General features: G+C 33.3%; 5 protein-coding genes across 9 annotated transcripts; 3 read left to right on the top strand and 2 right to left on the bottom strand.

Moving 5' to 3' along the window:
• The first annotated feature begins 4,946 nt into the window (after window positions 1-4,946).
• On the top strand, window positions 4,947-11,549 carry LOC114178148 (bromo-adjacent homology (BAH) domain-containing protein). The gene is made up of 8 exons (XM_028063883.2): window positions 4,947-5,482; window positions 6,042-6,104; window positions 6,671-7,426; window positions 7,568-7,702; window positions 8,945-9,028; window positions 10,667-10,726; window positions 10,876-10,962; window positions 11,055-11,549. Exons 1-8 carry the CDS (start codon window positions 5,093-5,095, stop codon window positions 11,334-11,336), a joined length of 1,857 nt encoding a protein of 618 aa, XP_027919684.1. The 5' UTR covers window positions 4,947-5,092; the 3' UTR covers window positions 11,337-11,549.
• A 2,519-nt stretch (window positions 11,550-14,068) lies between these two features.
• Window positions 14,069-18,896, top strand: LOC114175679 (bromo-adjacent domain protein, putative (DUF3527)). 2 transcript variants are annotated; one of them, XM_028060461.2, is made up of 3 exons: window positions 14,069-14,581; window positions 15,387-17,217; window positions 18,066-18,896. In XM_028060461.2, exons 2-3 carry the CDS (start codon window positions 15,403-15,405, stop codon window positions 18,390-18,392), a joined length of 2,142 nt encoding a protein of 713 aa, XP_027916262.1. In that variant the 5' UTR covers window positions 14,069-14,581; window positions 15,387-15,402; the 3' UTR covers window positions 18,393-18,896. The 2 variants fall into 2 exon arrangements, with proteins under 2 accessions (XP_027916262.1, XP_027916263.1); XM_028060462.2 differs by lacking the exon at window positions 14,069-14,581 and adding an exon at window positions 14,679-15,243.
• A 753-nt stretch (window positions 18,897-19,649) lies between these two features.
• Window positions 19,650-23,876, bottom strand: LOC114179568 (Mitochondrial substrate carrier family protein). 4 transcript variants are annotated; one of them, XM_028065956.2, is made up of 9 exons: window positions 23,766-23,876; window positions 22,231-23,432; window positions 21,972-22,090; window positions 21,458-21,582; window positions 21,066-21,165; window positions 20,650-20,715; window positions 20,475-20,558; window positions 20,120-20,205; window positions 19,650-19,972 (listed from the first exon to the last, which is right to left on the bottom strand). In XM_028065956.2, the coding sequence occupies exons 2-9, from the start codon at window positions 23,354-23,356 to the stop codon at window positions 19,837-19,839; spliced, it is 1,842 nt and encodes a 613-aa protein (XP_027921757.1). In that variant the 5' UTR covers window positions 23,357-23,432; window positions 23,766-23,876; the 3' UTR covers window positions 19,650-19,836. The 4 variants fall into 4 exon arrangements, 3 of the variants coding, with proteins under 3 accessions (XP_027921757.1, XP_027921756.1, XP_085527277.1); XM_028065955.2 differs by having other exon boundaries at window positions 23,530-23,861; XM_085671151.1 differs by having other exon boundaries at window positions 22,231-23,420; window positions 23,530-23,861.
• Window positions 23,877-26,021: 2,145 nt separating this feature from the next.
• LOC114179566 (P-loop nucleoside triphosphate hydrolases superfamily protein with CH (Calponin Homology) domain-containing protein) lies at window positions 26,022-34,812 on the bottom strand. The gene is made up of 22 exons (XM_028065954.2): window positions 34,527-34,812; window positions 33,948-34,060; window positions 33,687-33,844; window positions 33,425-33,523; window positions 32,855-33,050; window positions 32,531-32,655; window positions 32,263-32,346; window positions 32,071-32,154; window positions 31,881-31,973; window positions 31,751-31,780; window positions 30,102-30,455; window positions 29,939-30,020; window positions 29,754-29,849; window positions 29,466-29,645; window positions 29,275-29,381; window positions 29,019-29,197; window positions 28,581-28,745; window positions 28,239-28,492; window positions 27,945-28,108; window positions 27,156-27,715; window positions 26,482-26,588; window positions 26,022-26,355 (listed from the first exon to the last, which is right to left on the bottom strand). The coding sequence occupies exons 2-22, from the start codon at window positions 34,018-34,020 to the stop codon at window positions 26,294-26,296; spliced, it is 3,252 nt and encodes a 1,083-aa protein (XP_027921755.1). The 5' UTR covers window positions 34,021-34,060; window positions 34,527-34,812; the 3' UTR covers window positions 26,022-26,293.
• A 6,109-nt stretch (window positions 34,813-40,921) lies between these two features.
• On the top strand, window positions 40,922-43,041 carry LOC114175864 (uncharacterized). The gene is made up of 5 exons (XM_028060699.2): window positions 40,922-41,303; window positions 41,390-41,438; window positions 41,598-41,642; window positions 42,436-42,528; window positions 42,662-43,041. Exons 1-4 carry the CDS (start codon window positions 41,009-41,011, stop codon window positions 42,500-42,502), a joined length of 456 nt encoding a protein of 151 aa, XP_027916500.1. The 5' UTR covers window positions 40,922-41,008; the 3' UTR covers window positions 42,503-42,528; window positions 42,662-43,041.
• The last annotated feature ends 11,720 nt before the right edge of the window (window positions 43,042-54,761 follow it).

Here is a 54,761-nt window from a genome sequence, read left to right as displayed (position 1 = left end):
TGGTGAATGAATTGCCTTATCTAATTCAGTATCTCATGATAAATCAAATTTATTATAAAATTTCTGATTCATCGGTTTTAGAAATATATTTTATATAAAAAATATATTTATTAATTACTTAAACCTGAGAAATCAGTATTACAATAATATCATTATTTAATACATATAAAACATACAAATAAAATAAAATAATAAAATTCTCTGCATAACATACCTTTTATTTTTTTTGTAACTCCGACATTTTAAGCAAGTGAAGAAAATATCCCAACATTTTCACATATAATATATTTGCTATATCTAAATTCATTTATACCATATAATTATTCTAATTCCTAAGTGCTTTTAATCTTTTTAATTATAATCTTGTAACTTGAAGACTAACTCCACCAATCTAATGGTCAAATCGACAAGTATTCATGCACGTGTGTTTTCTGGTCTGCACGTTCAACACGTGCCTACATGATCTTGTCTTTATCTATGACACGACGTGTATATATATATATATATATATATATATATATATATATATATATATATATATATATATATATATATATATATAATTTGAATATAAATATTATTTGTTTACAACTATTTTTTTTAGAAATTTAACAAATTTTTTATAAATAAAATTGGATAGACTGATTTTTTATTTTCTAATCGTATTACCTTTTTTATCTAAAAAAATAATTTATCAATTTTTTGTTAAAATTTTATTTGTCAAAATATCATTACACCTTTCAATATGCATAGTTATTTATATATGTATGGGTAAATATTAACATATATATTGATTAAGGTATATTTTATAGTATTATAATAGATGAATGATAGAAAAAATTTAATATAAAAGCATAAATTATATTGAAACAAAATATTTAACTAATATAGTTTAATTACATGCTTGATCGGCCTTCAAGCAAAATCGTGAGGTGAATTAACAATATTATGCCTAATCATATAATATCAAGGTCAATCAAAAGGATATGTTAACAAATTATGGTTGACGGGGATTATGATACTATTTTACTAACTTCCGAATACATTTGTCAAAAGATAATTTTTTTTATACACTCCCATGCTATTCTTTACTTTCGTGTATTTAAAAATTTCAATTATATCTAGTTGTAATTACAATTTTGGATTGTGAAATCCATAAATATTTTGGATTTTACCATTTATAATGCAAAATTATATTTTGCACAATTTTAATACAAATTTACATTTCAAAGTGTTCAATTTGTAAAATAAATTTACATTCCAAATTATATAATATGTAATGTAAATTTGTATTTCAAAATGCAAAATTGCATTATGGGTTGTACAATTCAAAATGCACATGTGGAATTTGAAATTTTCATTTCACATCTTTTATCATTGATTCTCACCTCTTTCCTTACAATTTATATTATTATGATCTTTTCATTTGTTTTAATGGACACTTGCGAATATCTTATAGGATGGAAGTGGAAGAAGATGATGGGGTGGGGGTGGAGGCGAAATAAGAAAATGGGATGGAGGTGAAGATGGAGATTTGAACGAAGGTGAGAGAAGATAAGGTGGATTTTAAGGTGGACGAAGAAGGTATGTTGGAGGTGGAAGAAGGAAGTGAAGTAGAGGTGGAGGAAAGTATGAAGGTGTTGTACGAGGGGATAAGGGAAGAAGAGGAGGGAAATTTTGACATTTTACCTTGTTTATGAGATTGTGGTAAGAAAACATGGGGTGTAGGAAGAAATTCTTTGTCTAATTGGGCTTAAGTGGCTTAGCCCAATACACAATAACAAACTTTAAGGGGCTTTTTTTTGCATCCCATATTTTTCTTCCAACACCCTTAGTTTTATTAATTTTTTTACTTTAGTTATTGGGTGTGTTATGGTTTTATTTTTTATTTTTAATGTTAGTTATTTGGTGTGTTCTATTTTGTTAGTTTTTTTTTAGTTATTTGGTGTGTTGTTTTTAATGTTTGTTAGCATTAGCTTGTCACATAATTGGTTTAGTCATATAATATAGTCATCCACTTCTGATTGTGAATCAACTAGCAAAAACTTTTTTAGTTCTTTTACTCGATCATAGTTTTCGACTAATATTTCATATTCATCACACTATTGGCCAAGTTATTTAAACAAATCATGTTAGATAAGGGACCAAGACTTTTCACCCATCCCTAACAAAGCAACAATGCCTTTATACCCACAATGACCATTAGCAACAAAATTAAGAACACCAACAATGCAAATGTTACAAGTCAGATGGAATTGATCTAACACTTGTATTCGCCTTTGTTGCATACATCAAAATCTAGCATTCACATTTTCCTTAGATTGAATGTCTTTCTTTGCTGAAGAACTATCATGTCGGGAATGGAAAGCGTCTACATGCTTGAAATATGAAGGTTCACGCTTTGTAGACCTTTTAGACGATGAAATGTAGTCTTTTGTGCACCCTTTATTTTAACTTTATGCAATAGAGTAACCATTGATGTAATAACAAGACAAGCAATTTCAAGTAACTTGTGTTTGATGGTCAATTTTTTCTGCAATATCCACTTCTTTGAAACGATTCACCCCTACATCAAGTTCCTTTTGAATACATAACTTTGTTTGCGACTCAATTGATGAAATATCTGAAAAGGTCAATCTAGTCCACATGATATGAATTTCATGCATAGTAATCACCCTAATGCCATATTTAGGTAATTCACAAGTACATGGTATATCATATGTTCATCTCAAAATGCAACCACAACGTTCAGTAACCATGAGTAAACTTGGTGTTTTAGTACCCAAGTACAAAAGCAATTGGACATTACAATGTCCGAATACTAGAGTATCTCGATATTCCAATACATGAGTAATTTAGTGTTCCAACACCTAAGTACAAAAGCAAATAACAACTCGACGTTACAATACCCATATTCAAAAAATAACTTTTCAAAAGAAATACTTAGTTTGGAGAAAGTCTGACGACACTCGAGACTTTAAAGTAAAAGGAAAGTTGAAAGAACTTGATGGAAAGCTCATAACCAAGGTTGTCTCAAGATAAACTACCTCGACAAAAAGTGAGTGCGAGGACGAACGTCCAAACTAGCAATGTCATAATTACGATCACACATCGCATAACTTTGCAGAAAGTAACCATGAAGAAAGAAAGATAAAGCAAAGAAAGTTGAAGCACGAAAAGCTTACGAAAATGAAAAAGGTAGCAAGCACAATGGAGGTTTCCTTCCCTAGGCTTATCTCATAGACGCACAAGGACAAACATTCACTAGTAGAAAGTTTGGCTAAGAAGACAAAGCGTACAATGCCCGCCTAAGAAAGTTTTTATATTATAATAATAAAAATTCTAAATGTACCTACCCGACCCAACAAATGATGTTAAGTAATGTAGTCCAATATGATCCAATTAGCCTCATTACCAAAAAAACTACAAAACATTTTAAGATACATATGATGAGACAAATATTCACATATTAACGATAATTATGATAAATACCGGTAGTTTCATTAGGCTATCATATTCATCGATGACAAATATTATATAATATTTAGTATATAAGGTGATGTATGACCTTATTATACTTATTTTAGGTAATATATCACATTATTGTTATTATACTCACTAGCATAAACACAGCGCTATCGTGCCTGCGTGTACGATAGCGCATGTGTGTATGCATTTTTTAAATATATATGATATTATATTAGTAGATGATGATATTATGATGTTATTAATTTAATATATAAAATAAATTTACATTTATTGAAAATAAATTAAAATGAATGAAAAAAATATGAGAAAATAATTACAGATGAATAGGAAAAAAAATAGAAGATAGAGTCTCATAAAGGATAAAATTTGAATTATGAAAGGTGGACAAAAAAGAGAAGATCATTTTTATATATGGTTATAGATTTGAAGTGAGCTAATATATTGTTAATATTACCATTTTATCATGAGTCTAAGGTCTTGGAAGATCCTATAAATACACATAGTATCCTCCATCAAATACTCACTCAAAGAACAATCATTTAAATTGATAATTTTTAAAAAGATCCTTACTCTCTTATTGAATTCAGAGAGTCTTTTGGAGGTGAATCTCCTTCATTTAGAATAACAAGGAATTCAATTTCGGTCATCATGAACATTCAAACCACCACTAAAATCTTACCACCTATACAAAAGTCACGCTCTAAATTCCGGTAAAAACAAAAAAATATATTAAATTAAATTTTAAAAGTAAAAAATAATAATAAGAGTTATATACAATATGAAAGTTAAATACATGTAATTTTAAACAATGAATTAGTTATGTTTCTCGATTGATTGTTCATAATCATTGGATCCATTTTTTAATCCATTGTAGTCAACATGAATCATTGATTGTAAAAACTAAAAGGTAAAGAAAATTCCATGAATATTAATGCTTTTAATCATTTGTTTTACTTTTTATTATTTTTAAATTGTGACTGTAGCGGTTATAAATATTTAAGGGAACTTTAACTTTAAGAGTTATTTGTTAGTTAATTATTCTTTGATAGAATGTTTTAAAGTGAATTTACCCCCAGTTTATGCCAACACTTTATTTTGTTTTATGTAATTATTATAATTTTCGTTTGTTTGTATAATTTAAATCTTGATATCAGTTAAAAATTTTACAAGTATTTAGTTATAGAAAAAAATATTTTATGCTTTGACAATACCTAGATTAACCTTTATACAAAATAGTTAACCTCCATTTTCATCATATTAAAGTATCTTAAAGTGCAATCAAAAGTCTCAAACCACAATGTATTCATAATCATAGCTTCATTTTATGTAGTGGAAGAATTTCATTAGAATGAGATACTCAAAATCAGAAATTAATAACACTATTTGAATTGATTTTGATGTTTTGCCTAGTTACCCTACTAGAAGGTTGTATTCCTTAATATACCCTAAATTCGTGAAGAACTTGGAGCTTTTGATAAATAAGATAAGTAGAAAACTCTTCCCATTTTTAACAGGCTCGAGACAAATAGCAAGGTTCTTCGTTTAGTTTCAGACATTTCAACAAAATCCAAATTCTGGTGTTACAGTGGCGGTGGGTGTAAGAATGGGAAACCGACGCTTCACTCAGGTCGCAACCAGCGACGAGGAGGACGAAACTCCTCCGCCTCCGAAGCAGCAATCCACGGCCAGTGCCTCCGACGAGAACCGGTCGAAGCAGCAGCGCAAGAGGAAGAGGATGAAGCTCCAGGAAGAAGAGGAGGAAGAGGAGGAAGTGGAGAAGGAGAGCGAAAAGGAGAAAGAGAAAGAGAAAGAGGAAGATAAGAACAAGAAGAGAAAGATCAGAGACAAGCAGGACGGAAGATCTAACGAAGAAGAGGAACCGCCGCAGGAAGACGCCAAACCCATCGGCGAACCGATTAGGGTTTCTGGAAAGGGGAGAGGCCGGAAAAAACATTTTGATTCCTTTGAGTACGACGGAAACCAATACACGCTGGTATTAACTTTTTATCACTAGTAGGAATTTGAGGAAAATAGTTTAGGGTGTTTGATATGTCTAGTTTCAAATTCATTTTTCTTCTGCTAGGGGGGCACGTGTATAATTGTTTTATGGAAAATAATCAATGGACACTGTAACGCTAGATGACACCTAAAGTGAGAAGAGAGGAAAGAGAAATAAGTGTATGATGAATAAGAGTGTCTATATATCATCATCCTTGTGTTATTTCCAAGGGCTTTGATCTCTGCAACTTGAATCAAGTAACTACAACTCAGTAGTTGTCACTAGCAGTGCATTACGGCATTTCAACGGAAAAAAAATTAGTTAATACTTGATTCTAAATCCAATGGCAGTGTAATTTACATAATCTTTCCGAAAGCCCACTCTTCCTATTTTCTGGCAACAGAGTGAGAAGTGCAGTTTGACGTTTCAGCTATGAAGATGGCTTGCGCGTTGTTTTTGAGGTTGATGGTTTATTTGTGAAAGTGGGTGCTGAAGACATTCTAAGATAAGAAATGTGTTGTATTCCTATGTTTTAATGTCGCTTTTTCTGCAGGAAGATCCTATACTTCTCACACCTGAAGACAAAGACCAAAAGCCTTATGTGGCGATTATTAAGGTAGATTTCTTGTCAAATATATACTTTTTGCTGTAAGATGACAATAGTTTTTGAATGTCTGGGCTTGGACATTAAGACGTTATGACATTTGGTAATTTGCCTTGACATAATGTACTGGATTTTGGTGATCATCAGGGTATATCATCATGCATTGGTGAAAATGTAATAAATTCTACCAGTAGTGAATGGAGTACAAATAACACATTCCTGCTCTTTAATAATACATTCATGTTTTTTATACTTTAGTTTATGTGTTTAATATCATATTTTTGCATTCCCATTTTGTTCCCTTACTGGGAATTCCAGGCTTGTGCTGGAGTTAGCGTATTGTGTTACCTTTTTAGTTTTGGTAACTAGTTTACCAGTTTTTTGCCATGTTGTATGCATTGAATCTTGCCGAGAAGTTGAGCTGCATTGATGTTTTTTGGGTCTGGTAATCCCATTTATTTTTGTCCTCTGTCTTGTGGTGGTAGAGGAGAGGATGGTGTTATCCTTTCTTTTCTACAAAATGTAGTTATAAATCTTTTTTCTCTATTCACCTTCTAATTTAGGGGTTGTTTATTCAGGACATTACGCAATCCATAAATGGCAGCATGATGGTCACAGGCCAGTGGTTCTATCGACCTGAAGAAGCTGAAAGGAAAGGTGGTGGCAGCTGGCAATCACGTGATACAAGGGAGCTGTTTTATAGTTTCCACCGTGATGATGTACCTGCAGAATCTGTTATGCATAAGTGTGTGGTGCATTTTGTTCCCATACACAAACAGCTTCCAATTCGTAAGCTCCATCCTGGGTTTATTGTGCAAAAAGTGTATGATACAGTAGAAAGGAAACTTTGGAAGCTAACTGATAAGGACTATGAGGACAATAAACAGCAAGAAATTGATGAACTTGTTCAGAAAACTCTTCAACGTTTGGGTGAACTACAAGATATTGAGCCTGAAGAACCCGTTGCTGAACAGGAAGATCTGATGAAAAATAAAAGAATCTTGAGGAAAAAGAGCATTTCACCTCTCGATGTTTCAAAAGAGGAGGAAACATCTCGTAAGAGTGACCAATCTCTGAAACCTGAAACACCCGGGAGTTGTGCAACTAATGCTTCAGAACATTATCGTATACTAGTGGATTTTAATGCTCTAACTGGAGATACCCATCGTGACAAATGTTTGGAGAAGTTGCTTCAAAGTGTTCAATTCATATTTAACTCTGATGACAGCACAAAGAAGGAAGACAAAGTAAATGACAATTCTGATGCAGTCAACAATGGAAACAATGACAAAAGTTCAGAAGTAGCAAATGAATGTAAAGACAAGGCTCAACAGGTACATGGTGAATTGGTAAATTGTTTTGGTGGTGATTTATGGGATTGCTTGTTTTCTCATGTCCTTCTATTTATTACCCTTTTCTTTGAGGCTAGTTGAGGGTTATAAGGATTCCATCATTTACTTATTTTCACGCTACAGAGTTCCAAGTCTTTTATCTGGCCAGATGTTGCTGTTCCAGCTGTAGTTGCTCTAGAAAAAGCATCACATGAAACCTTTTCATCAGATTATCAGAAGTATAATCAAAAGCTACGGCAATTAGTATTTAATCTCAAGGTTAGAAGCTTCTCTTCTGATATGGATTTCTAACTTGAAATGTTTTTAAATGATGCACTTAAATGATTAAAAAATTATATTGCTGCTACATTATTGGACTTCTTTTTTTCCTTTTATGGATATTTTGGTTGTTGTATTTATTAAAAAATAATTTCTAAGATATAGGATGTCTGATAGAATGTTGGCAATCTTTTCTTTGTCATATATTCCTCATGCTATTACTGATGAATTATTGATTGTAATTTTGAAATTGGCAATATGCTTAAACTGCTTTATTTTCTCTCTCTTTTTTTGTTGTAATTAACAATTTTCATATTTGTAATTCTGTCCAGTAGTTTTTAATGCACTAAAATTTATTTCTGTTATGATGTTATTTTTCCCAGTTTTCAATTACATAAAGTTTAGTTTAGCAAGATTATGTTTGGATTGAAAGAAGGAGATGAAATCATATTCCATTGTTTGGATTGTGGAAAAAAGGGTAGCTTGGCTTGGCATGGAACCCAATAAAACACTTTCCATGAAATTCCACTACTTACCTTCATTCCCCCCCTACCCTCTAATTTTGGGTGGTATGGGAGGGAAGTGGGAAAATGTTATGCCTTTTTTTGTTTAATCATAAAATTTCATTGTTGCCCTACCAATGCATCTTTTCCTTTTCTCCACACTGCTCAGCGGCTGCAAACTTCTCTCCATTATTATAGCTCATCAGCATCCTGGATGCTATAATATTCCCTTTCTTTTACTTAAATCTCCTGGGTCATATTTAATTGTTTTTTTTTACTTCATAATAGTGTGGAGTTGTAGCATGAAATCTCATGGGTCATACATTAGGGAGAAGTGAATGGGTATATGTAGAGGAGGGGTAAAAAAAATTGAGAGGTTAATGGTTAGGCTGAGTGAAGAAGTTAGTTCTTCCTCAGGAAAGGGATTTTTCCGTTTTTACTTCATCTTCAATCTTGCAAGGAGCTCTTCTCCATCCTTAGCCACTTTTCATCTTCATTTCCTACTTCTATACTGTAACAGATGATTTTCATTTGAGTGAACTAAATTCAGTATAAACATTAAATAATATTAATCTTATCTATAATGGTGCGGGTGCCTAAAATAATGCCTAAATAAATTCATTATAACTACCACTGCTCTAGAGCTCTATTTTTGGCTTGACATATTAATATGAATATTTTCTTATATATTTATTTCTGTAGTGATAATGATTTACTTATATTTTCTTTCTTTTGACAGAACAATGCAATCCTAGCACGCCGTCTATTAAATGGAGAGTTGGAACCTTCTAAAATATTGAATATGACTCCCAATGAATTGAAGGTATTTTTTCTTTTTCTATTTTCCTTGGTTGAAAATTTTCTGTTGTGTGCTCTTATGATGAATTTATCGATAGGTTTTATCTTATTATTTTCTGATTTAAACCAGTGGCATCTTGTGATTGTTTTGGTCTTCATCATATACCTATTTAACACATCCTTGGTGAAAACCTATCGTTATGTTCATGAGCAATGTTAATCACCACCCTGCATTTGACCTGTTTGATTGGTTTTCTTTGTATTTACATGGGGCACCTTTCTTGAGTTAAATCACTCTAAAATTGGTTGTGTTTGATCATTTCATGATAAATACAGTACCAGGTGCCTTTTTTTTGACACATTTATAATCAACAAGTGCTCTTCTCCACTGTTGGGCTGGGAATTGTTTGTTGCTCGTTTCCTATTAATTTATTTTTAAGCTGGTAATATAATAATTTTCCTTATGGTATATATTAGTGAGAATGTTCCAGAACAACCCAAACCTCCCCTCCACCGTGTCTTTCAAATTTCATGGCATAAAGTGCGTCATTTTTTCCTTTAGTAATTAGTGATGTTCATTACCCGTTGTTTTGTATAAATATGAGAAGCGGTTACTGGTTGAGTGTGTATGGATTGGCATGTGCTCAGATGGTAGTTCCGTTCATTGTGGAGTCTGTGAATCAGTTCGAAAGTGGATTTGGGATCATAAGGAGTAACTAGAGCAGCCATTAAGAGGTGGCACCAACACATTCAACCAGACATGGTGAGGGCTTCGACCAGGAAGACTGATGGAGGAGAGTGGTACCATCAGGAGGTTGTTGTGGGAGTAGAGGAAGAGCTGAGAGCAGCTATGATGGGGTGGGTACCTCTGAAGGAAATATATACAGATTTCCGATTTTCATGGAATGTCAACAAATAAAAATCTATTCACAGATTTGGTTCTTTGGTTGAATTCTACTGATTGCAGACTCCTGATGTGGTCAAGGTATTATTTGGCCTAGTGGCATGCTACTGAAAGGAGCAGTTTTGGTGTTGAAAAATGTTGATATGGTTTGAACTTTGTTGCAGAAATGGGATCCCATTTTGGTTGAGGGAGTCATTGTCTTCATGTTTTCTTACATTCCATTAGTGTATTGGAGAAGATCTTCTGTCAAAAATAATCAATTTTCAGTGACTGAGTTGATTTGATAAAATATCATCTTATTCGGGGTCAGCAGTTCTTTTAAATAACTAATATATCTGTTATTTATTTAGTTGTGCAGTAATGGGAAAAATATGCTTTGGTCTACATTAAAGTCCTAAATTAACTGATTTTTTTTTATATGTTCATGAAACCATGAACTTGTAAATTTTGATCCCAGTTGTGTTTTTGCATGTCGTTACGATTTGTATGCGGATTCTGCTTTGTAGGAAGTACAGGGTTTAGTAGGGAAGTAGTTGCTACATATTATATTAATTTAATTGAATGTCCTTTTAAACATATTAATCGTTTTATAACAATACTTGGAAGTGTTTGAAGTCTCGAGTCCTCTTTTTAACGGTACAGCCGATAAATCACCACTTGTTACAACTGACTCAATTTCTTAAAGCTTCTTTTATTAAAATTATTCTGACTGATGATTCTATGGCTTATTTGGTTATTTACTGAATATTTGAATTCTAGGAGGGTTTGACTGCTGAGGAAACAAACAAGAAAGAGCCTGATGAGTCACAACAAATGCAGGTCACTCTCATTTCATGCAAAAACATTATAATTTGTTAAATTGTGTAGAGATTTATATATATATATATATATATATATATATATATATATATATATATATATATATATATATATATATGTTGACTGTTAGCTGTCTATATGGGAAACAGATGACGGGTGCTCGATGCCGTAGATGCAGTGAGTGTAAGGTGGGCTTGAGGGATATAATCCACGCAGGCCATGGTGATCGATATCAGGTTTGCGCATCATCTTCAACTGAAATCTGAAATTCCAAAACCATCTCCTATGCGTTATATAGATTTGCTTGATTGTTGCTCTGCTTGTGCAGCTGGAATGTATTGCCTGTGGTCATTCCTGGTTTGCCTCCCGTGATGAAGTGTCTGACCTGACTATAGATGCATCAGATTCAAAAAGAAGTGTAGGTACAGCGCCATGGGCCACTGCAAAATTTGAAGATGTTGAAAAGAAACTGGTCAGTCCCCGTGAATCTGAAAAGAATGACATATTTAAGAAAACAAGTGAAGCATATATGCCAGTTTTGGATGCCCAGAAATCGTTTGGCAAGTCTAGGAAAGATGAAAACGTCCAAGCTTCAAAACAGGTTGATTAGTGACTAGGAATGTTATTCTATGCTATAGCTAGTTTTAGAATTTTTATGGTACTGATGGTAGCAAAAGATTGTATATACTTCGCATTAAATAGAGCCCCATTGGTTATCTAATAAATAGAGCCATTGTTTATCTGTACAGCTTTAGTACATGTAAATGCTTATGTAGAGTGGTACTATATAGCCATTTATCATAGTTATTGTCCTCGAACATCTTATTGGGTGTGATGATATTTAACATTAGATGGTTTGATTTGAAAAAAAATATATTCACCCCCACTCATTTTCACCATTTTTACTACTATATTCTATCATTGTAATTATAATTTTTATTGTCATAATTGTTAGTTTCATCAATATTAATATACATTTTCAATGAAAAAAAAACTAGCCACCATCACCATTGGTTGTAGGTGTCAGAATACGCAGTCTGACACTACTAATAATAAGTAAAGCAATAAAAAAGTGATGGTTTAATCTGAATCGTATTTAGATTATGATTCTTAGGTCTTCAAATTATATCAAGTCATTGACTATTTAAAAAAAGTAAATATACAATTAAAAATAGTTCGAAATAAAAAATTATAGAATTAAATATGTATTTTAAAGTCAATTAGCATTAATGAAATTAATTTTAATTTAGATTAACTAATTTTCTTGAGATAATACTACTTAACTTAAAAAATGTAATTATTATTTTATAAAATAGACTAAATTATAAACCTACAATTCAACCCAACTTAGTATATCTAAGTGAGTTGAGTGACTAAAATAAAGAATAGTTTAATTTAGTTTAAATCATTCTTTTTTGTTGAGTTGGTTTTATGAGTTTTTCAGTTGACTTATAAGACTAAGATGTATTTAACATTATTATCACCAATTTTGTCATGCTTATCATCATAATCATAATTGATGTTGTAACGTTATTATTATTTCACTATTTTCATTATTACTTTCACAATTAATAATTTTATTATCGTATCTTCATTTTTCAATTAAATATCTCTACCGCGTAATGATATATTTGTATCCATATCTCTTTTTACGGTTTCAAAATCATTTAATTAATTTTTATAATTTTTTTTTAAAAAAGTGATATTATCGAATATTTAATATCAAAAAAAATATTCAATGTTTAATATTTTAGAAAGAAATAATAATTATACAAATTTTGAATCAAAGTACCAACTAAAAATTAAAAAATAAAATAAAATAATTATATGAAATATTATACAATTATCATTACTAGTTACAATTTTATTATTATCATTAATATTTATCTTTTTCTCACATTCAAATCATGCTTTTATGTTCTTTATTGTCTTACTATATGGTAACCATCAAATACATTATTAAAAAACACCATTAAAATTCAGAATTGTAAAACATATCATAACAGCTTAAAAAAATAAAAAAAAAATGTACTATATAAATATAGAAATAGTGAACTCTACTTTTTTTAACATAAGGTCATTTTATGTAAGGATGATCCCTTTACATTTTTTTTCTTCTGATTTTTAAATTTAACACACTCTTTTTTTTTTCTTAAGTAAAAGATACTCTTTCCTTCATTAAAGTGTATAAAGTAATTTTTTTATTTACCTTTTTTTTATTGATAATGTTAAATACCAATCCTTAAAAAAAATCATGCTACACTCAACATTCTTACAAAAGACTTATTGTAAATCCGCAAGCAAAATTAGGAAAGTGTTGTCTAATCTGTTCCAAGAAAGGGCTCAAAGTATAGTTTTTGAGAATTTTCATGAAGTGTTTGCTCTCGTTCAATTTTAATAAAAAATGAATTTCCTCGCGACAACATGAGATCCGAATGGTAAAAAAGCATGAAAAAAAAAATAAAAATCCAAGATTCCGTGAGTTTGATGTGAGTCATTGAATTTGATTCTTCCCCGCCAAATCCAATCACATGCAAAGACCCTTCCTTTGTCTTTGACCACCTCCCACCCCTATGCCATAAATAATAATTAAATAAAGTTTTTCCCTTTGTCCTTATTCATCTCACTCCAATTTACACTTCTACCCTTACACTATGTCATAATTACTATTGATGTGAGATTTTTATTTATTTTTGCACATGTCTGATATTGTAATTATATTTGGTATGATAAATTTTTTTGTAGAAGATGTGAAAAGCAACACAATCACACAGAAAATCTTCATATAATATATTTACTACAAAACACTTTAATCTGAGATTTGCCCAAACATCTTTCAACTCCTCTACTCATGAAATTACTTGCCTTGCCCGATAGGGAAATAACAAGAAGGGTGTTATTGGCAATAAATTCAGCATAGCAAAACTGCAGATCTGATTCTCCTGAATTCGACAAAATCGATTATTGGTGTTTATTGTGCAATATCTTACTATTTATTATCATTGTAAATGCATGATACACTCAATAAATTATTAGACAATTGCGGGATTCCGTTCTTGATAAGTTAATGTTATGTCTACCTGCCATTCCCGAAAACATAAGATAATGTTATGTTTCAGAAAATAACCTCAAAGTGTCACTGTTACTGTTGTAAGACTACTGCATGAAATTCCAATGCGACCCTTCACTTTGTGCACTGAATACTAAAGCCAAAGTTTGTTCCTCGATGGTCTCATTTGTCATCTCACGAGGTCACTCTCGATTCTTTCTCGGGTTGCTCGCTTGCTTTGCTTAGATCACTTGTCCAGTGGGACACAAACAATATTAAAATACTAAACAAATCCAAAAAATAAAACCAGCTTGTTATGATGGTGCTTCAAGAGCATGGCTTTGTTTTAGTAGGGTCATCATGTGCATTAGCGTTGTGGTAGGAAGTAACCATAGTATGCAGTAGCTTGGTGTGGTTTCTCTCTCTTTGTTTCTTATTTATCTTGAATCTGTGTGAGAGAGAAAGAGAGTTCAGTGCTTCTCTGTCTTGCAAGTGTAGCTTCCGTTACTGTTTCTAACCAAGCTTTTTGGCACCATTTGTGATGTTTTACTGCTCCTTCTGGTGATTGGACTGGCCTTGTCTCTGGTTTCTACAACCCACTTGTGCCTTTTGTGGATACCAATTTTGATTCACAAACACAAAACAACACAATGGCCCGGGACTATTGACTCTTTAATCAAATGGGTTGGTTTAATGAGTTGTTCTACTGCACCCTTTATGCTCAAGTTTTGAGATTTATGATTCTGCATTGAAGCTGCTTCGTGGGTTCTCCTTTTCTTCAGTTTACTTCTCCAAGATCTACTCCAGTATGCCCTTTTCCCCCTTTTTTGTTTATTTAAAAAAAAAAATCCCATCTTTCTTTGCGTTTCTCCTTGTTTTGGTTTGGTATCATAATCATTGTGTACTTTATTATTGTTTTTAATCAAGTTTTGTGCAACACTCATCTTTGTCACTTTACTCACATTTGGGTGTTATGGAGATCATACAGTGTTCTTTCCAGCTTTTTCCTTTTCCTTTTTCAATTATTTGGCTCCCAACAGATCACAAGGCGTTTCTTTTTCGGTGCTTGGAATCAACATTGTTCTTTTTGATTATACTTCTTTTTTATAATCTAACTAGAACCAATTATTTTCTAGGGCACTGTTGAGACGTGGCCTTTACAATAATGGTTGTTTGCAAGGTCACTATTGTCATTGCAAAATAGCATGTCTTGTAAGAATGTAGAAAAGTGTTCTACAGTGTTTGGACTGTTTGATACCGCTTCTTAATTGCAATCAACAATTTGCTTTATGCAATATCACTTCCTGCATCAATTGTTATTTTTCATCTTCTGAATTGAAATTTTTGGAGCTGAACCCTCTGTTGATTATTATAGCCGACGTTTTTGTTGTAATTTATATGCACTCCTCAATGGATGCTATGGCCTTTTTCTTAATTCCCTCAATGAAAGATCTCCCTTGTATTCCGGGTAATTGTAGAAATCAGATTTAAATTTTGTTCGATGATAGTTTCCATGCTGCATTTTTGTTAACTTTGTAAAGTGGAGTTGGTTCTGTTTGAGTGTGTTGCATTGCACAAACTAATGTTTTTTTTTTCTTGATGGTATTGCAGGTCTTTGGATTCATCAATGGGACAAGAGTTGGAGCTGGATCTTGATGACAAGTCTTCAGTGGGTCTGAGTCCAAATACTGTTCTTCCATCTCAGCAATACTGTGTGAATGTGAAGAAGATATCAAAGAAAGGGAAACCCACTGGAAAAGATGAATTTTTTACTCTCAAGGAGGGCTTTGCTGAGATCAAATTTGCTCGCTTCCGCAGTTCTTCGTGTAAGAATCATCTCTCTAAACCTCATGGATTGGAAGGTAATATAGAAACCAGGCGCACTTCCATGTATCAGAGTTCAGAAGAACTGAAAAGCAGAAAGAAAATGGGCACCATGATAGAGGGAAGGAAAAAGATAGAAATTTCAAGGAGAAGTGACGCCTCCTTCACAGGTAGCATTGTTGATTCGTTGTGTGGTTCAGATGATGAAGGTTCTGGGGTTAGATCTCCAAATAGTTTTATTGAAATTTGTATAAATTCAGATGTTAAGAATAAAAACTCCACAGCACGAGGGAGAGATTCTACAAATTTGAAGCCCAGAAGTGATAAAGTTGCTGATTCTGTAATCAATGGCAATTGTTCTGTTGAAAAGGACACAGTCCACTCGCTTCAAAAGTCATTCTCGGCTAAGGTAGAAGTCTCTCACTTGCCATCTCCATTGGGAAGTGATTGCTCATCAAGCGCAAGTCCAAAAGTCCAATTCATCCATAGCAGGAGAAGGTTGAATCATTTCACAAAGTCAAAATCACTGAGAAGTACAGTGAGTCAGGCACCGGAGAGTATCAAATCAAATGAGAAAGCAAACATTGCAGCAAGAAATAGGACTTATCAGAAATCATTGTTAAATGACTTGTCCAAAACAGGAAAGCATTCTGATATCATTTCTGAGTTTATCAACAGAGAAATCCAGTATTCAGGTATAGCTTCTTCACCAGTTCACCTGCATGGCAATCTCAAGTTGGAAAATAAACATGGAGTGCCCTTTTTTGAGTTCAAGGTGAAGTGCCCTGAAGATGTTTATGTGGCCAAGACATGGAGAACAGGTAATGCTTTCAACTGGGTGTATACCTTTCATTCCATTGATAATAGAAAGAAGAGCAATGCTACTGGGTTGGGATACCATGATTTTGACAAAGATTCCTCAACAGTTGCACAGATGCTAGTTTCATGTAATTTATGTTCTGAACTAGAAGGCAAAGTGTTTGACAACTCTATGGTGACAGAATTTGTATTATATGATTTTACACACTCAAGACAAAGCGTTTCGCGTGAGAAGTCTTTCAGTGAACCAGATGCTTCTAACACTTTGAAAGCTTCCAATGTTGGATGGAAGGAAGAAGCTATGGGGTTGGATGAGAATCGTGCAGTTAAGAACAAACCTCAAGACAAATCTCCACTGAGCAATGTTGAATTTGATGATTTAAGTTCTTTTCCTTGCTCACCCACAGAATGCCATTCAAACCTTGAAATTGGTGCCATTGTCTTACAAATTCCGTTTTCCAAGAGAGAAAGCTTGAAGTACAAAAGAGGGGACATAATGAGTGGTAAAGAACATTCCAACATAAGAGATCTATCTGCCGAAATAGATAGAAAGAGTCTTCATCACAGCAAAATCCAGGAACAGGTGAAGGTGGTAATACCAACTGGTAATCATGGTTTGCCAAATGCTGAAAGCAAGGGACCCTCATCATTACTTGATCGACTGCGACATGGTGGAGGCTGTGACTGTGGTGGCTGGGACATGGCCTGTCCCCTTATTCTTTTAGGCAATCCTAGTATTCAATTTTCTGAGGACTGCCCACTTTTTGAAGAACATCAACCGTTGGAACTTTTTGTTCAGGTACAAGTTGAGTTTCACACTCTTGTTTCTTTGAAGAGACTTAAAAATTGAAAACATGAAATAGTAAAGGGAGACTTGTTGCTTGAGGATCTCAAGTCCTACCTAATAAGGAAGACTGGTGCTTTTTTACATTTCAGTTCCCAGAATGGATTCCACTTTCTTGTGTAGCTATTCATTGCACCAATTAGTTAGAAGATGGTGATTGGTTGTGTTCCAGATATCTACCAAATCCTAATGCAATAACTTTTCTGGCTGAATTTGAAAGAGTTCAGAAATGGCCAACACTATTTCATTGACAATAAATGGTCAAGGAAATAGTCTTCATAACATTCCATTGAGACATTTAATCAACCTCTTCTTAGAGAGGGGTTGCACCTACTTTTCAAATATGCTGATCAAATCGCATGAACACGCCCTTCTGCAAATAGTCTCTATTCATTATTTTTAGAGATTTTAGCTTTTATTTTTTCAACCTGGTGGCGTAAGCCTTGTCCATGGTTGTACTTTGTCTTTCTTATACTTTCTGTACAATTTTTCCACCCAAAAAAAATATACTTACTTCAGATAAGTTAACACAAACAATCCAGTGCACAGTGTAGTGTCACAGTGTAGCAACCATTTGATATAAAGATAGAATGCATAAATGCAAGGGGTATACAGGAAAACAATTAATCGTAGGATTGAACAATGAATTAATTCCATGGGACATGCATCTATATAATGGATTTTTTATTAACACTTTCTTATTACAGCTTTCTCTGCTTTCTTTTTAGTGTGACAGTTTTAACTTTCTTTGTTACGAGATTGTTATTGTTTTTCTGATACATATCTGACCTTTTGGTGCACAGGGAGCAAAAGGAAGCAGTCCTACCTTCAGCATGACAAGAATTGAAGAGGGGCATTATGCTGTTGATTTTCATGCACAGTTATCTGCTTTACAAGCATTCTCAATCTGTGTTGCCATTTTGCATGGAACTTCGGCCTCCGGCGGTGGAGGGCATGAAAACAACCAACAGTCATCTCAATGCAGTTCACTGAAAATGCTTCTTGAGGAGGATGCAGATTTTTTTTTCAAATCAGTCACAACTGAGAAGAAGACTGGTTGCAAGAATCCAAAAGTAGTTCCTCGATCCTATGTGCTGAACCCACCCTTTTCTCCTATTGCACGCGTATAAAGAGTAGACCTGACCAACCCTGCTGTAGTGATTATGTGGAAAACACATTTGTAGTGTGTTTGATTACATGTTACTGACATGGTTTCTGATACCATGTTTCCAAACACACGACTATATCTTGTCTTTGTACCAGGTTTAAGCCATTGCTGGTTGGGAAAGCACATTGGAAGTGTGTAGAGGATGTTAGTGAGGATGTTTGCATCAATGTGAAGCTTTTTTAACTAGGCACAATGCCTGCTGCAGAATCTGTTTAATACTGAGAGAAAGTGCAATGGGGATGATGACACATTAGAGGTGTCAAAATCATTCTTTTTAATAAGTTGTTTTGTTCCGGTGAAGTAGGATAGAAACCAAAAATTGTTCATATTGTGTGGGATAGTTAGAATGGGGGAATACTTTACACTCAGTAGGAGATAGCATAGCAATCCTTTCTCTTTTTTTCTTTGTATCTATTTTGATAAGACTTAGAAATTTATATAAATGGTGGGAAGTGGATTGGAATAATTTCAAGACTTGTTGGCCTCTCTTCTTTGAGTATGAACCTATGAGGAAGCACTCAACTAGTAATGATACTTGCTACTTTGGTAGGCAATAAGCCTTGCAAATCTATTTAAATAAATAGTTATTTTTTAATACTTTTTTCTTTGTATTATGAGTGTTTCACATTATTTTTGCTGGTGAGTTAAAAATTTATCTTCTAAAAATGTCAAAGTTCTTCTTTTTACTGTTCTCTGTTTAACTGATTATCCCTTATAATGCGTCTATGTTTATCTAACTTTTCAAATTGAATTTCAACATTTTTTTAAAAAATTAATTATTAAAAATGTAGGATGACTCCCTTTAAGCTATGTTCCCAATCTTCTTAAGCATGTTAAGCCCCTGAAATAAGTGCACTGAAAAAAAGGGGAAAGATTATGCTCTTTATTCCAGCACCCTCATATCTTTCTGCCTTCTGTAAGTGTAGGAAAGATATAATTTGTTTAGGTAGAAAATATTTTAGATTTCATTTTGGATTATATAATATATTATATATTTTCAGATTATATAATTTGAAATATATTTTTAAATTATGCAGTCCAAAATACATTTTTAGATTAGGAAATGCGTTGGATATTGTGTAACAGAAAGATTTATAGGTGTGTCATGACAGATAAGCTCCTTTAAAGTTAAAGCAGTTTTCCTTGAAGAATACTAAAATCGATCACATATTCAAGAAAACACATTCTACATGACTGGTTTGTGTTTGAGATTGAAAAGTGGAAACACATTTTGCAAATTCTTCATATGTAAGATGATGCTACAGAAGAATTTCAAATTATTCTTCAAATATACAGTTTATGAAACAGCTTTACTAGTTGTGGCACAATTAAACAGACTTTTTTTACACTAACTAGTTACCAAGAATACAAACTATCAAAATTTGGGGAAGCCACCCTCCTATTAGTTACTTCGTAGGTTCTTCTCTCTCAACATCCCTTCCATGTGATACTTCCAGAGAAAATGCCCTCTTGAAAAATTCATATGAAGCAAAAAACAGTGATCCTTGCGTCATGTACATAATCAACCTTGGAATCAACCCCCTGATGACAGCCATAGGAAACACAAACAAAAAATGTCATGGTGCAATTTGCATTTGAACACAGATCCCAGGAGGGTAAATAATCAGTGGCTCCTATGAAGATATTTTCTTCTGAACTAAATGACAGTGGCAAGACACAAGAAATTACCTGTACAAGCCCTTCAAACCTTCAACCTTACTAATTTCGTAGAGGGCGTGGAGCACACTATCGTATTGGTTTGAAGATCCAGGAACCTGTAGTGCACTCACTTTCATCAGAATCATGAATTAACAGTATAATGATATTCGTGGACCAAGAAAAAAGAATAACACATTATACTTTTTAAAATCAAATTTGAAAAATAACAAATTGAAATTATATTACAATTAAGGATAGCATGATAAACAATATCAACCTAGAGTTAATAAAGGTTGCTTCAGAAGCTAATTAGATCGTTGTACCAGATTCTACTTCAGCAGTAACAAAAAGAATTTATACAATTTAGGGTTTGCTTATAACAAACCTGTGTCTGTAATCTAGTCTTGATCACATCAAAAGGAGTTGTGAATAAAGCAGCAGTAGATCCAGCTAATCCTCCACATACTAACTACAGAAATTCATAAAATCACCCTAGTCACATTCATCAGTGAGGCAAATAAATGATGGTTATGAGCAAGGAACAAATGTTATTAACTCACAGTTTGTAATGTGTAGGGTTGAACACTTGATGGCATCACTTCCTTCAAACTTTCATATGTGTAAAACTACACTTGGTCACAGGAAACAGCAATAAATAAACCATGGTTTCTAAAGAACTTGGAAAACCAATCATAAAAGACTAAGTAATATTAGCGGAAGGGATTTGAGAAGAAAACGTCAATAATCACAACAGCCTCGAAGAAAGAAATGAAAATCCTCATGGGAATGGTGAATCTTTTGTAGCAGGGTCAAAGTTGAGAGTCAAGAAGGAAATTAATGAATATTCAGTAAGGGCTTTCGGACATGCGCTACCAAAACCTCATGCAAACAAACTCCTCCTCCGTGGTGGTGATAAAAGACTGTTTGTATCAGCTTCTTGTATAAATGTGCATCAGATATGAAAACACCAACTGACCTTGATAATTGAATGTGGAATATTCCGGCATAGTACAGCTCTCCAACCTGCATATAGGGAGGTAAAACCCCCGTTTCTGATAATTCCAACCAATGCATCCCTGCACAGATATACTCATAAGACCCAGCAAGTAAACTTAATACAATTTACACAGGTCTTAAAGGGAAAAGTTCCAGCTAAAGTTTGAACCCATGAGCCTATGCACAGACATAACAAGCATCTCTCAACAGGACACAAATATTTGAAATGCCCAAATTACACATATAAAGCAGATACTGAAATTTACAATGGAATAGATGCAATTCACAACAAATGCATAAAGACAAGGGGTACTCAAAGCAAGCAGTTCTATGTCAAGAAAGGTGTTGATGTTCCAAAAAACTGAGGCATACCAACAGTTGCGATATTGTGAACGAACTTGCAGCTGCTGCTTTATTCGCTCACTAGGAGTAAAAATGAAAGATGTAGCAATGCTTGCACAACCACCTCCTACACAATGGGCAATAGAATAATACTCCTGCAGAAGATGGTTGAAACCTCATTCATGCCAATAAACATTTAAAATAATAATGACTCGTTGATGTTTAACACTGATAAATTTAAAAAGGGATCACAGGAATCATTTTATTGCTCCACACATTCAATCTTTATTTATAATCAAATGAAAATGAGGAAACAAAAAGGAAATGTGAAAAAAAAAAAATCCTAATTGCAAGTTTCCCTATTTACAAATAACGAATAAGATCTTTTACAACCTTTACAAGTTTAGCTTGCAGTATCTTCCACCTAGATGGTAGCACGTGTAGAAATAAGGGAATCAGGAAAAAGCAAAGCACAAGACAGCAAGGGTAACTTACTTCAAACAACTCCATTTAAATGAGTAGAATATAGAGAAAGATGAGCTACCTTTGGAAGATAAGGAAGCAAAGCTGCTTTGACTGATTCATAGGAGAAGATATAAACTGCAGAAATTGGAGCAGAAGATGCAATATTTGTGGTAATTCCACGATATAGTCCAAGCAAACCTGAAATTAATCCATCATCTGTGTGAAGAAGCCATCTAGTGGGAGATTTAATTCAAGAGGGAAAGTTAATCTAGATGAAATGAGACATATAATAAGCTACACAGATACCAAGAAAGAAGTGATTTCTCTTAAGAACCAACCTCTATCAGAAACAATTGATTTGCCAATGTAAAAGATGGACTGGTGTTCAGCACGGCATGATTGAATAACTGTCTTGATTGTGTCAACAGGATGCAGACAAAGGCTGACACATACACCAGCTAACGCCCCTGAAAAAGCATGTTCTTGCTTGGCTTGGGACTTACGAGGCTTCAGATGGGTTGCAGAGAAAGTCTGAAGCTTAGGTTCATCATTAGTTATATCCAACAATTGCTTTCTTTGAACTTCCAGTGATTCATTGTCATCAATGTCATGTTGGCACTGCTCAGAAGCACTAGTATATAAAGCTAAACTGTTTATGTGACAATCACCCACATCTGCCTCAGCATTGGACAATGATTGACTTTGGTGTGTGATTGAATCATGACTGCACACATCCCTCTCCTCGTTTGCTAATGCAGGGGCGCTTGTATCTAAGGAAATGTCACTGCCAGAAACTGAGGATTTAGTTTCCAGGTTCTCAGGCTGAGGAACATTCATTTGACAATTTAGCATCTCAACAGCATTTCTACCTGCCCACTGATATACATTTCCTGATTTAAATAACATTTCCTCCCTCGCTAGTTTCATTCTTTTACAATCTTTATTTGTTATTTTATCACTAGCCTTTGAAAACCTCTGTAATAAAGAATGGATATACTCCTGACTTTCATTAGGAGATTCAAACACTGATATCTTCTTCGTTACCGTAGGAAAATCCAGTCTTTCCCGCACAATCTTTGCAGCATCCGCGGTAAGAGGATAGAATTTAGTGCCATTTGAAGTATATACCAGGTCATTCTTTCTCTCTCCAATGTTATCCAGAATTTTCTCTCTTGAGAGTCCATTATCATCCTGATTCAAATTTTCTTTTGGGAGTAAAACCGAGAGTGATTTACTTGCAGAATAGCATACCTGACCGATTGCAGAGATGAGCTGAGATGTGCTCAGTATCTGAGGGGACTTTGGTTGAAAACTTCCATACCGTTGCTTATTCTCGTCGTTGGAAAGAGAAGGCGAATAATCTGCACACGAAAGATCCTTCTGAGAGGACGCTCCTCCATGTTGAATCCGCCAATATTTTATGGACTGTTGGTCATTTTTGGGCGATTTATTGCTTTTCGACATATTCCTAAAATCCTTTGTCTACTTCAAGAATCAGATAGCCCAAAAATTACTGGATAGAAAGAGCCTGAGAATGCAACTACAGTAACAATCAACAAACTATGTTAACAGTCAAATGTCAATAACACCATGAATTGCAAACAAGAGTAACTGTCAAGTGTCAATTAAACAAACACCTAAGCTCTTAGTCATACAATCTCTCACTAAATCGAAAGAGCCCAGAAGTATCGTAATTTCAGAACCCATGACTAAAGATTGACTGACGAAGTTCCAATCTTGAACCTTCCGCACTTGTTTTTTCTTGGGAATTTTAGAACAAGAACCTCGTTGGTCAAGCTTATGAGTTATGCTTATAATACACACATGGAACACGAGAGAGAATTTGAAGAACACTAAACAGCAGTCTTTTCACCTGTTTTTTTTTTTTTTTTCTCATTTGTGTGAGGAGATAGAAATGAAGAGAATGCCACCCGAATCAACAGTGAACATCGATTGATCCACGGGTGGGTAAAAAAGCCAATCTCATCTACTTTTCTCCATTACTGCATTTAAAATCCACTTTGGTTAGATATCCGATCTATTAAAAATCAATTTTTTAATCTGATTTCAAAAATGAAAATTTTTAATTTTTAATTTAAATTTTTAATCTACATTTTTAGTTTAGCCGAACAGAAGATAGATATCAGTCGACCTACGACTGATCGGGTTAGGTCGAATGTCAAAGATAGGTCAGATCAAGTTAAGACAAATATCAAAATCAGACGAGATAGGTTGAAGGAAGAGACTCATTAATTTGACAATCGAGATGGGCCAGGACGAAGATCGAAACAGATCAGGTTGAAGGTCAAGACGGATTGAGACAAGCTGGAGGTTAAGACAAACTGGGTCAGGCCAAAGGTCGAGATAAGTTAGGTCGGGTCAAAGCAAGAGACAAGTTGAAACGAGCTGAGTCAGGTTGAAGGTCGAGATAGACTGAGTTGGGTTAAACATTAAGATGGGTCAGGTCAAAGGTCGAGATGGGATGAGTTGGATTGAAGGAAGAGACAGGTCAGGTCGGGTTGAAGGTCGAGACAGGCCAAGTTGAAGGTTGAGACCGGGTAGACCGGGTTGAATGTCAAGATATGTTAGGTCGAAGGTTGAGATGAGTCGGCTTGAGCCAAAGATTTAGTCAAGTTTTTTCCAGGCTGAAATTCAAGACGAGTCGGCCTGAGCCGAACTTCAAAATAGGTTGACTTAGTACAAAGGTCGAACTAGACCAGTTTGGGCCGAAAGTTGACACTGGTCGAGCTTATTCGAAGGTCAAGACAACATGTGTCAACTAGATGTTTGAGACAGGACGACCTTAACCAAAAATCGAGACAGGTTGAACTATACTGAAGGTTAGGATAGGTTAGGTTGGTCCGGAGATCGTGACAGGCCAATTGAACCAAGGGTTGAGATCGACTGACCCAAGTCGAGAGTCAAAATAGGTTGGTTGGAACCAATTACACAAGTTCTACAAAATTCAAGTTAAATTTCTCTTATAAAAAAAGTAGACTTTGAATTTAAAACTTAATACAAATATTTGAATATAAATTTAAAACTTAATCCAAATATTTAAATTGAATTTAAAAAAAAATCCAAATTAATTTTGCAATAAAAATATATATGGATCCAATTGATTATTTGGATCTTTAAAATTCATGCTCACTGCGGAGTTTTTTTTTTTTTTTTTTTCTGAAGAATCGAGAATTAAATTACTCAAAATTTTCACTATTCCTAACATCCTATTTTATTCCACCTGGAAGAAACTCAAACTTGCCTTATGATTGTGCTAAAATTTTTTACTCAATTCAACCCTGGTGGGTTTCGGATTAATATATTAAATAAACAACATAAAAAGAAAAATAATAGGTTATGTATTGGCAGTGTAAACAATTTACAGTATCACAATGTATGCCTGGATAAATTTATTTACAACAACTTGTAATAGGGAAAAAAAGAAAAATGAAGAGTTTTCATAATTTAAAATTAACTAAATGTATAAGTCAATTTATAAAAGTTATTTTTATACAATTTCTTTTTTTTCTCCTTAATTAAAACTAATTTTATGCACAAGTAAAACATAAAAATTTAAAGAAGTTATAAAAAAAATCTACAAACTAATTTTAAATTATAGGAAAAAACTATTTTTACTTTTTATTTTGTTAGAAGTTCTTAGCGGGAGAAATTTGTTCAAATAATTACACTTACTTATTTATTGATTCTTTACTAACTCAAAAAGGTTATCAAGAGTGTTTTGATTGGTTTAGGACTAAAGTTGTAAAAAAAAATTGCATTCAAAATACACAGTAATTAAACTGAATAAAAAATAATAATAAATTATATGTATAGTAGCAGTTTATGCACACGTACATTCATAAAGTAACAAAATAAACATATAGTACTGTATAAGTGAATATCAGGCTTAAGCGCTTACAACTTCACACTAATGAGAAACCTTTTTAGTTAAATAAAAATAAGAAACACGATATAAAATAATTTATTACTATTAGTTTTACATCTCCAGTTTTGAACTAGTTCGACTAGTTCCCACTATTTGATAATCAGTTTATTTTTTGAGGCAAATGACTCAAATGAAATGTTTTAATGCTTGATGAACTTGTGACATTTCCCAACTTCTGCTACATATACAACATGGCAGATAACATTACTGAATTAGTTGTAAATACAGCAGATGCAGTAACATGGTAAAAAGGCCATGATGCTTTTTTACATACAAACTGATTACAAGCTAGAGTTTGCAAATCGCCTCATTCAATAACAGATTGAAGCTGCTGAAATGAACTGAACCTTGAGCCTTGAGTACAGTGTAATTAGAATGAGCACCTAACATAAATAAAAAGTTCCTATAGGCTATGTTAAAAATAAGCACTCTACAGCATCCAAGACGCATCCTAACTATTGCCAACGTTTAAGGGGCTTCGCCGAAGAAGAGCCACTAGCAGTGGGTTTTCTAACACCTACATGCAATATAGTAAATAAGAAGCAGCAATGCCAAGGGAGACTGGGTTTCAGATCAATTTAAAAAGGAAGAGATGTGAGAGTAAAATATTAGACATAGCAGAATAAAAGTTGAATATACATACTTGACGGAGCCTTCGAGGAGGTTTTGCTCAACGATAGCCTAGAAGGTATTGTCCGCATTTTTTGTGAGGTTTGACCAGCTTTAGGAATTTTGGATGGCATAATTGGCCTGCATTCAATCAAACAAATTGAGATTCGGTCCAATTTAAATAGGGTTGGTAACAGCTACTACACGAGTAACTTGAATTTGAAACGAGGCTTTCTTCCCACCCATGTTTTCTTTTTTCCACCTACATACTTCCAATATTTATAATTTTGCCATTATCTTTATTTTAGATGTTTAGAATTCTAGAATATATTCTTTTCCAAAATGTATCATAGGGAATGCATAAATAGTGTTCATTTTAGATAATTCTGGAATGTACATTCCAAAAGATGTTTGATCCTATTCTAAAATGCATAATTAAAATATGTTTGACACTGTTCCAAATTATGTATTCTCAAAAATCCTCACCGCTTATTTATTTGGAATGTGTAATATGAAAGTTTTTCAATACGTTCTTGATAGTATTTTTCGGAATGATCAAGAATTTCAAATCATCAAATTATTTATGCACACCTTCAAATGAAAGGGCATACATTGTAGAGCAATCATTTTTGTATTATCCTCACCATTTGCATATTTCGATAGATTATGTGCCTCATAAATTTTTAAAAGAGGGAGGAGAGAACTGACTTTTCTGTGCTTTCAGCTGGAAGGTTGATGATTGTGTTGCTGTCCTTCACTGGTGTCGCTTCAGCTGCCTTCTCGAGCTCAGGGAAAAGAGTATACTCCACAATACTACTGATTGAGCCTTCAGTTTCAGTTCCCATTGAAAGACCACCATCAGATATGTCACTTAATCTCTCCTCCGAATCTGCATCTCCAAATCTTAATAGGTCAGTGTCCTCATTGAAATTTTGACTGATATCATCACTGGCTAATTTCAACCGAAGGGAGCTGGACTTGTTCCTGAAATCATCCATTGATTGATGAGAACCAGCTTCAGAATGCTTATCACTGTATTCTGAGCAGTTATCCATGTCAGAAGCTGCCTTTCCATTTACTCTAAGGCTGCTCGCTCCCGAACGTCTTGTGCTATTTCGGGGAGTCCCTACGGAACGTCTCCTTGGAGATGATGACCCGTGTCTAACTGAGATCATGCCATGCTTTGCACCATTTTGATATGCTTTGAGCCACTGTAACTGCTCAATCTCTTCATCCTTCCTTCCAATAACATCCTTGAGAGATGCCAACTGCAAGAATAACATATAACGTCAGTGTGAATTTATAAATGATATTACAATAAGCTCAAGCTACACAAGAGTGAGAACCTGAATGACGATAGGTCATAAGTCTAAAAGCAAACTACTAACTAAAATCCAAACTCCTAACATCTGGTATTTTGCTGATAAAGATAATGTGACATTGACTTCACTTCCATCTACTAAGCTATGTAAAATGCAACCAAAAATAGAAAAAAACCTGCTCCATAAGTTCTCTCACATCCCTTCCCTCTTTGTTGCTACGAGCAGCGCCCAACTCAACGCCAGAAACCCTTTCAGCAAACTTCAAGGTGCTTACAGTTTCAGAATATGAAGCAACATCAGGATTAAGCTGTACAAACATAAGGGTTTTTGCTTGACCGCCTATAAAATAAAAGGGGCAAAGCTATTGCAATTCAGCAAGCCATGACAATAATATACTTAGATCAACTCAAACAAAATGAAATTAAACATAAAAAAATTGTAAGTTAATTCCAACAATGGCAACATTTACCTAACGAACTCTGCAGAAGTTGTGTCAATTTACTATTTCTATATGGCACATGTGAACTCTTTTGTGATAGGGCAAATATCACATCTCCAAGTGCAGATAGTGATTTATTTATATGTTGAGCCTCCTTAAGCCTATCTCCAGTTGCTTCAGAGCGATCCACTCTTTCACTTCCTGCAAGATCTACTAGATGCAGACATCCACGCAACAGTGTGTTGGTCTTCAAATCCGTTCCTCGGACATGAACAGAGAGAACACTATCATGTGATTTCAAAATAAAATGAGTTTGTATCTTCACAATTCGAAAATTGATAATAAAGAAAATCTTAAAATTATGAATACAACCTGTGTGATCGACTACTTCTTTCATTCAAGGCTGTTGCACTAGTCGCTCGATTCATCAACCCAGTATTCATCAACTCAAGGACATCTGCCATTGAATTTACAGAATGCATACTTGCATCAGGAACAGCCAACCCATTTGGTTGGGCAGTATTCCAAATCCCAAGTGTGTGCAAGTTAAGGAAACAATACTTGATTTTGTAAATGGTTGGTAAACATTGTTATGTCTAAACATAACAACAGTTGTAGATGATAGAAAACATACATGCATGAAGTAAATAAATGAATAATATTAACATGACAATACATGAATAAGAATGCAAGCTTAATTATCGGTATAAAGAGTAACGTAACTAATAATAGAAAGGAAAGATCAGTGCACAAGACTTCCATTATTGTGGTGGGACTGGCAATATACAATAGACAAGGGAAAAAGGATATCTCTTTTGAGGACCATTGCTTGATAGTAAATCACGAACTTGTTCGTTATAAATTTCAACCATTTGAACTCCAACTTCATAAACAATAGAGCTTCTCCTAGTCTGGGAGATATGGAAAAGATCATGAAGTGCCCGATAGTTGACTCCCCAATCTGATTTTGATAATAGGCCAGGTCCGCTCTAGTAGAAAAGCAACTGCTGAGTAAAGTAGCTAGATATATGACATAAATAAAGTATTAAACAAATTTAATTCATACCATTGTATATGTCTTTCCTGAACCAGTTTGACCATAAGCAAATATACAAACATTGTACCCATCAAGAACAGATCGAATCAGTGGTTGAGTGTCCTTGAATACTTCCTCTAGAAAAAAAATAATTGATGAATAAGTTGAACGTTACAATGAAGTAATAACAATATGAGAAACAAATGAAAAAAATGCAGTACCTTGACTTGTTGCTTGACCAAAAACCTTGTTAAATTTAAAAAGTTTACGATTTTCTTTTCCCTGTTTAAGAGGATTGCTAACAACTAGTTCTCCATCTTCCCCAACAAACTCAATTGTTGTATGGCTCTGATTTTGTCCTGGAAGAAATGGTCTAATACGACAATACACCCTTATATTACCTATCCATAAAATGATTTAGAATAAAAAGAAAAAATAAATCAGATTGTCAATCAAACAGGGGCTCAAAAGTTCACAACCTGAAAATATAAGCACCGTGTAATACTTACCTTTCAAATCTTGAACTTCATTATACAATTTCCTATTTTCTGCTAGAACTACATGATAATTTTCAGCAGCCTCAGCTAATCCTTTCAGCTTGGTTCCTACATATACACATCTTGTAAGTTGTAAATACACCTAACCCATTATAAGCAACAGTAAATCATGAAAAGTTTTAAGCATTGTACCCTACCAAAGTACTTGAATTCCTCTAAGTAGCTTCTTTTTGTTTTTATTACATCATCTTTGACAGACTTCATGGATGCTCTCAGCTCCTATAAAGCATCAAATCATACGGTATAGCACAAGAAAAAAAAAGTGACAGCCTTAGAGAAAAGCAATACAAAGAAGCAAACCTGGAAAGCTCCAAATTGGAAATTTACGATAGTTTGATAGCTATGTTCTTTATTCTTCCAATTCAAAAATCTGGATTCTGAAAATGCCTCTAGTTCCTTCACTTGCTTTCTTGCATCTGCAAGATGAAGCTTAAGTTCCTCTATCCTTTTTTCATATTCAACTTTAGATTCAGAAACGAGCAATTCTAACTCTGAAACATGTTTTTCATGTGTTCTTTTGGCTATTTCCAAATCTTGCTTCAATTCAGAAATTTCAATTTCACTACGAACTTTTTCTTTCTTTAAATGAGAAAAATCTTGCTCTTCAAGTCTCTTCTTCTCCTCAAATTTAGTTTGTTCAGCCTGCAAATCATACTGAAGATAGAAATGATTGCAGCCAGTTAGTAGTAGTCAACAGAAATCACATTTCTAATTGGAAAAGCTACATATTTTGAAATTTCTAAAGCCTATAAATACATTTATATATAAACCCAGTCATTTTTTTTTTTTTCACTGATGAAATTTAACACTACTTCAAAGATACACACTTCACTATAGGTAATAATCACACATTTAACCCTTTTTACCAGCATAAAAGATAGTAGACAAATGTATATCTGTGTCTGAGCAATATAAGTGATATACTTATCATTTTAGACAATTTAAGGAATGGCAACTATTAGTTATTCACCCAAATCAAGAACTTTACTCTAAGATGCAACATAAATGAGCCAAGCCAATCACTTGATCTTCTTAAATTCAAGAAATGCGTATGTGCATACATGTGTATGTCTGTAGATAGATAAATCGAGAGAGAGATCAGGTTCCTCTCTTCAATAATCCTGTCTACATATTAAATTTTATTAACTCAACTGTTAATTAAAAATATTTTACTTTGTAGATCAAGCTCGTTCCTTTCTATAAAATCTTAATATTATTTAATGTTTAATTAAATAAAATCAATCTATTGTATAATATTTTTTTTAAACTATAAGTAAATATTATCTGTATCAGATAACTACAAAAGTCTGCCAAAAATTCGGTATGCATGATCGTTGAGTTAACATCAAAGTCCAAAAGTTGGATTAACAAAAATTAAGGCATGCAAGCAGTTGTTGATGGAAGTAAATTCAGTAACACGATATCTCATCGCATATGTACACACACACATAAAGAGACAATGGTGAGTGAGTTGCATTGGTACTCACGTCAACTATCATACCATTCAATATCTTCAAATTGGATAATTTTATCTCAACCAACTATTGGATTAAAAGCTCCTTTCATGGGGTCATATCCACAAATTTTAATATTAAGCCAAATTATTTGATACATCATCCATATACATCAAAATTGATATAACATATACTTTTAAAACATTAAAAAATATGAATAATTTGATTGTGATCTTATTGATGTTCAATTTTCACAAAATTGACACAAACAAACAAGGTAATATATAATTATACTTCAATGATTGGATCAATAAGGAATTGAGGGTATAATAATTGGTGTAATTCGGTTCCCCTATATGTGTGTGTGTGTGAGTAAAATCAACGATAATAATGACAACACAGGTAGTGAGTAAATTTAACCAAAAACAAGGATTTATATTGCTAGTTTGTTCGGTTATTTTGAATTCAAAGATAAGGCTTGAGATAGGTTTGCACCTTCAATTGCTGAACCCAACTTGAAAGAACCTGTAGAAAGTGGAGGCAGCTTTAAAAGAAAATTAGCAGATAGCAAAAATATAAAAGAACAATAAGGCATTGGCCCAAATCAATCAACAACAAAAAATACCTCATTCTCTTCAGTTGTCCCTACTGCCAAAGTCTCAAGTGCTTGTATTCTTGTTTGATATTTTCCCTCACGAACTTTGAAACGATAGTTTTGCTTCAGGTGTGCAACATAGTTAAATAGTCATTATTCAAGAACAACTAAAAAACCTGACATTCTACAGTGGAAAATATGAAAAGAACTGTAACTTTACATTTTTCATGCTCTCAACTTGATCTGAAAAGCGCAACTCAATTACTTGCAGAATTTTCCTCAACAAGCATGCAGCACGATGAGCCTAGAAATATATAAAAATGAATAATTGATCTATTTCCGAGTGTTAATCATATTTAATTTTGCTTGAACACTTTCTATAACTTATTGTAGAAGTATTCTGTCCAATTACCTGAGGAACATCTCCATTCTTCCTTTCAAATATATCACTTAGGATGCTCTTTCCTATATTAAAAAGCAATTGAGTTGAGACACTCTGCAAGAAAAAAATCGTTAATGTATCAGGGTCACATGAGTTAACAGCAACAACTAAAGGCATTATTACACACAGAGGGAGAAAGGGAGAATATTATTCAAATAATCATAAATGTGAAATCATTTCATTTATGAGAAAAAAGAAAGGGAAAGTTGATAGAGACACAAATTATCTCATCACTTACATCCAAATTGTTTAATTTCAATACTTCATTAAGGTTGGCATCAGAATAATCTACATGCAATCCTTTCTTCAAGTGGAACAGTTCATTAGACTTTATTCCGGTGTGATCTACGGATGCAATTCCATCTGGATAAAGAAAAGAAGTGGTAAAACATAAATAAAATGTTTAAATAGATATAGAAACAAAATATCTAAACAACAACCTATCCTTGTTACATTAGATGACGCCAAATACATGGATCACATGGCATCTTTGCACTCCTAACAATATTCAATCATGTAGTAATCTACCAAGAGCAGGGCACTTTTTAATTTATCAAAATACCTGATCCAAGAGAACCATCAAAAGCATGTTGAAATTTTGAAGCATCCTTGAGGCAACTATCACTTTCCTCTGAGGACATTAGATTTGACTGGTCCCACCTCTTTCTAGAATAACTTTGGATATTTTCTCGTGCAGCATTATAAGAAAAATGAGTTTTTAGAGTTTCGAGACACTGCAACACAGGCACCATTGATCCCTGCATACATTCTCAGGCCTCAAGATTAAATTACTAGGACAAAACTTGCCAAGTTTAGTAAGGAAAAATGGAAATTTAGAATCATATTCAGACAGGGCCAACCAGCTTATTTTATTAGACAAAGTCCAGTTTCAACATTAAAGAAACAAACTGAAGTATACATAACCTCAACCATAAAATAGTAGATATCACAATCAAATTGTTCAGTGATTCTCCTTCAATATGCGACAAAGATGAAACAAACCTTCTATTTCCTATGTACAGACAAATGAGGTATTTATCTAGCCAACCCATCTAGTCAAGGACAGCCAATTAAATTCATATACATAAATGACAATCTCTCAAACTACATTGCATAACAGAACTTCTTATACCTGCTCTAGGTCTGACAATTCAAATCCAGACAATCCCAGTTCATCCAAAGCTACCAGAAACCTTTTCACACCGATTAGCTCATTCAAAGAACCACTTCCCTGAAGTAAAAAAGTGAATGCCTTAGCTTAGAAGAAAGAGTACAAAATTAAACAAGCTCTCTAACTTAATGTCTGCACACTAGAAAACAGAGACTATTAAACATAAAAAGTACACACAAAAAAACATAATACAAGTATATAACAGAACTAAGGACACTCCTACCTTCACCGAACCAGGAACCAGATTGTCCAAAATGCTGCATAACACAGATCCATCCCTCAACCGTGCTCTCAACTCGTCCTCTGAAGTATCTAAAGGCAGATTAAAATTAGGAAGCACAGCATTTATCCACTTCACCAGTGACGGAAGCTGCTGACTACCTGAATCCATATCAAAATCAGTGTTCTAGAGGCGAGGTGAACAAAAAATTCAAACAAATGTATCATTCTAGAGAAGTCATCGAAACTCCTCTTCGTTTAAAACCTGCACGAGGAAACCCATTTCCATTTCCGTGGTTAATTCCCCCTTTCCCCCACCCCTCCTGCTCCCACTGCATGCTCGCTTTGGACCCTCCTCGCCCCCTTTATCAATAGCACCTACAATGCCACAACACATAATGTTAATAGCCCAAACAAGCTGATACCTCATCTCAGGAGAAAAAATTAACCAAAAAACTCTGAACATCAATTCATCCAATTTTTAATCAATAACATCACATAAGAACAATGACCACAATAACACACTTTTTGCGGTAAAAAATTAAGAACTAGGTTTGATATAAGCTGCATTAAACAATCTACTGTCACTCCAGTACAACAACGGTACGACATTCCGCCTGAATAAAAGGTGTGTGTTATTAAGGTCCAAAGGATCTCCTTAGGAACTGCAATCATGGAGAACAGAAGGAAAACCAAATTTGACACACTAAACTCATAATCGAAGCTGCAAAATTAGCTAACACAGTATTATTATTATCATTATAACTAATATTGATATTGTCTGAATTAATTACGCAAGGAAATAAGATAAAACAGAGATTAAGAGGAACAGATCCGCACGAACCTGTCTCGAGGAAGCAATGAGGGAAAAAGGCGAGGAAGTGGAAGCTCGCCCTTCGGAAAACAGAGATTGAATCCAACGAAACAGGAACAAATATTGCAATGTGGATGAAACAGCAATGAGAGCTTACAGATCGAGAAGAATCACGGGAAATTTGTGGTAAGGAGATGAAGAAATTGGGATTTGGGAAAGGAAGAAGAGGATTTAGGTGGTGGAGACAGTGAAAGAGTGTTGAAGGGAGGTTGAGTTGAAGCAATGGGCATAGCCTTTTCTTTCTTTCCTTTTTGTTTTTTTTTTTTTATTTCTTTGTTATGTTGTTTTCAAATGACAGTGTAAGGACCTGGAATTTTGGAAAAATTTGGAAAGTGTGAATTGAATTGGATTACAAGCCAAATAGAGAAATTTGAATCTTTAAGATTTTAACTACCCTTCCATCTCAAATAATAACAAAACAGTGCCTTCTTTTTTACAATTTTCTGATTTTGACGCTATCCAACCTCATTCTCGAATGCAATTCCCGCCGGCCCCTTTCCCTTTCTTAATTTAAACTAATCTCAAATATTTAAACAATAAATTGTTATAAAACCAATATCTTAATTCTCAATTAACCCACCACTTGCTTTTAGCCAAAGGTGTCTGATTCCATTATTTTAATCAGATCATAATTTTTTTAGAAAACTTTAGATAACTGTTGCAAAGACAACAATGTGTGGAAAATGATTGGGTTGGATTTGTTATATACAATAACAAAAGTTTGGTGTGTATTTTATACTTTTTATTTTTTTTTAAATTAATTGCAAATTTATAATTTAATTATTTTAATTCCAAATCAACTCCCCTTAATCAGATGTAATAACATTAGTGACTCTTCAGATAATATAGGATGTAACATGATCTTGTTTCTAAATTTATTACAGAATTACTTCAACACACCTAACCGTTAAATTCTTATAAAAAATATTTATCAAATAATTTTATTTCAAAATATATTATACATGTCTAAATTCCGATATGAATAAATTATTTATGACATAGTAAACCAGACCTATTGATGGGTCTTTACTAAATAAAATATGGGATTTGTCAAATAAAAGTATAATGTAAATTTATATTTCAAGTATGTATTTGCTAAATGCTTTTAAAGAAAAAATAAAAAATATTTATCTAACTTATGTATAAATGAAAAATACAATTTTGAAATTCTTGAACGCAATATTTTAAAATAGAAATTAATTAATTTTTCCTTATGAAAAGTTTTATATATATATATATATATATATATATATATATATATATATATATATATATATATATTTATTGTGAACCTTATAACTTGTACAAACCTTGAAGATAACCTCCATAGTCACATTTCTAACATTATGTGTGTGTTAGTAACTTAGTGCATAAAATTGAATGATTGAGCGTTCAAAATCAATTAATATATGTAACTTAAATTGATTTAAGATGGATATAATTTTTTCATTAAAATAATTTTTTTGTGACATTTTGAATGTGATAGATTACAATATATATGACATGTTTGTTTGATTTTTTTTTTTCTATATATTTACAGAAACAAAACAATAAACTTCTAGAAAATGTATATTCTTTTTCAAATATTTTTGAAAACAAACTATTTTTAATAAGATAATTATTTATTATAACTTTTAATATGTTTGGATAAAATTGTTGTAGAAAGAAATTTAAGAAGAATATTTTTTTTTATAAGCAATGTGAAGTTATTTCTCGGAAAAAGAAAGTAATATGGACAAAGTATGTCAAGAAAAACAGTTATTAGTATAGCACATATTATAATTTGATTTTTAATGATAAATTGATGTTTCAAATATTTTTTAAATATTGTATCTTGGTATACTATATTTTATATAATTTTTTTATTAACTGGGGAAATAGTAATAAAATTTGAACTTACATAATGATGTATTTGACTGGTTTCTTAGTAAATAATAATAAAATTTGAACTGAATTGTTACATAATGATGTCTTTGACCAGTTTCTTAGTAACGAGTTTTACCGTCAATAAAATTGTAAATTGAAAAATTGTAAGAAACTCATTTTTAATTCATCATTTTAATATTTTTAAATTATTATATTACATTATTATAATAATAAATTAAAAATGAGTCAAAATATTATTATTTATTTATATTATTTTAATTTTTATTTGACAAATAAATTCATTAAAATTTTTTTTTCAAAATTTTTAAAAGAAAATAAATTTATATTAACCTTATTTATAATCAACATTAAATTAAATTAATTAATAACAATTAATCTCATTGATTTTGATAATTGAAATATAATTAAGAAGAGGATTGAATTTTGGTGAAAATTAATAATAGACAAGATAAGCATCGGAACATGACACAAGTTAAAATATTTGAAATGAACTGTAGTTAACTAAATATGTATCTAATATATCTCAAAAATATTGTACATATTTACATAGTTTGGTATTATCAATTTTGAAAGTGTCTAAAGTGCAAAAAATATTATATTTTAGATTGACGTGTAAAAAGTTCTTAAACTCTTTTATGTGTCAATTTTTTTCATCAATGTGTTAATGCACTTTTTTCTATTAATAAAAAACATGTCACTGATAAGTTTGTAGACAATAATATGTTGACAGTATGGTAAAGATAATTATGTCAAAATTGTCATTTGAGTATTATTATTGTAGAGTTATTTTGTATTCCATGAAAGACAATACAATCATGTGTATAGGAATTATTTATAATTAAATTCAAAGTATTTTTTGTTTATAAAAATAACACTTTACCATTCTCTGTTAAATTTGATCAATATGAAAGATGCCGTTAGTTTAAGTATTTGATGATTATTTTGAAAAAAAATATATATTTATTGCTTCACTTTTTTTAAAATGTTAAGTTTTAATTTGTTTTTAGAATCTTAATAATATACACCTCTGAGAGGAGAACAGTGATATAAGAGGAAATGTATAAATATTTTGTTAAATAATTGAAAATTGTCAAACTACGAGGACATGTCATTCTCTTTTTGTAAATATATTCTCTTACTTTCTCAGTTTTGTCACCATTTTTCTAAATTTTCATCTAAGTTGTTTATCAATCTCTAATTAACATATTTATGTATTATTGTCAATTAATTTTTACATTAATGGCTTTGAATATAAACATTTGACTTTAATTTAATTGTAGGTGGTGAAGTAAGATAGGATGAGTGAAAGTCTAAACACAAATAAATGAAGTCTCTTACCTTCCTAGTGTTGTGTTGAATACTCAAATAAATGATTGATTTTAGCATTATATAAATACATTTTTTATTTCTTATAAAAAAGGAATTACATAAATATTTATATACTTATTTTAATTTAGTATATACAATAAGTAAATGTTAAATATTTTATTATTTTACGAGTTACATAGCAACACATAATTCCTTTTTATGCAAAAAGAATAAAGTACATAATTGATTTTAAAGTTGATATTATCAACATTTATATTTTTTGAATGTTACATGAAACACTATAATATATCATGCACTTGTTGTTATACACTAACTATTATAAGTCCAATTTAATTCATGTTTGAAGTTAAAAACTATAGATTGTTTTGTTAATTAGTGGAAGCTAAGAGAAATGTCATTATAATTATAATAATAAAAAAAAAACTCAACATCACGTAAATATATTTGTCTAAGGTGTTTTAATATGAATTCAATAACAATAATATAGGGTCAATATTTATCATTTTATTATGTTTTCATGAGATGTTGCAACGATAAATGTTCGTTGAATCATAGATGAATTAAATTTTTACTTTCTTGGACGAGAGTGAATTATTGATTATGTGTAAGTAATGAAATCAAAGCAATGGAGAGATACAAAAATATTTGCAAGCCATAAAGAAAAATCTTACTATAATTCATATAGTAGTCTAATAATTATAAATGATAATATATGCATACTAGTTTCTATATTCAATTCTTATAAGGTTAAAATACTCCTTTAGTTCATGTTTTTGTTAAAAAATCTCAAATAGGTCCTAAGATTTTTTTTAGTATCAATTAGGTCCATATTTTTGAAAATGTGTAACAATTAGGCCCATTCCGTTAGTATAGAGTTAACGGTGTTAAAGATGTGTCACGTGTCAAGTCAGTAAGGTGACACGTGTCAAATCATTGTCTAAATCTCAATTTGGTCCATATATTTGTTATTTTTATTACATTTCAGTTCATTTTTTTAAAAAATTTTAAATATATTTATTTTAACTTTTTACAATTTTTTTTAAAATTTTATATTTAAATTTATAAAATTGTTAATTTTAAACCAACTCTAACATTTGTATATAAATTATTTAAAACAATTTTGTAACAAGTTAAAATAAATATTTTAAAATTTTAAAACAAAATATAAAATAAACTTAATATTATTAAAATGTTTAATAAAAATATCATTATAAAATTTATATAAAAGTTAAATTTGATCTCAATTTGGAGAGGATGAAATTGAAAATTAAAAAAAAAATGGACTGAAATATAATTAAAATAACAAATATATGGACCAAATTGAGATTCAAACAATGACTTGATACGTGCCACCTTACTGACTTGACACGTGGCATGAATAATTTTCAAAAAAAAATAAAAAAATAAAAAAATAAAAAAAAATCAAAAAAATGAGAAGCTGGCACGTGACATATCCTTAACACCGTTAATCTTATACTAACGGAATGGACTTAATTGTTACACATTTAAAAAATATGGACCTAATTGAGACTAAAAAAAATCTTAGGACCTATTTGAGATTTTTCAATAAAAACATAGACCAAAGGAGTATTTTAAGCTTCTTATAAATGATAATGTATACATACTGTAGCTTCTATATTCAATTTATGTAAACAAGGCTACAAAGAAAAACTATTCAATAATAATATAAACTTAAAATTTAGTTAGATATTTTTTCATCAATTTAATGGTAGTAAGTTTGGCAACGGTGACAGACTATTTAGGTAATCAACTACCTCCATCAGTTATGTAATCAACGGTGACAGACTATTCTTTTTTTTTTTTTTTCAGTTTTTAATTATTTTTAACCAGTAGCATGCGTTAATTTAGTCGTGCGTCACATGTCAAAATCAATGTTTTATATTTAATTTGGTATATATTTATTTTTGTTCAATTTAGTTTTAAATAAATAATTTTATCCTTCTCCAAATTAAAACCAAATTTATTTTTTATATAATGAAGTTTTTATTCAAATTCACATTTTATTAAATATTGTTTGTTCCTAGGATTACAATTATTTTAAAATTTAAACGAAAATTTTAGATCAATGATATTAGTATTCGAGTCTGACAAGTGACATATAACTAGTTAACAGTAGACCATTTTTTAAAATAAGGTTAAATTATACTTTTAGTCCCCATTTTCGTAGCAAAATTTGAATTTGGTCCCTCAAATTTTTTAATCTCAATTTGGTCCCTATTTTGGGAAATTTGATGCAATCAAGTTCTTTCTGTTAGTGGTATAGTGACGGTGTTAAATGGGGTGCCACCAATCAGCTTCTGGATGTTTTGAATTTTTTGAATTTTTATTTGAGAGTAAGAAAATGACACATGGCATAATAGTGACACGTGGCACTGTCACTGCCATGTGACACGATGTCAGCTTGACACATGGCAATTTTTAATTTTTTAAAAAATTTTAAAAAAGTAAATCAAAAAAAATCAAAAAATCAAAAAATCCAGGAATTGACACGTGACACCTTATTTAACATCGTTACTACACCACTAACGGAAAAGACTTGATTGCATCAAATTTCCTAAAATAGGGACCAGATTGAGATAAAAAAAAATTAAGAAATCAAATTCAAATTTTGCTACGAAAATGGGAACCAAAAATATAGTTTAACCTTAAAATAAGAAAAATTAAAACAAATCATAAGGTAACATTAACTGTTCACCACTGTTAATCATTTTAACAGAATTAGAAAAAAATCAAATTAAACAAACTTGATAAAAAAAAATTAAGACTCAATTGAAAAAGATATATCAGGATTTACAAAACTAAATGAAATATGTAATTTAACCATAATATTAATATAAAAAGTAATTTTTATACTTAACTTACGAAAACTTTTGTACTAATACATTTTTTTAGTTAACCAGTAGAAATATATATATATATATATATATATATATATATATATATATATCCTTCTATTTTTATTAAATTAAAATTTAATTTTAATAATAATTTTTACTATTTTACATATTAATATGTACATTATTTATTATTTTATTTGAATTTCAACTATTATCAAGATTAAAATATGGATAAAATTTAATTTTGATATAAAAATTAGCATTTAATCGAAAATATTAAGAGTAGGATCTAGGTTTTCTAGTTAGTGTGGTTTGTGAGAGTGAATGAGAACTTAGAGAGTCACAAGAAATTCAACTGGTTTGTTGGATCAATTGAAAATGGAACAGCATAGCGAAACGTCCGATAGAGAAGAAGAACGCGAGGGTGGTGGTGATTCCTCTTTGGATCCTCCCAATTCAGAAGGAGAAACCCCAATCTCCGACGGCGTCGCATTCAACAATCAAAGCGAAATTTTCAGAGCGATCGAAGTTGTGGAGCGCGACTCACTGGCTATCGCTCAGAGTTTCACTTCTCTCTTCGCCTCCCTCCGTATGGCGCTCTCCGAATCCACCGCCACCTCGCTCCACCACATGCAGTGCTTTACCGATGCCACCGGTCGCCTTCAGGAATCCGGTGCCACAATTTCTCATCCATAAACATCAATTCAAATCGAAAACATACTAAAATCGCAATAATCGTTTATATTTGTGGATTTGCAGTGCTTGATGCAGCAAACAAGGGGAATCGCTATATAAATTCCTGTCTCAGGTATTTTTATTAAATATGTTTATTAATTGTCTATATTGAAATTGTTGGAAAACGGCTAGATCACGTGACATAAACTAAAATAAATAATGAAGCCTGGTGATGAAGTTGGTTAGTTACTTATTCATTATAATCATCGTTATCATATTTCGTGGGATGCAGATTGAATGAAGAGATGAAGAGTGTTGATGGACTCGCCTCTCAATTGTATCCTATTGCTTTGCTATTTGCTGCTAATTTGTTTTACCCTCTCCTTCGTACTTTTGATTAAAAGAATATACAGTGTCAACCAATAAAAATCGCATAATGTGACGTTTTGATAGACTTTGTTATGGATACTTACATGAGAAGAAAATTAGAAAATAAAATGATTTTAACTTCTCGTATAATCTAAATCAAAAGCTCTCTCATGTTACTTATCCAAAAAAAAAAAAAAACTATTTAGTTTATGAAAGAAGTTTAGTTCATTTTACCTTGTTTTCTGCTCCAGTAAAAGACTATGGATACCTTAAAATATGAATTTTAAAATAATTAACATAGAAGTGAATAATCTTATAACATAATCCGTGATTAGATGACACTGAATATGTTAGTTAGAGCAATGTAATTTAATTCTGAAGATTCATTTTCAAAATCTCTTTTTTTTCTGGAATTTTATATTTACTAAATTACAGCGGGGACAGTACTCCACTGAAGTGAGAAAGTGCATGTTTCATTGCGGATCCGCTTGAATTTCCACATCCAGGTTGATGTTTCCGAACATGCCGAAAGAATCTACTGTGTAAGCCTAGGTTTGCTGAGTACCATGTTAACATACTACACTTTTATTTAATGGTGATCCCCTGTGCATTTTAGAGGCGTTCTCTCTGGAGGAGCCTTATTTGCTGCTTGAGATAAAGACTTGTGTGATTAGTAAGTAGGAACACTTTAAATTGTTGACTATGTTCTTTTTCATCCTTCTTTGATCTTAGTTTTCAATTGAATCCTTAATAATTTGAAGAAAAATCCTAAGAAAGCATGTAGATTCTCTGGACTCAGCTGTTAACAAGCTTCTTCAATTCCCCTGATACCTTGGGATTCAGTCATGTACAAGGTTCGTTTCTATTTCCCATAACTAACTCTTGAAAGAATCTGTAATGCCTAATATATATATTTTTCATTTCATGATTATGCTGAGATAGCGTTTTAGCGCAAATAAAGCAAAAGAATATTTTTCTGTTTGGCAGTTGTTAAGATAGAGGGTTGAGAAGCGGTGAAATTTCCTCTGTTTTCCCCAGTAAAACAAGAGATAGAGAGTGTACAATATTGTTCCTCGTGTCACAAGATTTTCCTCTAGTGCTGACCCAAAAAACAAGATTTCCTCTAGTGTCACAAGATTTTTCCAGTGCACAGTTTGTTTGAAGTTTCAGGTGTTGATGATTTTATGTATGTGACTTTGTCATTATCACCGGTGCTGTTAATAGTTTGTATTCAGGACAGAAATTAAAGTACGTACAGTCAAGAGTAAGCATATTTTGGTTCTTCATTTTGTTCTGAAATGGTATAAAACATTCTATGCCTCTTTGTGAGAGATGGGATAAGATAAACTGCCTTTGCTCTTGTTTTACATGATGCCACACTAGCTGAAAGAAAAAAGGTATAAAGGTAAAGAGAAAAGAAAAATGGAATGTCTGGCGTGTGTAAGAATACGACCTTTTGACCGACTGGTCCTGGATTCTATACGTTGTGCTAGCAAACATGAAAATGAATATTTTGAACCCTTTATCTGGCTACTTGAGCAAGTGTTGAATTACAATCCTACAGGACAACTTGAGCAATTTTCCATATCACGTGCGAGTTCTAGGAATTCCAACCGCATCTAAATCTTCTGAATCAGGATAGACAACTAACTTTGATTGATATGGAACTTGTATATGGTAAAAGTGGGTAAATGATGTTAAAAAATGGATGTAAACATTATTAGGAACCCAATGTGATGTAAAGTGTTTTGTTTCCTGAAAAGCCCTGTGTTAATCATTATGTGTGGTGAAATGATAGATGCACGTTGTTCACAAGATATAAAAGATGTTCGATCGACAGAGGGAGGGGATGTAATGAAATGTAGAGTCATCTTGCTACAAAGTGTTGAAATATGATTATTCTTGAAGTGTATAAATAATTTAGTGTCAAGCTTGTTCGATTAAAATAGAATTAATCAAATAAAAGAGATTTTTCACTTGTTGTAATTTTCATTGATTGAAATTTTTTACAATGGGAATAAATTTGAATTTATTGTCTCAATATTAAGTTGCTAAATTATTATATTTTAAATAAAGTAAAATATAAAAAGTGATAATAATTTGAAAATATATATAATTACCACATTTTATATTTTACATTCATCGAGTAGTGATAAATTAGTTTACGTTTTGTTTTAATTCAACTTTGCTATTAGCTACTCCACTAGAGGTTCGGAATACGACATAATTGCTTGATATAACAAATGAAATAACAAACGAAAGTAACTTTCTCTTGGGAAGTTAATGAGTACTGGATTTTTTTTTAACATTAAAACATGTTAAATTCGAGTCAAGTAGTTTTTGAATTCTCCAAAATGACATTTTTAAATGTAGGTGGTCTCAAACTTGTGCTTTCCTTGATAAAATGCATGGATGTAGCTTCTCTCAGCCTGTAGATGCAGATGATATTTAAATTGTCAAGCATCAACATTCATCAGTTGCCATAAAAATTGATGCATTAGTGCTCAAGTCTTGAAGGGCGCAACCTCATTAATAAATTAAATATCCTCTATTTAATTATGGTTAAACTCGATATTGGAAAAAACACATCACTTCAATAATAAATAACCAAATTCTCACTCTTATTCTTAAAGGAGCACTTCTCATAACTCTCACATTAGAAACACATCTTCAAGAGAAGCATATGAAAATTTTCTCAAACTATTCCTGAGTTTTGAAGAATTCACTCAAGAATTAGGTACCTTTGCAAAGACCTTGATGACAGGACCTCCATGGGTTTTGTTTAGATTCCCCGAGTCTTCAGGTTGAACTAAATGAAGTTCGGCAAGATTTTTAATGAGATACTTAGTGACTAGATTCCAATGAAGGATGTCAATATTTTTTTAACAAAGCAATTTTGTTTAAGTCGATTGTTTCCATTCTGTGTCTCGAAGGGACCTTCCAATTTAGGAGGTTTGGAATATCCAACTTGCGCAGTCGTGGCCAACTTTTACAACACTAAAACATTCGATGATTGGAGGAATGCTTTGTGTTCTTCTCATGAGATAATTGATTCCACTAAAGAATCTAACTACTCAAATTTCTTTATCGTGCAAGATCTCACTAATCAAATAGAAGTTGGTCTCCAAAATGTAAAGTTGGCATTCATCTTATCTTGAATATCAAATAGCAATATTTGTTGGTTTATGAAAATATCAAAATAAAAACTCTCTTAATAATTAAAGGTATAATTAGTCGTATAGTACTAAGTTTGATGCTGGAGTTTCTAATTGGTACCCGATTTAAAAAAAGTGTCAATTGAGTACCCAAATTAGTTTAAGTGCACCAATTGAGTCCATACCATTAAATATTCCCAAATGGCGTTTAGGAAGTGGTGAGGTGGCAGTGCAGAAGGGATACATGTCAAATAATAACAGATGACTGGTTGAAATTATAATTGTACAGTGTTCCACATGGTATTTATATTTAAAGAAGATTGACCCTCATTTTTCATTATCTTCTTCCTCTCCTATGTTCTGCCCTAATCCAATTTCTTCTTCATCAATATCCTGACAGTTTGTTGTGCCCTAATTCAGTTTGTTCTTCCTCTCGTTTTGTGTGTTTTTGTTTTTATTTTGTAAGCAGCGGAGTGGTGACAATGATGTATTTAAAGGGTGCAATTACTTTTGTATTCACCTTATCAGCCAAGGCCTCCTCACCATCCCCAACACAAACTTCTTCATTACCCACACCATTCTCCTTATCAGCCAACTTCTCTTCATCATCCCCAACACAAACATCTTCATTAGCCACTCCATCCTCTCACTCAACAACAACATATTCTCCAATATCCCCAACTTCACAAAAATCAACCCTAACATCAAAACCCTAATCACTAAATCAGAGAAAAACACAATACCAACCTTTCGTTATCAATGGCCCGCAAGTCGCTCTCAAGTCTTCACTTCAGTGTTCGAAAGTCGCCTTCAATTTCTCCACCACTTCGCGAAGAATCCTCCACCAGTTCGTCTCCCCTGCGTCACTTTTCCCCAATTTCACATTTTTATCACATGCTTCTGTGACTTCTATTTTAGCTTTGTCGCCTTTTTTTTTTAATTTTCGTTCTTTTATTTTTAAAATTTTTCATTACAAGACATATTTAATTTTCTTCCCCAACTTTCCACGTCATTAAAAATTAATCTCCACGTGTTCCAAATTTAATTCACAGACCAATCAGTATCAGTCAACGTTAACCTTTCTAACGGTGTCAACTTAAATGGACTCAATTGGTGCACTTAAACTAATTTGGATACGTAATTGACACTTTTTTAAATCGGGTACCAATTAGAAACTCCAGCACCAAACTGGGTAGTATATGACTAATTATACCATAATTAAATAGTTCCCAATACTTCAAAGAATTGAATGCGAAAGCATACTTTATAATTGGTAATAGTAGATGGAGAAAAATGGTACCTCGTCTTTCAACTATAGAGCACCTTATGGTTCCCTCTAGATTTTCTCTCTTGATGGGGAGGGAGAGAAAGGAGCATGAATCATATAGAACGTGTTCACAAATGGGGACCATAACCACTTATGTAACTGCGCACACCGCATCACACACCACGCACCACGCACACGCATACAACACCACGAACCACGAACCATGACCACGGACAATGCATCGCGCACACGCCCACGTCACCACGCACCACGCACACGCACACACAACACACACCACGCACCACGCACACGAACACGAACACGCACACGCGCATGCACCACGTACCGCGACCGAGCACCGCGCACACGCACACACATAAGGCACCACACACCACGCACACGAACACGAACACGATATCACGCATCACGCACCACACACCATGCAAGATGCACATGCACACGTACTCGACACCACGCACCACACACACGCACACGAACATGGCACCACACACTACTCACACACCCACTCACACGCACCACGCACCACGACCACGCACCACGCACACGCACACGTCCACACCACCACGCACCACGCATCATGCACCATGCACATGCACACACATACGCAACACACCACACACCATACACACGCATAACACACCATGCATCATGCACCACGCACCACGCACCACAAACTACATGCCACGATCCATGCACACACACCACGCACACGTTCACAAACACCGCACCACACACATCTACACGACACCTTGCAACACAAACCACGCATCACGCACTACGCACCACACGCAACCACGCACTACGCATCACGAACCACGCGCCATGCACACACACGCATCATACACCACGAAACACTCACCAAGAACCACGCACACGCGCCATGCACTAAGCACACGTAACACACATCACGCAACATGCACCACACACGACACCACGCACCACAAACAATGCATCACACACCATGACCACGCACACACACTTGCCCACAAACAATGCATCACACACCATGACCACGCACACACACTTGCCCAAGCCACCTCGCACGACGCATCACGCGTCATGCACCATGCACCACACAACACACACCAAGAACCATGCACCACGCATCACGCTCTCGCAAACGCACAATGCACCACACACCTCACATACACACACGGTATCACGCACCACACACCACTCACACGCAACACGCACACGCACAATCATGACGCATCACGCACCACGCAATGCACACACACACCACGCCACCACGCATCACACACCACACACCACTCACACAAAACACGCACACGCATCAAGTATCACGTATCACACACCACGAATCACGCACAACGCACCACGTGTCACGAATCACGCACCATGCACCACACATCAAACACGCACACATATCACGCATCACACCACACACACCACACACCCTGCTACCACGTACCACGCATCACACACCATGAACCACGCACCACACACGTAACACGCACACGCCCACGCAACACGCAACACGTACCACACACCACGCACAGGCACAGACACAACGCACCACACACCACACGTCACTCATCACGCATCACGTCCCATGCACCACACACCATGAACCATGCACCACGCACACGACCACAAACACGACACCACGTGCGACGTATCACGCACCACCCACCACGCACATGAATAGGCACACGACACCACACACCACGCACCATCCACCACACACCACTCACATGCCCATGAACAAGACACCACGCGCCATGCATCACCTTTAAGCACACGGCACCACGCATTACGCACCACACATTAAGGCCTGTACACCACCAACACGCCCACAAACCACACACCACCCACACGTTCACGCACCACTCACACGCATAACGCATCACGCACTTCGCACCTTGCACCTTGCATCACGCACCATGCATCACACACACACGCACCATGTCACCATGCACTACGCACACGCACCACGAAACATGCACCACGCACCATGCACACGAAACACACACGTATTATGTACCACACAACACACACCACGAACCATGCACCACGCATCACATACCACGAATCACGCACACGCAACACACCTACGCACCAAGCACCACGCATCACGCACCATGACCAAGAACCACTTACCACGCACTACACAACGCGCACACGCCCACACGACCTTGCACCACGAATCACACATCATGAACCACACGCCATGCACCATGCACACGCAACACGCACAACGTAACACGCACCACGCATCACGTACCATGAATCACGCACACACACATGCACGACTAATGAGTGTGTATTTTTACCCTCATTCAGTATTTTATTTTGGGTATTTAATTGAATTTGTGTGCTTAAAGAGTGTTTTAATTGATAATTTTGATAATTAGACCGTTTAAGCTTGTGTGATAAAAATGTCTTAAAAAGTGATTCTTAGCCACATAAATTATTTTAGGATATTTTAACGTTTTTTAATGCAGCTGAAGTTCATATTAAGCTCATTCAAGGTGCGAAAATAAATTGATTGAAGTTACAAAAGACCTTTAAATACGTATAAAATTAGCAAGTTCTGGAAAAATCACTTTTGCACCCCCTAAATTACATATACACTCTCCTTTTTCAAAATGAGCTACAAAACATCTACTTCTACACCCATGTCTTTGTCTATTTTTATTCCTCTTTTCACTTATAAATCATGATAACACGTCTCATAATCCTCCACTTATTAAACTAACCAATTAGAGAATGACACGTGACAACATCCAAACACTCAAAATTCAGCCAACCAAATGGTGCCACGTCATCATCTCCATCTCTCCCATGAGAAATCCTAATTTCTCCTCAAACCCTAACCACCACCATGCTGTCAGCCATCGCTGTTCACCATCATCCTCGCATACCATTGACGCACCAGACTGCATCACCGTGAACCATCATCAACAACCTTCATTCTTCATCGTTGCAGATCGAACCAAAACCTCCATTTCTAAGCCAGATCGGAGCAGAATGTTATTGCAGTGCCAGTCTACGACTCCCTCCCTCCGCAACACCTACATCTAACAACAGCAAAAACCACCGCACCAGTGCCATTCACGAACTTGCACCTGGAAGTGAATCGCGAGCAACACTGAGCCACCGCGAGCCAGAGGGGAGGAGACGCGCACCAACAATTGCAGCTTCACGCACCTGGACCAGCACCACATCTGCACTACATTCGTCAACACAGATCTACACCTCCACCACCATCTTCTCACGGAACCACCAGTGCAAACATCCATCTTTGCACCAGTGGAACGTAGATTCACCCATTTGCTACAATGCACCATCTCTGCAGCGAAAGCAACAACACAATAACAACACCTTCATCGTCTTCAAGCCACTATCTTCGCACCCGAAACAAACAACGACCACCATTGATGGAGATCTGCGACATCATCCTTACACACCACGCACCACACACATGAGTAAGCACATGACGCCACACACCATGCATCACGTATCACGAACCACGCACCGCGCACACGCACAAGCACAAGCACACGAACACGACACCATGTACGACACATTACGCACCACCACATGGACACACACACGACGCCACGCACCATGTACACACATGCACCGCACAACGTACTACGCACCACGCACATGCACATGGCACCATGCACCACGTACAACGTCACCACGCATCACGCACCACGAACCACAAACCACACACCGCACATCACGCGCACATGCACACGCATCATGCACCACGAACCACACACACACATGCACGACAGACCACGTACACGCATCACGCCCTAGGCACCACGTACCATGAATCATGCACCATGCACCACGCACCACGCACATGAATAGACACACGACGCCACGTATCACGCACCATTCACACGCACACGTGCATCACACTATTCACACGCACACGTGCATCGCACTATGTACACGCACCACACACGCACATCGCACCACGCACCATACACGCACACACACGACACCACCACCACGTATCACACACCACTCACACACAACACGCACCATGAACCATGCACCACGCACCATGCACACGCAATACGCACCACGTAACACACACCACGAACCACGCATCACGTACATGCACCACACACCACATCTCACACACACACACCACACGCACACGACACCACGCACCATGCATCACGCGTCATGACCACACACCACGTACCACACACTACGCAACGCGCACATGCCCACGCCACCTCGCACCATGCACTACGCACACACACACCTTGGTTTGTAATCCAACTACTAAAATATCCATGTTAAAAATTCTCTCAAAATTTACATTTAGTTCAACCCGAACTTTAAAATCAACAATAACATATAAGGAATTCAAGTGTACAAACATAACATACACACACACACACACACACACACATATATATATATATATATAAATTGCTAATAATATTGTCTAAGAAAATATCTAACATTGATAAGGAAAAAACATTGACAACCTTGGTTTGGAATCCAACTACTAAAATATCCAAGTTAAAATTTCTCTCAAAAATTACATTTAGTTCAACCCGGACTTTAAAATCAACAATAACCAATAACATATAAGGAATTCAAGTGTGTAGTTGAGAGTTAAGTTTAACAGAGTGAGTGAAATGAATAATATATAAAGAAACACTTACATATCTATTATCTTTAAAGATTTTAAGTTGAAAATAATAAAATTTTTGTATATAAGTTGAGTTATTACTCAAGATTCAATGGATCACATCTCTTGTGTTAAGTATTGACTTTATCTTATACACCCACACAAAATATCCATTGTAATCTATATCAAAACCTTGAAGCTTCAACTGATGACATCTTACTAAAGTAAAAGTGTACAATTTATTATAGGTTGAAAGGATATGCAATGTGAAGAGTAATTTGGCTATGAGCAAATAGTGAAAGTACATTTCCTTAAAAATTGAGCAAATTAAAATAAATAGATGTAATTTGAATTAATCTAATTAAGTTTGAAATAAGGGAATTGTGTTTTGTACTTCCATAAATATTGCAATTCTCACTTTTGCCTTTGGTTTAAAGTTATTTTCAGTGTGCAGTTTATAAACTTCTCATATTGTGCGGTTTCAGTTAAGTTTCGGATAGTGTAATCCATATCCATGTGTTTTAAGTTTCGAATAGTGTAATGAGTAGGTATTTTAGAGGTGGAAGAAGATGATGTGGAGGAGATGGAAGAAGAATATGGGATGGAAGTGGAAGAAAGTATGAAGATATAGTTAGTGGGAGAGGAGAAGGGAATAAGACAAGGACAATTTTTACTTTTCATTTTATTTATGGAATACAATAAGAAAATATGAAGATGCAGGAAGAAATTTTCTCCAAAGTAATTGAAAGACAGTTTTGAATTTCAAATTATATAATATGAAAGCCAATAACATATTACATATTTCACATCAAAAAGTTTTATTTTTATAAAAATATTATTTTTGAAGTATATAATCTATAAAAAAAACTTCATATTTTTAAAATGACTTTTAAATTAGACAGGACGGATCTTGAAACCAAAAGATGGTGCTCCCCAAAACTTTTAAAATTTTGTACATATATAATAAGAATTTATGGAAATTAAATGAGGTAGATTTTTAACCTTTTTATAAAACATCATTTAATCTTAATAAATAGTCAAACATAAAATCAAGTATAATAAATAATAAAAAACTTATTATTTTTTTTTCACATCTTCTACCTTTTTATTTACTCACTATTTTTGTTCATCTTTCACTCTTTGGCATGGTATAAGAACAAGGAGTGACAATGATTAAATTGATTAGGAAATGTGGATTTTAAGATTATAAGAAAGTATCTAATTATGAGTGCATTTAGTGTATAAGAGTCGCGTATACTAATGACCATGTTTTTTTATTGCAACTGATGATCTAATAATGTCTAAGAGTTGATATCTAAGTCGGCTTAAATTTTTTTTTTCTTCTCATTTTTTAGGTTGTTTAGGTGTCTTTAAAAACAAATTTGTGATAAAGATTTACGATAACTCGAAAATGTCTTAGATCGGGAATGGGTTAAATATATTTTTGGTTCTTCAAGTTTCAACGAAATTTGAAATTAGTCTCTTATCAAAATTTTTGACCAATTTAGTCCTTCATCTTTAAAAATATGTAAATTTAGTCATTTTAACCAAATTTTGTTAAGTTTATATGACATTTTAAGCGCATTTCATAATAGTATTTGACTTATTTAAACTGTTCGATACATTTTTGCTTCAATGTTAACTCAAATATTATCATAAAATACGTTTAAAATGTCAAATAAACTTAATAAAATTTGGTAAGAATGATTAAATCCACACATTTTTAAAAATGAAGGACTAAATTAAGATAAAGTTTCGAAAATGGACTAGTTCTAAAATTCACTAAATCTTGAATGAAAAGAACATATTTTTAACCATCGGGAACAGTACATAACATAAAAATATATTAAAGATATGTTGTAGTTTTTTCTTTTATTGAAATTATTTTAGTGGATTTTGATAAGGACGAAATTATCATTCCTCGTTTAAGAATTAAAGTTTTTTTTTTTTTGTGAAAAGTTAAAATGTCTCAAATAGATGAGAGAAGATTCGTCCAACATGAAGATACCAAGAAAAACAGAGTTTAGAAAAACGTTTTATGAAACAAAACCTTTGACGTGTTATGAAGAATGAGCATCCTTCACAAAATTGAAGAGTAGTTTCTCCACACCGTTTGAACATAAGGCTGAATGAATACACTTGTCAACATTATAATTAGATATTATTTTAACATAAAGACACGTGTAGTCGTCTTATAAATCATTGTTGGGTGTCATTTTAAGGGTTTATAACTTTTGTAAACAAAATAATCAATAAATGTCAAATTGGTGTCCAAATCAAGTCTATGTTTTGACCCATGTATTAGTTTTTTACATCTCTCTTTTGAATGTTTTTATTTAATTATCATTTCTAAAATTTAAATAACATAACCATTATTACTGTTTTTTATATGTTTATTTTTATCTATTTTTGAATTAACTTATATATATATTATGATATAACAAGACAAAATAAAATCAAAATTCTATAAATATTTTACGAAACTTAGAAATATTTATTTATTTTTTCCAAACAAAATATTAAATGATAGAGGAATTACTTTATCACAATTCTTGTCTTGGAGTCAGAGGTAATGTGAATTTTTATATGATGACATCATGTCTTATAAAAGTTGTGTATTGTGTTTATAGAAAAAGAGGTTAATCTTCATAATTCTTGCATAATAACATTTTTGTTAAGTATTAGTAGATATAAGTTTCGAGGTGTCGAATTATACTAAAGTTATGTTATGATTTTATTTCTGTATTTGTAGATATATTTTCGTTTAAAGAAATTATTTTCTTATCACATTATTCTCAGTAAAAATTTTATGAATCACATAACTCGACACTATTTAAAATATATTTCACTTTTAGAACTAAGTATTAAATTATGTGAATTTTACATTATCTAAATAGTATGCACATTACTTAATCTGAAATTATATTGTCAATCGAGTAATTCGAATATTTCAAATTATATCATTTAAACGTGTTCTTATTATCAAAGGGTACTTTAATATTTTTTATTTTATGGAATGATAGAAGAAAAAAAAAGAGCGTAAGAAATAGGAAGTAGAAATAGTCCAAGACATGTCCATGAAAATTGGGCCAATAACCTAACCTTAGGTTGTGACTACACCAAAATGTTTATTATTGTAAAAAAATTGAATGATTTTTGCAAAGTGCACCTCATCATCAACATGTACACGTGAAAACACGATGATAACATGTGAAGAAGAGATATCCAACAAGTTAAGACTTCAACCAAGATAACCATCTAACCTAAAACACCACTTCATCGTGGAAAAGAATCTAGAAATTTAACTATTATATTTTTGTTTAGTTAGTAGATGATACCTATTTTTGTTAGATGTATCGATTTGATATCCGTTTTTAAAAATGTGTCGATTGAGTTCAACTTTTTAAAAGTTGTCTTAATGAAGTCCCTTAAAAAAAAAAATTATTAATGTCATTAACGGTATTGATAAGTGATGAATAAAATTAACGGTGTTAATAATTTTTATCTGAAAGTGACCTTAATTGAGACATTTTTCTAAAGTTGGGACTCGATTGACACCTCTTTTAAGCGGGTACCAAACTGACACATCTAAACAAAAGTGGATACCATTCAACTAATTAAACCTATATTTTTTCTTCTTCAAAAATAATTAGCAAAAAATTGAAAACTATATATACAAAAAATGTTAGTGTAGTCATGCTTTTATGCTGTAATTTTTTTTTCTAACAAAAAGAATTGTTATCGCCTTTGATTTAGTTTCTACGTTGGACAAGTAATTAATGTGATTAAACGAGCAACCGTGGCAAGTTAAAGGACATAATTAAGGATAATATACTTAATCATTGTTTCTCATAATCAATTGTAGAAACAATGTTAAACCCAATTTTCTGGAATTTGAAAATACCATTATTTCAGGAAAAAAAATTATTTAGATTTAATTTGGAATTCGTTTACACATGACAAGATTTCTTGACAGCTCAACGACAACTAGTTTTCATTTCACTGAATTTGGATTTT

The sequence above is a fragment of the Vigna unguiculata genome, chromosome 3, assembly GCF_037176805.1.
Source record: "Vigna unguiculata cultivar grain cowpea cultivar isolate G323 ecotype 2 chromosome 3, ASM3717680v1, whole genome shotgun sequence".
In the NCBI taxonomy this organism is placed as follows: domain Eukaryota; kingdom Viridiplantae; phylum Streptophyta; class Magnoliopsida; order Fabales; family Fabaceae; genus Vigna; species Vigna unguiculata.
The sequence above is the reverse complement of the archived record's forward strand: the minus strand, read 5'-3'. Positions and strand labels throughout refer to the sequence as shown.

Bases quoted from the DNA above. Each gene is read 5' to 3' on its own strand.
- LOC114178148 (XM_028063883.2), top strand. From the start codon at position 5,093: ATGGGAAACCGACGCTTCACTCAGGTCGCAACCAGCGACGAGGAGGAC. The intron at 6,105-6,670 runs GTAGATTTCTTG...TTGTTTATTCAG, and splicing joins CTTATGTGGCGATTATTAAG to GACATTACGCAATCCATAAA. The intron at 9,029-10,666 runs GTATTTTTTCTT...TTTGAATTCTAG, and splicing joins TGACTCCCAATGAATTGAAG to GAGGGTTTGACTGCTGAGGA.
- LOC114175679 (XM_028060461.2), top strand. From the start codon at position 15,403: ATGGGACAAGAGTTGGAGCTGGATCTTGATGACAAGTCTTCAGTGGGT. The intron at 17,218-18,065 runs GTACAAGTTGAG...TTTGGTGCACAG, and splicing joins CGTTGGAACTTTTTGTTCAG to GGAGCAAAAGGAAGCAGTCC.
- LOC114179568 (XM_028065956.2), bottom strand. From the start codon at position 23,356: ATGTCGAAAAGCAATAAATCGCCCAAAAATGACCAACAGTCCATAAAA. The intron at 20,716-21,065 runs GTCAGTTGGTGT...GACCAAGTGTAG, and splicing joins TTCCACATTCAATTATCAAG to TTTTACACATATGAAAGTTT. The intron at 20,206-20,474 runs GTTTGTTATAAG...AGTGCACTACAG, and splicing joins AGACTAGATTACAGACACAG to GTTCCTGGATCTTCAAACCA.
- LOC114179566 (XM_028065954.2), bottom strand. From the start codon at position 34,020: ATGCAGTGGGAGCAGGAGGGGTGGGGGAAAGGGGGAATTAACCACGGA. The intron at 33,845-33,947 runs GTTTTAAACGAA...ATATGGATTCAG, and splicing joins AAATGGGTTTCCTCGTGCAG to GTAGTCAGCAGCTTCCGTCA. The intron at 32,656-32,854 runs GTATTTTGATAA...TTCTTTATCCAG, and splicing joins TGATGGTTCTCTTGGATCAG to ATGGAATTGCATCCGTAGAT.
- LOC114175864 (XM_028060699.2), top strand. From the start codon at position 41,009: ATGGAACAGCATAGCGAAACGTCCGATAGAGAAGAAGAACGCGAGGGT. The intron at 41,304-41,389 runs GTGCCACAATTT...GTGGATTTGCAG, and splicing joins CGGTCGCCTTCAGGAATCCG to TGCTTGATGCAGCAAACAAG. The intron at 41,643-42,435 runs GTATCCTATTGC...AATAATTTGAAG, and splicing joins GATGGACTCGCCTCTCAATT to AAAAATCCTAAGAAAGCATG.